Source organism: Salvia hispanica, chromosome 3 (genome assembly GCF_023119035.1).
Source record: "Salvia hispanica cultivar TCC Black 2014 chromosome 3, UniMelb_Shisp_WGS_1.0, whole genome shotgun sequence".
NCBI classification, from domain to species: Eukaryota; Viridiplantae; Streptophyta; class Magnoliopsida; order Lamiales; family Lamiaceae; genus Salvia; species Salvia hispanica.
Genome location: NC_062967.1, coordinates 17,597,453 through 17,668,577, shown reverse-complemented (window position 1 = coordinate 17,668,577; position 71,125 = coordinate 17,597,453). Strand labels below are relative to the sequence as shown.

General features: G+C 34.2%; 9 protein-coding genes across 9 annotated transcripts; 2 read left to right on the top strand and 7 right to left on the bottom strand.

The window, feature by feature from the left end:
- Positions 1-5,165: 5,165 nt before the first annotated feature.
- LOC125209489 (berberine bridge enzyme-like 8) lies at positions 5,166-6,743 on the bottom strand. Its single transcript, XM_048109088.1, has one exon. The coding sequence runs from the start codon at positions 6,741-6,743 to the stop codon at positions 5,166-5,168; it is 1,578 nt and encodes a 525-aa protein (XP_047965045.1).
- A 2,164-nt stretch (positions 6,744-8,907) lies between these two features.
- Positions 8,908-10,359, bottom strand: LOC125209488 (berberine bridge enzyme-like 21). Its single transcript, XM_048109087.1, has one exon. The coding sequence runs from the start codon at positions 10,357-10,359 to the stop codon at positions 8,908-8,910; it is 1,452 nt and encodes a 483-aa protein (XP_047965044.1).
- A 1,968-nt stretch (positions 10,360-12,327) lies between these two features.
- On the bottom strand, positions 12,328-17,413 carry LOC125209487 (berberine bridge enzyme-like 8). Its single transcript, XM_048109086.1, has 2 exons — positions 17,263-17,413; positions 12,328-13,823 (listed from the first exon to the last, which is right to left on the bottom strand). Exons 1-2 carry the CDS (start codon positions 17,411-17,413, stop codon positions 12,328-12,330), a joined length of 1,647 nt encoding a protein of 548 aa, XP_047965043.1.
- A 184-nt stretch (positions 17,414-17,597) lies between these two features.
- Positions 17,598-18,354, bottom strand: LOC125209486. Its single transcript, XM_048109085.1, has 3 exons — positions 18,178-18,354; positions 18,011-18,071; positions 17,598-17,869 (listed from the first exon to the last, which is right to left on the bottom strand). The coding sequence occupies exons 1-3, from the start codon at positions 18,352-18,354 to the stop codon at positions 17,598-17,600; spliced, it is 510 nt and encodes a 169-aa protein (XP_047965042.1).
- Positions 18,355-22,682: 4,328 nt separating this feature from the next.
- On the bottom strand, positions 22,683-25,041 carry LOC125215951 (probable WRKY transcription factor 14). Its single transcript, XM_048117539.1, has 3 exons — positions 24,510-25,041; positions 23,968-24,108; positions 22,683-23,312 (listed from the first exon to the last, which is right to left on the bottom strand). Exons 1-3 carry the CDS (start codon positions 24,887-24,889, stop codon positions 22,817-22,819), a joined length of 1,017 nt encoding a protein of 338 aa, XP_047973496.1. The 5' UTR covers positions 24,890-25,041; the 3' UTR covers positions 22,683-22,816.
- A 4,328-nt stretch (positions 25,042-29,369) lies between these two features.
- LOC125210492 (protein LSD1-like) lies at positions 29,370-39,387 on the bottom strand. The gene is made up of 8 exons (XM_048110042.1): positions 39,349-39,387; positions 31,629-31,670; positions 31,021-31,134; positions 30,445-30,555; positions 30,186-30,307; positions 29,887-29,967; positions 29,731-29,805; positions 29,370-29,646 (listed from the first exon to the last, which is right to left on the bottom strand). Exons 3-8 carry the CDS (start codon positions 31,130-31,132, stop codon positions 29,614-29,616), a joined length of 534 nt encoding a protein of 177 aa, XP_047965999.1. The 5' UTR covers positions 31,133-31,134; positions 31,629-31,670; positions 39,349-39,387; the 3' UTR covers positions 29,370-29,613.
- Positions 39,388-42,888: 3,501 nt separating this feature from the next.
- LOC125210491 (vacuolar protein sorting-associated protein 2 homolog 2) lies at positions 42,889-46,106 on the bottom strand. The gene is made up of 11 exons (XM_048110041.1): positions 45,905-46,106; positions 45,676-45,720; positions 44,924-44,958; positions 44,795-44,845; positions 44,245-44,349; positions 44,079-44,150; positions 43,709-43,780; positions 43,547-43,627; positions 43,412-43,447; positions 43,246-43,304; positions 42,889-43,131 (listed from the first exon to the last, which is right to left on the bottom strand). The coding sequence occupies exons 1-11, from the start codon at positions 45,942-45,944 to the stop codon at positions 43,068-43,070; spliced, it is 660 nt and encodes a 219-aa protein (XP_047965998.1). The 5' UTR covers positions 45,945-46,106; the 3' UTR covers positions 42,889-43,067.
- A 3,424-nt stretch (positions 46,107-49,530) lies between these two features.
- Positions 49,531-58,913, top strand: LOC125214507 (vacuolar protein sorting-associated protein 54, chloroplastic). The gene is made up of 19 exons (XM_048115558.1): positions 49,531-50,546; positions 51,093-51,155; positions 51,280-51,359; positions 52,578-52,677; positions 53,320-53,394; positions 53,944-54,079; positions 54,316-54,404; positions 54,517-54,767; positions 55,016-55,187; positions 55,277-55,360; positions 55,475-55,878; positions 56,046-56,199; positions 56,437-56,518; positions 56,718-56,797; positions 56,941-57,102; positions 57,457-57,524; positions 57,734-57,814; positions 58,155-58,387; positions 58,644-58,913. The coding sequence occupies exons 1-18, from the start codon at positions 49,737-49,739 to the stop codon at positions 58,291-58,293; spliced, it is 3,030 nt and encodes a 1,009-aa protein (XP_047971515.1). The 5' UTR covers positions 49,531-49,736; the 3' UTR covers positions 58,294-58,387; positions 58,644-58,913.
- Positions 58,914-64,837: 5,924 nt separating this feature from the next.
- Positions 64,838-66,782, top strand: LOC125217053 (beta-amyrin 28-monooxygenase-like). Its single transcript, XM_048118879.1, has 3 exons — positions 64,838-65,858; positions 66,015-66,202; positions 66,325-66,782. Exons 1-3 carry the CDS (start codon positions 64,901-64,903, stop codon positions 66,619-66,621), a joined length of 1,443 nt encoding a protein of 480 aa, XP_047974836.1. The 5' UTR covers positions 64,838-64,900; the 3' UTR covers positions 66,622-66,782.
- The last annotated feature ends 4,343 nt before the right edge of the window (positions 66,783-71,125 follow it).

The window sequence follows — 71,125 nt, the reverse complement described above, 5'->3', positions numbered from 1 at the left end:
AGAGGCTAGAAGATCATGAAACTATCAGAAAGGGGTCGCTGGGTGCACTCTATTTCTTCAAAAACCTCAACCCACTATATTACAACTTAGCATAGGGAAGTAACGGATCGATCCCACGAGGACGAAGGTGTTACGAAGTTGCATTTGAGGATGTTTTGGGGAAAAGGGGGTTGGCTGCTGCCACACAATTTTTTGGGTCGAGAACTTAAAACTACTGGGTCTGAGAGATAAGAAAAACTTTACTCTACCTACTGGGTCTAAGAACTGAGAACGTACGGAACATGCATGACTTAGAGAAATGAGATATTTTAAAATTCTAAAATAACTGGAGTAAACTTAACTAGACGGACTTTCCTAATTTGGACAGACAAGCATAAAGCGAAAAGTAAAGACAACTTTCCTTAAACTACCAGGGTCTGGAAAAGCATGCAGAAAAGTAAAAAAGACAAAGCAGATCGTACTGACAGGGTCTAGGGGACATGCAGAAAAAAGCAAAGTACATGTGCAGAAAGTACTGACAAAAGCAGATCTGGTTCTAACTACCAACAACTTCATCTTCTTCGGGAATCAAACGAGAATAGCAGATAAAACAGAGTATTAAACACCATGAAAACAGAACAAACTTCAGATCTAAACTTAAAACAAGAAGTTAAAACCTAAACTAACAGATCTACGCTACTGGACCTAAAGGATGCAGAGACAGAAAGTAAACAGCCATAATCATGCACAACATAAACAGCAAACACCAAATACGCGAAACTCCAACTCAGATACACCACGATTCAACAAATCCAGACATCTCCATACGCAAATCCCCAACCTCCAACAACAAACCAACACATCTCAGCTCCAAACATCCAACAATAAACAAGAACGAAAGCTAAAAGCAAGAAATAAACATTAACTCAGCGAGATCCAACAAAAGCCAACATAAACTTCCATAATAAAGAGAAATAGGTTCAAATCCGGCAGATCAAAACAAGAACTAGAGTTATGAAACTTAAAAACCAACAAGTACTAAACGAAAGCAAGTAAATATTTTTTCTTCGCCTTCACGAGGCGGTGTTACACAGCAGCGAAATAACGATGAGAACCACGGTGGCCAGAATCCTCCATCTCTAAGTACGTAGTAAAATGAAATGAGAAATTTGAAGTGTGGAACTAAAGCATGGAACGAAAGCTTGAGCTAAGAATGTGTAGAAGTGGCTCTCCTGTTCTTCAAGGTTGAGCTCTTTATATATGTGAGGCTTTGATCCCTATGGTATCCCTCTGGTAATTGGACGTTTTTTCCCTTGAATAAGACTCTCTAAAATAATCTGCTATTGCTCCATTCTGATCCTGTCGCCAACTTTTGATTCTCCCAGGTCTGGACGACGATTTCTGATTTTTACTTCAATTCCATCTCTTTTGCATCTGCCAGGTCAGGTAACAGCAACTCCTATGTCCGGCAGATTTACTACGCACCTGAACTCATAAACGCACATCAGCGCCCCAAATGCACAGAATTTTAACCCTAAACCAATGTATGAAACGAGCCTTATCACCGTCCAATCCCAAATTACGAGTAATCCAGGCGTTACCTCTTTAATTTATTATTTCTCGTGTTTAAGATGTAAATATCCATTGATTAATTTAAGTATGCTATTCAACTTTAATTAATTAATATCTTTTTCCAAGAGTTGTTTAATTTCAAAATCTTTATTTATTATTCTGGAATAAATTCCAATCGGCCGGGTTTCAAACACCTCTTGAGGATATTATCAAACTGGACTCACCCAGCACACGATTCAATGCAATAACAATAATAGCACCTCTACACATTGATCACCACTACCCAAGATATCATTGATCACCATTTAATAAATCAAAGTAGTGCAGAATCAATATTGTATGTTCAATGATATATCAACAATGATTAAGAAATAACAATCACCGAGACCTCGTCTTTTAGTTAATAGCAAGAAAGACTTATCTCAACTGTTAGATCCTCCAATGCTATACCACACCAGTGTCGTTTATTTCCTAAGGTAAGGAAACATGCAGACTGACACTGCAACCTTTCACGACGGGTAGCCAAAGCTAGGTTGTGAAATTCTAATTCTCTTCTTAAAAGAACCGACTGCGTCACCTTCTGTGAACGTCGTTCACGACCAGTCTACTATGCAGAAGAATTAGACTTATTTGCTTCTTATACATTTAAATGTTTGAGAAACATCTTATAAATGCACAAGCAAACACCAATGCGATAAAATTACTTCTTCTCGCCTTGGGTTAAAAGTGGATTGTAGAGTTTATTGTATACATGCAATTCTATCCGTTCAACATGCTCGAAATATGTTTTTCAGTATTCTAATCCTAACAGTTGGTACTCCCTTCGTTCCATGTTAATAAAGTCATTTTTCTATTTTGGGAAGTTCCAAGTTAATTTAGTCATTTCTATTTTTAGCAAAAATTAATTCTTCCTTTTACTTTATTCTCTTTCCATCTCTCTTACTCCCTCCGTCCACAAAAAATAGGGCAATTGGTGAATGACACGGGTTTTAATGTAGAATTGATAAAATAAGAGAGAAGGAAAAAAAAGTAAGAGAGAAGGAGTGTTAGTGTAAGCGGGAAGTTTTCATTCTAATGGCATAAGTGGTAAATAAAATGATGTGTAGGGTTATTACTTTGTTAAAAACTTTCCATAAATGAATATGCTCTATTTTTTGTGGACGGCCAGAAATGGTAAATCTGCCATATTTTCAGTGGACAGTGTGAGTACTTTTTTCACCGTCCATTTAACACATTATTCTTAAACTAGCTCTATTAACAAGGAAAGAAGTGAATCTATACCTACTTAAAAGTGGCAGTTTGTTGAAATTACTTTAATATCCTTTTTGGAGGAAAAATGAGAAGCTTATGTATAATATCTTTATATACCTTTTTTTTATATGTTATTGTATTTTTAAAAAAATTGGTTTAATGGTGGTACTACAATCTTCAAGAAATAAAAAGCTCCAGCCTACAGCTCTGCAGTCTAAGAGTATAGACATAACGTACAAGGCAATCTTGAAGCAAAATATCCATACATACCAATACAAAACAAATCACAATACTTCAATTCAATAAGCTCCATTTTGACAGATCTGTGCCAAGAAAAAAAAAAAGCACAAAAATCGGTGGAGCGACGTGCAAGGCTGTAGGCGTGGCGGCGCAGCAGGCTGGTGGGTGTGGCGGCGGGTTCAGCCGATTGAGAGGGAGAGGAGGCGCCGGTTGGAGAGAGGGAGAGGAGGCGCCTACTGGAATAGAGGGAGGAGGTGAAGCAGGTTAGAAGGAAACCGGCAAAGCAGGTCGGTGGAGCGTGGCGGCGTTGTGACAAGGAGAGAGAGGAGCGCCGACTGGGAGAGAGAGATGAAGGGAGAGGAAGAGAGGAGGCGTGAGAGAGAGAGAAGGAGGCGCCTTTTTCATGCAGGGTTTCTAGGGTCTATCATGTGTTATTTGAAATTTATATTTTACTATTTTATTAATTTATGAATTCAATAGGGAGGAGAGAGGAATTGGCGTTTTTTTCATGTAGTGTTTATAGTGTAATTTATGTGTTATTTGGGATTTGAATTTTACTTTTATTAATTTATTATTAGTTAATTGTTAGAGTACTAATTTACTATACTAAATTATTTTGATCCAAAAAAATTTAAAATATGATACTGAATTCGTATTGTACAATTTTATTTAACAAAAAATATAAATTGTATAGATAGATAAAAAAAATTAAAAGATTTCAAATTGAACACAGCGTGTAAACTAATAGTAATAATTTGGAGAGAAGAAAATACATAGTACAAAAATATATAATTAATTTTTTTATTATTTGAATAGAGTTCAAAAGTTACGGCTATATTATTATGTTTTAAAAGCAAGGTTTAATATGGACTACTAATTTGTTGTACTTTGTATAATATATATTCTCCAAATTATTATTTTTAATTAAGTAATTAAATTTATGGAGTATATTAATTAATTTGTCTTCAATTTGATTTATTCTACTACTAAATAAGATAAATTTTTTTATGACTTTGAGTTCTATTTCTTTATAATTTTTTCAAAATATTATTGGTGTACTGTTGAATTTAAATTTGAAGAAAATGCATTTATTAGTTGTGATTTTATTTTATTCGTTTTACCATGTCTACTTAATTCTAAAAAAGTATGTTTTTAGTTATAAACAATTATGTTGCAATTTCAAAACTTATAAACTACTGATTTGTTATTGATTTTCTTACTTTTTGTTTGCATTTATGAATACTTATGTTTTGTTAATCGAAACTAGTGAAATATTATTCGTTTAAATAGTTTTTTTTTTTCTTTTGTAAATAGTAGTATTACATTTTTCTTTATTTGTATGTCTTATTCTATTTCATCCACACATCTCCTCTTTTGTTATTTCTTTTATTTTATACTACTATACTGATATCAAATGTTAAAATAGTACTCTCTCCGTTCCATAGTAGTGGAGTCATTTTGCCATTTTGATACGTTCCTTTGTAATGGAGTCATTTCCTTTTTTTAGTAAAGTCAACATATTATTCTCACTTGCTTTACTCTCTCTTATTTTATTCTCTCTTCATTTCTCTATTTTTTTTCATTTCCTTCATTTACTTAACCTACTTAACACAATTTTTATAGACTGCGTGCCAAAAAGAAACGCTTCCATTACTATGGAAGGGAGGGAGTATACAATCATTTGCTAAAATATAAAATGTTTCATTGAGAGTGGGTTGAGAAAAGTACAAATATCTTAATGTCGTTGTTTATAATATTTTTAATTATTTATAATATTATAAATACTTATTTTAATTAGTTCTTCTCTAAATATATTTTTATACTCACATACTCTATATTCTTTATTTTAAATTAATGTAACTTCATTATTTAAAAATCTTTTTTATTTTGTGCATGGCGCAGGTGCTAACACTATTAGTATAAAGAGGACACACAAATTAGCAATAAATATTGTTTTGTTTTTTTTTTCAGTGAAAATTCCAAATTGTTGATATACGTGTCAATCATCATATAAAATATTAAAGTACTAGAAGCCAATAGACGATCTTAATTAACATTGTTTATTGATTGAACATGAGAAACCAGAACAAAACAGAAATTTTATCCTAGAACTCCTTTCTTGTTTAGATTCTCTTTTTTGGCAGAGGTGGAATGCTCTGCTCATAGCTAAAGAAATTAGTGGGATCAACCACACTCTTAATTCTCACCAATCTATCAAAATTATCACCAAAATATTTCTCCCCATAAATCTTAGCCTCATTATAAGCATCCACGCCATCTCCCTCGGATTTGCTACCAATCTCAATATCTCTATAGTTCAAAAAAGCCCTCCTCGGATTCTTGGACACAAACGGCGTCATATAATCATACAAATCCCTCACTATCTGTAAATGTTTTTCCACCACACCCGGGCCCACTTCATTCCAAAAATGATAGTATTGAATCTTGAAAATGTTCCCCTTCCTATGCGGAAAAACCGTCGCCGTCGCCGGAATCTCATTCACTCGGCCGCCGTACGGGTTGAATTGCACATTAAAACTACCTTCAGCGGCTGTGATCCGCCGGAGCAATTCGTCAAGCCCGGTCAGCGAAATCGGGCTTGTCACGTAGTCCGATTTGATTTTGAACGTGGAGGGGCCCGGGTTTCGGTCTAGTAAGGCCGTTTCCGGGGCGTCGTCGGGAAATTGCGCCCACAGCATGGCGGCTTTGATCCAACTCATTTCCTTGCAATGTTGTTTCTCCAACCCTAGCTCGGGAAACTGCGCGGTGGAAATTCGAACGAGGTCATCCGAATTTCCGAGGTACATTGCTATAAAAGTAACGGTAGCTGTCGCGTTCCCAATTGACTTTAATTCGGCCCTAACGAATAACTCGTTGTCGAATTTGTCGGCTACAAATTGCCATCGGTGGAGAATATTCGTCGCGTTTTTGTCTTGGGTTTTCGTGACCTTGAAAATCGTGACTGGATTAGGTATACTGACTAATTTGACTTTGAACGACAGCACCACCGCGAAACTGGCGCCGCCGCCGCCGTTGATTGCCCAGAAAAGGTCTTCGCCCATCGCCTCCCGGTCGAGGATTCTCCCGCTAGCATCGACTACTCTTGCATCGACCACGCTGTCGATGGAGACGCCGTATTTCCGGAGGAGATTTCCGTAGCCGCCCCCGCTGATGTGGCCACCGATTCCCAAGGTGGGGCAGACACCGGCGGGGAAAGCTAGGGTTTTGCTTGTTTCCCAGATTTTGTAGTATAGCTCACCAAGTGTAGCGCCAGACTGCACCCAAGCAGTGGGTGCAGTCTGGTTTGTCAGATCTATCTGGATAGACCTGAGGTTGAACATGTCAAGGATGGCGAATGGGGTTTTGGATATGTAGGAGAGGCCTTCATAGTCGTGGCCACCGCTCCGAATTCTAAGATGAAGAGCGGCCGCCTTCGCGCATAGCACGACCTTTCCAACTTGGGATTCGTCGGTCGGGGTTAAGATTAGGGTTGGTTTTAGGGTTTGGGAAGTTTTGAAACGGTCATTTCGGATGTATTCTTGGAGAACTGAGGTGTAGTTTTTGCTATGTGTTGTGTAAATTATGGATTGTGGGACATTTTTTGTTGTTAGACATGAAATGAATGAGTCTGTAGAAGCGTAAGAAGAAGAATTCAAATAACAAAACAAGAGGAAAAGACTATAAAGCGGAAAGTGACTCATTGAATGTGGTGTTGTTTTGTTATTGTAATGTTTGCTCAATTCAGATTATATATATAGTTGTTGATGAAGTTTGATATGGTGGTATCAAGTATTAGAATTGATTATCTTGATTTTCCTTTTCTATATATTGCAACATTGTTATAATATGATATCTCTTTATTAATGTCAAAATTTCTTTTTTGTTTTGTGACAAAAGATACAACATTTCATTTTTTTTTAAAAAGTAAACTATCATTAACACGTCCAATTAACCACTTTATATGGAGTATATCTTTTTTTCTCTTCATTTACACAATCAACTATTTTTAAGATAGAGGAAATACAATATTTATTATAAAAAACAATATATTCAAAAATACACTATAAAAACAGAAAACTTCAATTAATTTTCATAATCTGGTTATCTACTATAAAGTGTATTTGACTGGCTAAGTTTATAAAATCTTGAATGTAGGAGTATATTTATGAATTTGTGAAATTTCTTATTAATTGTTCAACTTCACTTTGACTATTTTGTTAGGAATTTGGACTTTCAAATGACTAATTTAATGCATATGACTATTTTTTTAGTTGTCCAATTAAAATGATCCGATAAAAATTAATGTTTGGTTAAAGTATGTTTAATTTGTTTTGGAAAGAATTGTATAAACCACATGAGATTTTCAATTTATTGAGAAACCGAATAAAAAATAAAGGGTCTTATATTTTATATAAATATAAGCTAGGGTTACGTTCTCATACATCAGAAGTACGATTCACTATTTTATGTACTCTCTCTGCAGTATACTATGAAGTATGTCTCTGATCGTTTGGAAGATTCATAGTTGTAAAACAGTTTCATAGTTTAATTCAGTTTAAATCAAGACACGCTTCAACTCTATAATTTATATTATTTCCAGATTTCATTAATTCAATTTACTCATATCTTATTATTCCATCCGTTTGGCACATTTTCTCTTCTAGGATGTCCTTACATTAATGACATATTTATTTAAAAAGAAAATCATTCTTCCAACTTTATTTTCTCTTCTATTTTATTTTATTTTTTTTACTTCACTCACAATATATATAAAATCTGGTGTAAAGTAAGAAGTAGTAGTCTACTGATAAAAATGGAATGGAGGGCATACAAAACTAATTAATATATAAAAGTAAAATCCATATTTCATAAAAAAAAAATTCATTTACTTTGTGCTATATTTTTAACACGATCCTGAGTCAAGTAAAACACATATTGAGAAACGAAGAGAGTATTAAATAATGCAATACGGAAACTTTCTAGTTGTTTCAAAAAGTAGTAATTAATTAAACTTCATGTAGTTCTAATTTTTAACCACGTCGTGAATAGAAGAAAGCTGATAATGATCTCGGAGATTTCTCTCTCTAACGAGTAGAAATTATTTACTTTGTAAGAAGGTAAATGATTTTTAAACATAAAATAATACTCTCTCCGTCCCAAAAAAAATGTCACATTTGTGGGACGGCACGAGATTTTAGGAGGTTTTATTGTTTGTTAAATAGAGAGAGAAAATATAATTTTTATATTCATGTCAAAGAGAACTTTTTCCAAAAAGGGAAATGTGACATCTTTTGTGAGACAAACTAAAAAAGAAAGTGTGATATCTTTTGTGGGATGGATGTAGTAGTACAAAATGCATTAAAAAGACATAAAGTGTGTACCTTCTCAAATACATTCTTCCTTGGAGAAGGGTTTTTCATGAAAAGAAGACAAATATGGTAGTCATAGGATTTTACCTCTCCATTGGTGGGGAGGTAAAGATACCTTTTCAAAATGGAAAAATGTATAATACCTTCTCAAATACCTCTTCCCTTCGAGAATAATTTTTGAAAAAAAATAAAAAGGTAAATATAGTAGTTATATTAGTTTACCTCTCATTTACCTCTGGAGATGCTCTAGCTGCACATATTTTACTATCCTACATTGAATTCTTGATCACGTGCTAAATTTGAAGGTTTTCATGAAATGAACCAAAATTCATAGCTTCAATCCCTTTTCTAGTAAAAAAGTGCAATACTACAGTTTAGTTTTCACTACTAACTTTTCACTTTCAACTTAAAGAATATCATAAACATAAATTTAAAACACCTACACTTTATTTCGAATCGTCTAAAAAGTGTAAAACTTATGCCTCGCAACAACTCATCATACCATCATAGGAGGAATGCTCTGCTCATTCCTAAAAAAGTTACTCGGATCCACCACACTCTTAACTCTCACCAATCTCTCAAAGTTTTCCCCAAAATACTTAACCCCATAAACTCTAGCCTCTTCATAACCATTCGTCCCATTCCCAACCCTACCAATATCAATATCTCCATAATTCAAATAAGCCCTTCTTGGATTTTTCGTAACAAACGCCTCCATATAATCATACATTTCCCTTATTTTCCCAAGGTGGTATGCTTCGGCGGCCCGACCCGTTTCATTCCACACTATTACATATTGAATCTTGTAAATAATCCCCTCCCTATGTGGGAAAGCCGCCTCCGTCGCCAGAATCTCGCTCATCCGACCACCGTACGGATTGAATTTCACGTAATATTTTCCTCGCTCGGCCCGAACCCGTTGGAGCAGCCCGTCAAGCCCGGTGAGTGGAATTGGGCTTGTGACATAGTCTGATTTCATCTTGAATGCGCTCGGGCCCGTGTTCCGGGCCAGCAAAGCCGTCTCGGGCGCCTCCTTCGGAAACCCGGCCCACATCAAAACAGCTCTAATCCAACTCATTTCCTTACAATCATTTTTTTGTAACCCAAGCTCCGGAAATTGAGAGGTCATAGTTTCAACAAGTTTATCGCAATTTCCGAGGTACATTGCAAGAAAACTAGCCCTAGCTGTCTCTTTCAAGGATGCTAGACTAACCCTGATGAAAAGCTCCTTGTCCATTTTGTAAGCTACCTTCTGCCATTGGTGAAGTATACCGCTTGCGTTTTCTTCTACTGTTTTGATAATGTCGAAAACCGTCACAGTTTTCGGGATTGTCACGAGATTTATTTTGTACGACAGGACGACGCCAAAGCTGGCAGCGCCGCCTCCTCGAATCGCCCAGAAAAGGTCTTCCCCCATCGACTTTCTATCTCGGATTCTCCCGTCAGTGTCGACTATTCTGGCATCGACCAAGTTGTCGACAGTGAGGCCGTGCTTCCTCATCATGTTGCCGTAGCCACCGCCAGTGATGTGGCCGCCGACACCGACGGTGGGGCAGACACCGGCGGGGAAAGCTAGGGTTTCGCTTTTTTTCGAGATTTGGTAGTATAGCTCACCAAGTGTAGCACCAGACTGCACCCACGCAGTGGGTGCAGTCTGGTTTGTCAGGTCTATTTGGATAGACCTGAGGCTGGACAGGTCGAGGATGGCGAATGGGACTCCGGAGGTGTAGGAGAGGCCCTCCAAGTCATGGCCGCCGCTCCGGATCCTGAGATGCAGAGAGGCCACCTTGGCGCATCGCACCATCACTCCCACCTGGGATTCGTCGGTGGGAGTCAAGATTAGGGTTGGTTTTGGGGTTTCGGAGGTGTTGAAACGGCTGTTTCGAATGTAATCTTGCAAGATGGAGGTGTAGTTTTGGCTTTTTGCAGTGTGTATTTTCGAGTCCATCAACTCATTGTTTAATATGCATGAGTGGAAGGAAGGTAGTGAAGCATGAGAAAGTGAATTGAGACAACAAAATAGGAGGGAGAGAAATTGGATACTAGTTGAGAATGAAGAGAGATTCCATGTATTCCCCATATATTGTAAGTTGTTGTTGTCGTTCTAAACGTTGTTATTCACATTGATATATATATAAAGAATAGATTTGGTATTTAAGGTATTATTGATTTTGTATGATTGGATTTTAATGCGTAGCTATATTAAGAGAGAGAGGAAATCAAGTTCCATGTGTTGTAATTTGTAAATGAATGTTATTATAGAAGATATCAATTATGGATATCTGCTTATAATAAAAGTTCTTATTAAACTGTCAATGGACGTTAAGTACTTTCGTCACATTTATCTTTTACTCCCTCCGTTCCACAAACAATTGATCACTTTTGCCATTTTGGGACGTCCACAAAAAGTAGATCACTTTCTTAAAATGGAAAGTTTATCACTCATACTTTTCCCACTTTTTCTTCCCTCTCTCATACTTTACTCACTTTTTCTCCCTATCTCTCTTACTTTACCTACTTTTTCTCCATCTCTCTTACTTTACCAATTCTACATTAAAACTCGTATCATACACAAAGTGATCTATTTTTTGTGGACGGAAGGAGTATTATATTTTCCGATTAATTTCCAACAACTTTTTATTGCTAAAAATTTCCCTATATGACCCGACCAAAACCGTTTTTATTGATGTATTAACAAATGTTGTAGGATATGTAGAAGGTGATCCGCTCCAATCCGGTATATCCATGTCGATTAATTAATTAGTCAATCCATGTTAATGTACCAAAATGATATTGTTTTAATTACTTTTTCTTTCTATCTCTCTTACGTTACCAATTTGTGTATTAAAATCTGTGTCCAAATAAAAGTGCATACAGTGGCAAACGCAAACAATTGCAACTTGACCAGTACATAGCTGAAGTAGAAATTGATAAGGAGAGATAAAATTCAAGAATAATACTTACAAGTTAAAGATACGTATAGTGATAGCCTATGTATCAAAATATGTAGAGATTATATATTTTTTAAAATGAAAATATAATTTTAAAATTAAATTTACTGTTATTATCTTATATATATAGCATATTTATGAGGCTAAAAATACCTTTATGATCTAACAATAACAATATTTATCTAAATAGGAAAATAAACATGAAAATCAGAAAAAAAACAAACAAACAAAAAAAAAACAAAAAATGATTTGTTTAATAAATAAATTAATTAATCTAGGCCTCTAGCTAGTGGTGAAAAAACATAAATGAAATAAAATAAAATAAAAAACTACTACTACAAATTAATAAATGGCTATAACAGAGAAAGAAGTCGCGGTAAGTGGGAATCGGACCCAGTATCTACTTGTTGCATGTCACGTTGACAACAACCTAAGCTAAGTGGGGGTTCCAAGGAACCCCATGCCCCAACGTGGGTCCGCCACTGAGTGCGTCGTATATCTATTGCGTCTTGAGTGAACAACATGTGGCATACCATTGAATTCAAGATTCCAAAATACTCCATCCGTCCACGATTAATAGTCCCATTTCTAAATGGCGCGGGTTTTAAGAAATGTTAAGAAAAGTGGGTGGAAGAAAGTTAGTGGAATAGGGGTCCCACTTGTATATATTAGTTTTAAATGATATGTGAGAGGAATGAGTTAGTGGAATGTGGGGTCTCTTTACCATTTATGGTAATTATAAACCGGGACTCTTATTCGTGGACAGACCAAAATGGAAAAACGGGACTCTTATTCGTTGACGGAGGGAGTATTAGTGAATAGTGTATAGTATTTCTTGCATAAATTATGAACTCTTATCATATTGCTATATGCCAATCATCATATAAAATGGTATAGTACTAGAAGCCAATCGACGATCTAAATTGATTGAACATGAGAAATTTTATTCAAAAATGTTTCAGTACTTATTCCTGCAGAAGTGGAATGCTCTGCTCATAGCTAAAGAAATTAGTGGGATCAACCACACTCTTAATCCTCACCAATCTATCAAAATTATCCCCAAAATATTTAACCCCATAAACCTTAGCCTCAATATAAGCTTCCACGCCATTTCCCTCCGATTTGCTACCAATCTCAACATCTCGATAGTTCAAATAAGCCTTCCTCGGATCGTTAGACACAAACGCCGCCATATAATCATACAAATCCCTCACTATCTGCAAACGCTTTTCTTCCACACCCGGGCCCACTTCTTTCCAGAAATAGAAGTATTGAATCTTGTAAATGTTCCCCTCCCTATGCGGAAAAGCTGTCGCCGCAGCCGGAATCTCACTCATCCGCCCTCCGTACGGATTGAATTTCACAAATAAACCATTTCCGACGGCTGCGATCCGCTGCAGCAATCCGTCGAGCCCGCTAATTGAAATCGGGCTTGTCACATAGTCCGATTTGATTTTGAACGTGCTGGGGCCCGGGTTTCGGGCTAGCAAGGCCGTTTCCGGGGCGTTGTCCGGAAATTCAGCCCACAGCATGGCGGCTTTGATCCAACTCAGTTCCTTGCAGTGTTGTTTCTCTAACCCTAGCTCGGGAAACTGCGCCATGGAAATTCGGACGAGGTCGTCCGAATTTCCGAGGTACATTGCTATAAAAGTAACGGAAGCTGTTGCATTCCCACTTGAGAAGATATTAACTCTAACGAATAACTCGTTGTCGAATTTGTCGGCTACAAATTGCCAGCGGTGGAGGATTTCCGTCGCGTTTTCGTCTTGGGTTTTCGTGACCTTGAAAATCGTGACGGGATTAGGTATAGTGACTAGATTGATTTTGTACGACAGCACCACCGCGAAACTGGCGCCGCCGCCGCCGTTGATTGCCCAGAAAAGGTCTTCGCCCATGGCCGCCCGGTCGAGGATTCTCCCGCTAGCATCGACTACCTTTGCATCGGCCACGTTGTCGATGGAGAGGCCGTATTTCCGGAGGAGGTTGCCGTAGCCGGCGCCGCTGATGTGGCCGCCGATGCCCAAGGTGGGGCAGACACCGGCCGGGAAAGCTAGGGTTTCGCTTGTTTCCCAGATTTTGTAGTATAGCTCACCCAATGTAGCACCAGACTGCACCCAGGCAGTGGGTGCAGTTTGGTTTGTCAGATCTATCTGGATAGACCTGAGGTTGAACATGTCGAGGATGGCGAATGGGGTTTTGGATGTGTAGGAGAGGCCTTCATAGTCATGGCCACCGCTCCGGATTCTGAGACCCAGAGCGGCCTCCTTCGCGCATATCACGACCTCTCCGACTTGGGATTCGTCGGTCGGGGTTAAGATTAGGGTTGGTTTTGGGGTTTGGGAAGTGTTGAAACGGCCATTTCGGATGTATTCTTGGAGAACTGAAGTGTAGTTTTGGTTAAGTGTTGCGTAGATTATGGTTTCTGGAACATTCCTTGTTGATAAACATGAAATGAATGAGTCTGTAGAAGCGTGAGAAGAAGAATTCAAACAACAAAACAAGAGGAAAAGAGTAAAAAGTGGAAAGTGACTCATTGTATGTGGTGTTGTTTTGTTGTAATGAAGTTTGATATGACAACTTTGTGATAATATGAAGGATTGGAAGCTAGTTTATATACTTTAATTTAGATTAGTATGGTGGAATCAAGTATTGGAATTGATTATCTTGATTTTCCTTTTATATGTATTATAATATTGTTATAATTAGGTATTATGGCCCTTCATCAATGTAACATTATCCTTTTTTACCAAAAAAGATATCACGTTTTATTTATTTTTTAAAAAGTAAAATATCATTAACACATCTAACCACTTTTTATTTTCAATAATGTTTTGCTTTAGTTTCGGCACAAGTTTAAAAAAAATATAAACAAAGTGAAATGAAAAAATTAGTGGAGTAAGGGTCCCACTTTTATATACTCCCTCTAGTTTTCACTTTTTCATCCGTCCGTAATAAATGCCTCATTTCACTTTTTCACCAATTTTATGCACGGAATACTTATTAATTAAAGAATATATATTAAAATTTGGAAAATTCATAGTAAATTGTGGATCATATGGAAATATATGGAAAATTATCATTAATTAGTTTTCATGCATGAAAATATGGAAAATTCATGCAGGGAAATATAGAAATATATGGAATATTCATTAGTTAAATTTCGTGCAGGGAAATATGGAAATATATAGAAAATTCCCATCAATTAATTTTCATGCATTGAAAATATGGAAATATATGAAAATATATGAAATTTTCCATTAATCAATATTATTCCTGGAAATATGGAGATATATGGAAAATTCGTGCAGGGAAATATGAAAAATATGGAAATATATGGAAAATTCCCTTTAATCAATTTTCATGCATGAAAATATATGAAAAAAATGCCATTAATCAATTTTCATGCATGGAAATATGGAATTGCCGTTAAAGAATTCCACCAATTTTTTACTCCCTCCATCCCACAAAGATTGTCTCATTTTTCCATTTCGGTCCGTCCCATAAAATTTGTCTCATTTCACTTTTTACCATTTTTGGTAGTGGACCCCATATTCCACTAACTCATCCCTACTCACATTTTACTATAAAACTAATATATAAAAGTAGGACCCACATTCCATTAACTTTTTCTACTCACTTTTCATTACATTTCTTAAAACTCGTGCTCGGTCAAAGTGAGACAATCTTTGTGGGACGGAGGGAGTATATAAAAAGAAAAATTTCTCCTCACCCCCTTCCCATCTCGCGAATAGGAGTCCCGTTTTGCCATTTTAGTCCGTCCGCGAATAGGAGTCCCGGTTCACTTTTACCATAAATGGTAATAAGGTCTCACCTTCCACTAATTCATTCCACTCACATTTGATTTAAAACTAATATATATAAGTTGGACCTCTATTCCACTAACTTTTTTCCACCCACTTTTATTAACATTTCTTAAAATCAGTGCCGCCAAGAAATGGGACTCCTAATGGCGTACGGAGGAAGTAATAAATAGTTGGAGTAGATATAAAGTAAAATAAGTAAGATGATAATGAATACTCTCTTTTATATTATTCTCTTTCTTACTTTATTTTTCTTCTACTTTAACTAGTTATTATTATCTTCACGAAACAACGGCCAAAAAGAAACGCATTACTCGTACATGGATAGAGGGATTATTACTTAAATAAAATTGTTTGACTACGTGAAAGAGTTAAATGGGTATGTAATTTAGGCATACAATAAGTTTGTTGAAAGCATATCAGTAAGTTAATATTTTATTTCCAATACTCCAAGTTGAGTATGACAAATTTAAAATTGGAAAATTTTTATAATACTATTATACTCAGTCCATAAAAAAATACTATACGATGAAAGAGAGATATACATAAACAATTATTTAGAGCATCCACACTGGGGTGTCCTAAGGTCCGCTCTATAAGGCGTTCTATGTTCAGCCACATCAGCATTTTATCCTCCTACCCATTCACCTGCAATGGGACGTCCTAAAGTCCTCCCTATAGTCCGCCCTAAGAATTTTATTTATTTGAATATTTAAAACACTACAAAAATTGGAAAAAAAAACTTCATTTCATTGAAAGTGAGAACATTACAGTACGAAATAAAAAACTGCTCAAATTCTCAATGGTCGTTATGCTTCCAAACTTCTTCAATAATGTCGTTCATGAGTTGAGCATGGTCTTGTTGGTTGCGCATTGAAGCCCATCGGTAATCCTCGAACGTGGGGCGGGGTCGTCGTGCTGGAGCTAGATCCAGCTTCATCATCGCCCCAATCGGTGACTCTTCTACCTTCGTGTTCGACTATCATGTTATGCAAGATGATGCACACATACATGACATCGGCAATGACGTCTTTGCACCATAAACGCACCGGACCATTCATTATTGCCCATTGATGCACTATTTTTTAGCACTATTAATACCTACAAGTATACCGAATAGAAATTGTATAGCCAAAGGTCAGTACCGGATACCGAACACGGGGAAGACAAACACAAAGTGTTTATCTCCGACTAGAACTCAATTACTATCTGGAGAACCGAAAGATTTTGAAAACTTTTGAAAACAGAAAATATTTGAAAGCAAATAACAACTGAATCCAAATAAAACACAGAGATAAACGATAGAGATAAGGGGAATTTCAGGGATGTGCGTTCACAGTTATGGTTATACAAATTCCAAACTACAATACCCTAGCATAGTTATTACTTTGATAGGACGAGCCACTTAACTTATGCTCATGCGATGCAAACGTTGATTACAAGATTAGGGTTGTCAATCCTAATACGTAACTCTAAAAAGCTCCTAAGACCCTTGAAAAGTCTTCACTAGCAATTAACAGTGCCGTTTTAAGGGAAGCTAACTGTAGTGTCTACTAAGTGGACCTAACTCGCTAGAACTCTCTCACAGTTATGAAGCAAGTTATATTAAATCATACACGATTGTGTCACTCAATCATGAAGCATCAAGATTAACTTAGGGAAGAAACAAAGTAAAAACAAAACGGATATTAAATAGAAAAAGGAATTGTATAACCAAAGTCGTTACTAACACATCCCTAGAATCCTATGAGTTTAGTTAAACATAATGGAATAAGCTAAACACATAGATTGAAGTGAAGATAATTTGAACATAAAACTAAAGCAAATAGAACCCGTAGGTTGAATCCTTGTCGTTCTTGATGTTCTTGAAATCCTTCTTCAACTCCTTGCACAACGACGTACTCAAGCTTTTGATCTCTGAGAATTATTTTGCAAAAAGAAGCTCTAATTTGATGAAGCTTGAGGTCCTATTTATAGGGGAAAGTCAATCCTCATGAAAATATCTTCAAAATATGGTAAATCTTGGAGCAGGTCTAGGTAAAGTCGGATTCGCCTCCTTTCTCCGGCGGGCCGCCGCACCTTGGCCAGCGGTCGCCGCGTTGCAGTCCAGAGTCTCTGTTCCTTCGGCGGTGGACCGCCACATGACCTCCGGTAGTCGCCGGGTGAGACTCGTTTCTAAGCGTAAATTTCCGAGGCGGGCCGCTACATAGCACTGACTGCCGGTCGCCATCTAAACTCCAGAATTCCAGACTTTGCATTTTGACTTCCTTTTTCGACTCAAACATGCAAATTTCTCACAAAACACGAAAAATTACCAAAATGTATAAAATATGCAATTATTGGACATGTAGAGTGACTTCAACATAAAAAACGGATCAAATAATGGCCTCAAAACCGTGCAAAATCCGAGCGTATCACCCACCGCGATTGGAGCACTCCAAATGCCCGCTCCACACCCTTCCACGCAGCATCTGCTTTCGCGCGAATAAAACTCTCCTGTCACCCATTGGGCAGCTGATCCTCTTCACAAAAATAGGCCACCTTGGATATATGTCATCGGCCAAGTAATACCCCTTATGATATTGGCGTCCGTTGGCAGTGAACTCGATGGTCAGGCGGTTTCCATTGCATTGCTCGGTGAAGAGGTTGGATGAGTTGAAGACGTTGATTTCGTTGTTCGACCTCGCTACACCGAAGTAAGCATATCAGATCCAGAGCTGATGGTCAGCGACGGCTTCGAGGATCATCATCGGGTGGCTGCCTTTGTATCCACCAGTAAATTGGCCTCTCAACGCCGTCGGACAATTCTTATACTCCTAGTACATACAATCGATGCTCCCTAGCATTCCAGGAAAGTCATGCGCCGTCTCGTGCATCTTCATCAGGGCCTGGCAATCCACAACAGTCGCCTTCCGCAAATATGTGTTGCTAAAAGCCTCCACAACTCCGCTATAAAAATTCTTCAAGCAATCGCGGGGCAATTGTCTCTTCTACGTGAAGGTACTCGTCGAACATATCCGTCTTGGTGCCGTAGGCCAACTGCCGGAGTGCAACCGTGCACTTCTTCAATGGCGTAAGTCCGGATCTACCAATGTCATCTTCCCGATACTGCAAGTATTCATCACGAGCCTCCAATGTTTGGACAATGCTTAGAAAAAGTTCTCGCCGCATTCTTAAACGGCGGTGAAAAACGGTCGGGCCCCACCATGGTTTCTTGGCAAAATAGTCTGCGAACAGACGTTGGTGAGCTACGTCGTGCTCACGGCGGACAAACGTCCGACGTCGATTCGGCCTCGGGATCTACTCCCCCTAGACCTGCTCCGCCGCTTCGCGCTCGCGCTCCATTTTGGCTAAGCATTTCGCCGCAGCCTCATGAACGCAATCGAATAAGGCCCGAGTCAAGGCCCGAGTAATTCCCTCCGATGTACTCCAGTCTTCGTCGGGTCTCATTTTCCTAATGAGATAGTTAGGGAGAGAAATATTGGAAAGTGAGATATGGGAGAGAATAATTGGTCTGGGAAATGGAAGAGAAATGGGGGTTTATATAGAGAAAAAAATTGAAAAAAAAGGAAAACGCGTTGCATAACGCCTATAGTCCGCCCCACTCTATATGCTCTAAAGTAATACTAGAAGAAAATGAAATCTATATTATTAGAGAAAGAAATTAATCTAAATAAATGGAAACCAAATTTGATGGACGAACTAAATGAATAATATAACCCTTTCCATTATAAATTTAATTAAAGTTAATTAAAATATGAGGCTAGTTAATTAATGTTCTTTTTTCCTCACTCACTTAGGCCATGTTTGGTTGGCGGGAAAGTAAAGTCGACAAGGAAAATGATTCCTGGGAAAATAAATCCCAGGAATATGATTCCCAGTAACTTTATTTTCCTGTGTTTGGAAAATATCAAGATTTTAAATGTATATTTAATTTAAACACCAAACTAAAAATATACTTATTATTTTTTTATTTATAAAAAAAAATAATATTATAAAATTTTAAATAAACTATTAATTACAAATAATAATAATTATATAATTATATTTATTATTAGAATGGATAGTTTAAATATGGATTATCCATCGTAATATATAATAATATAATTATAATTATAGTTAGATGGACTATTATAATACTCATTTATTATAATAATAAATATAATAATTATTATATTATAATTATAATATTTATGAATATTATGATTGAATAAATTTTATAAATTAAAGTTGCACTAAGACTTTATTGATTTATTATTAATTTAATATTTATTAAAAGATTTATATTATATAATTATATTTTAATTTTTTAATACTATTATGAATTATTATAAAATATAAATATAATTATGATAATTTTAATTATAGTATTTATTATAGTGAAATTAAGTATGATTTAAAATTTTAAATTATTTTTTAAACATTGTAATTGTTATTATTATTATTATTATTTATCATTATTATATTGTTATATTATTATATTATTATTATTATTATTATTAAAACTATACTATATTGCTTAAATATGTAAAAATCCTAAAATTGAGAAAAAGAATATCTAAGAAAAGTTAGGTTTCAGAATCCTGGAAAGTTGTACTAACTTTTCTTGTTCCCGGATTTTGATTACTTTCCCAGTTTGATTAAAAACTGAAATAAACGCAGGAATTTAAAATTTAAAGAATCAGATTACTTTCCCAGACAGAATCCTGACAACCAAACATGGCCTTAGAGCTTGACCGGTAGGGGTTATAAAGTAAGAAAAGGGTAAAAAAAATCATTGTTCTTCATCATTCTTCCACGTTCGGTAGATCTGAAAATTATCGGCAGACCCGGTAGAAAATCACCAGATTTTATGCAAAGTGAGATAACTCTCTGAATTTCTATTTGGGGAATTTGGTGGTATAAGGTCGTCTCCTTTTGTGAGAAATCTTGTCACGAATTTTCCCTCCCATTTCTCCAACTGCAATCACAGTACAGCATCTCATCGAGCCAAAAACAGTGGTGGACACAGTAACAACGGATGAGGGGCCCTCCCAACCTTTTTTTAAAAAAATATTTCTATTTTAAAAAAGTTTCAAAATTTTTAAGATGTGTCTTTAGTTATCCCCAAGTTAATGCATTTGAAATCTAAATTGTTTAGAGATTAAAGAGAAGGAGGGGCTGAAATTTCAAATTAGTGAGAAAAACTTAAAACAATGGCAGAGAAAGAGTATCTAGGACGAAGACGAAGACGAAATGAAACAAGAAGAAAAGAATAACAAAACTTTGGAAGTCACGTGTCCTACTAGTGACTAGTAAAAAAAAATTATAGTCTTTACACGTATTACGATATTTTTTTACTTTTAAAGTGGTAGACGTGTTTCATTAAAATTTTTGGTAATTAATGTTGTTTTATTGAAGGTTATTGTTTATTTTATTAATTTTTTTTTTATGAATTTTATGTATTACTAATCTTTATTGTATATATTTTTATGGGTACATGGTAAGTTCATGGGCCTAATTCCGGGATATCATTGCCATTCCCATTGTAATCCACGTGAGGGAAGTTGTTAAAATCCATGCCCAAATTTGCCGGTTAAATGATTTCTTAATTCGGCTAAATTCTACCAAACACCATATACTCATGGAAAAAATATCCAAAATATATGAAAAGCTTCGTATATGTAAACCCATGAAAACATTACTGGACATATGTAAATTTCATTAATTTTCAAATTAACTCTTTGCTTGTTTACTAGTATCATATAAACCATATCAAACTAATTTTAAATAGGAACTTTAGACGTGTTGGAATATACAAGATATGTTAGAGGAATAATTTAGTTTGAAAGAAATATTTGAGAGAAAAATGAGTGGAATATTGGAAAATATTTTAGGAGATGTTGGTGATGTGAAAAACTAAGGAACACTTTATTCTCAAACTTTTTCAACTTATACAAAATGGTACGAGAAAAAATTCGGTGGTCCTAGTATACCACAGTGGAATTCCTATGTGGTGTGTCTCACCAATTATATTTTGACAAATAAGTAAATAAATGGGCCTCACCTCTAGCAAGAAACACACATAGGCACACACAGAGATGGAAATTTTGCATATGCACAACACTGCTGCTATTGTGGAGAATAAATTATATACGCCAGAATCATCACTTGTTTACAGGGATTGCTATATTATACTTATTTTTTTATTGCTAGTACTTCACATAATATTTAATAAATTGTTTTTGCATTTTTGCTAGCACTGAACACAATATATGAATGATTATATAGTAATATGAATCTTAATTTATTTTTCAATAATACATTAATTTGATAGTATTTATATTCTATTTAAAAATATAAAGTTAGTTAATATTTATAACATGATAAAAAAATGATTTCATTATCTTAAATCTTTGTCAATATATCATGAAAAAACTCTAGTAACAAAATAGAGTAGATAATTGTCACAATAAATATGAATTAAAATAAAAATAAAAAAATAAATTATTTTACAATACTCAAACTGACCACTGACAATAAAGTTTAATCATACAAAAAATACTACTCAATAATTAGTACATAAAATGTTTTATTTAAAAGATACAAATAATAGTTTAAACTTAAAAGCGTTTCGAAACTCTATTTTAAAATCGTGGTTATATAAATTATACATATGAGACGCAAAATTCTCATATCAAATCCAATTTGAGCAGACATAATAGAATAGTAATTAATGCACATAAATGTGTGTATGGCTGTATATATGCATTATATATGGACATGCAAAATTTTCATCACTACAATGTGCTTATGTGTACTTCTTGCTGGAGGTGGGGCCCATTTATTTACCTATTTGTCAAAATATAATTAGTGAGACATACCACATAGGAATTCCACTATGGTATGCTAGGACCACTGAATTTTTTCTTAAATGGTACATCTCTCATATTTATAGGCATTCACTCCCTTGAATAGAATTATCTACTTCATTCTTTTATATTCTAAATTCTAGATTTTTTAAGACAATATCTATATCTAGAGAATTCTATCTCTAGTTAATTCTACTCAAATATCTAGATAATTTCACTTGCCTAATTTTAGATAATTTTACATAATTATCTAAATATTTTCATTACAAAATCAAGTTTATTTTAATAATATTCCAACAAGACGTGTAAAGCTATTGGGAAATTAGGCTATTATACTACCTCCGTTTTTTAAAAATAAAAAGTATTTTCATTTTGAAATATCTCTTAAACATAATCTATTTTCATTTTGGCCTTTTGGGTTGTCTCTTAAAAATAGAAAAGTGGGCCCTATAATTCACTAACTCTATTTCTACTATTTTTTTTCTTCCCCTCTCTTATTTTACTCATTTTTCTTCTCATCTCTCTTACTTTATTAATTCTTTTCTCTTACTTTTATCAATTATGCATTAAGAAACGTGTTGTTTTAAAATATTCTATTTTTCAAAGACGAGATAGGATTAATTTTTTCTGATGTTGAATTTTTGAAGATATTAACAAGGCCAGATTGCCTCGTAAATTTTTTGCTATTAAATCAATCATTAAAAAATCAAAGTTTCCCATGCAAGCCCAAACCTCTTAAAACACCTTCTAAATATTGTACAGAGATTATCAAAGGAACCATTTCAAGATCTCCCGGCCGAGTCCTCCACCACCTCCGCCTCCGTCGCCGTGGGGCTGATTGCCCAATCATACAAGTCAAACGGATCCAAATCACTATGACTATTGCCATCATCACGTGATGTAAACCCTTGTCCGAATAAACTCAATGGATCATCTCCAATTTCCCCCAAATCGGCAAAAAAACTATCTTGATCCGGCTTGTATGTTTCGTCGAATTCAGCTTCAACCCGATTATCCACCTCTTCTTTGACGGCTCCATGGTTGTCAATGGAGGTTTCCTTGTGGTCGTGATTTTTGGGGTTTGTATCCTTTTCTGAGTCCTTGGTGGTCTTGGGTGGTTGAGATCGGGTGGAGCCGGCGAGAGCGTTGCGCTGTGTCGGCCACGGATGGTTGTGCTCCGAGGTGTAGGTGATCATGAGCATATTCGGGTCGGTTCGGCTCCGCTCCACTTGTTTCCTCGCCGAACACCCCTTTGAGCTACTACATCTGTAATAGCCCCTGCAGATGTAGTAGTTTTGTTACAACTTAATTAGAATCTTGGATTTAGACACAATATTAACACATTATCTGAACTTATTTGAAATATCAATATATGGAGGTTATAATGAAATCTTTATATGATTTCATTCTATAAACACAATGCAAAAGAATTAGACTGCGAATAAGGTAAACTACACACATTCTCCCACATGACTAGATAAAAAAAATTAATTTAGAGATTTTGCAAGTCTTTGGATAGTTATCCTTCATTATCTTCTATTTTGATAGGAGTATAACTTATACTCCCTCTAGATGATCCCTTTCTCGAGCAACACAAACTTTTAGATATTGTTATTTTGTGTTAAGTGGAGAGATAACAATGCATAGATCAAAAAGACATGTCTTTTTTATTATGAATGAATCATCTTTATTATGACTGATCAAAGAGACATTCCCTTCATTTTTTAAAATAGAAAGTTTGGACGAGTTTTAATGCAAAATTGGTAAAGTAAAAAGAAGTTAGGAAAAATGGATAAAGTAAGACAAAGGAAGAGAGGAGTTAGTGTTAGTTGATTGTAAAGTCCACTTCTTAAAATGGCAATTTTCAATTTCTGGAAAAAACCAAAAAGGAAAGAATTTCTATTTATAGTAAACGGAGGGAGTATGATGATACCTAGGATAAGGCGAACCCTTGATTGGCTTCTGTCCGTACTTGCGCCATGCCCAAAGATCCGATGGAACAACTTCTCCGGTAGCTCTGCTGTTTGCTGGTGCTGCTGCTGGAATACAAACTACTTTCTTCGCCTGACTTTTCCTACATTTAAATCTTGCGTCAAAATCAGTTTTTCATAAACTCAACTCAATTCATTTCAATTGCAGTTTCTGCACTGCCTTTTGTAATGAGAGAAGAAATAAAAATAGACCAAAATCGCGGAGAATATGATTTTAAGAAATTGTCATATCTGAAAATAATAGTAGCATGAAAGCAAAGTCTGATTAATTTTGAAGGATTTTGATAAATTAATAATCTCAATTAGTAGTAAAAAAAATGAACACTATAGTCAACCAAAACCAAAACCCTATTTCGGGGTCATTGCCTCATTAATTAGGGCATGTGATATCCCTTCAACTTCCACAGTTAATTAATGCAAGATGCAATATTTAAAATCCTACTACTAACAATAATTCAAAAAAATAAAAAAAAGGAACTCCCACCTTCTTTTGATGGGCGCATTTCGCGGAGACGAGATCTGCAAAATAGGGGGATTCTTCACCTCCCTTTGCGGCGGCGGCGGCGCTTGAGATTCACGTGGCTTCGTATTCGGAGAGATTTCGAGCATCCGGGAGAAAATGTTTGAGGGTTTCTTCATGTGATCGGGATTGGAATTGTAGAAGAGGTGAGAAGTAGTTGGAGGGGTTTGGATGAGAGGAATATCGGAGATGTAAGTGAATGGATCGCCAAAATATTCCGGAGGGTAGTTGATTGAAGTTCTTGAAAATCGCCAGTCCGCAGCAGGCTGTTGTGATGGTGTTGCGGTGGCGGTTGTGGTGGCGCCGACTACATCGGCTAAGTCGCCTTGATTGTTCTCCATCATCTTAGCTAAACAAGTGGCAACGAAATTTGGTAGATTTTCATTTGAATTAGTGACGGTGCATGCACTCCTCGATCTTAAGGTTTCTCGAGTTTGATTGACGATAACTGAGATTGTTTCTTTGAGAGAGAGAGAGAGGTGGGGATGTTGGGGAAGAAGAATGAGACGCTGACTTCGGATATGAAAGAGCTCTTTCTCATTTTATTTGTCTTTTTTACCATTTTATTAAATTAATAAGTACACTATCACAGTCCATGAAAAATAGAATTAGTAAACCACATGAGTTTTAATACTTCTGTTGTCTCAAGATGGTTGAGTCGTACTCAATGTAGTTGGATTATTTGTTTTTGAAAAAAAAGTGAAAACTTTATCATTTTACATATTTTACTCTATTTTAGTTAACTTTTAACACATGATCAATTTCTTAAATTTCATGACCAAAAAAAATATATAAATTATCTTGAGACAGAGGAAGTATAAAATTAAAAAATCATATGGATATAAAGAAAATATGACGGAAATATTATACTAGTAAGTGAAAAACTACACCGTTATAGGCAATATCATGTCTGAATGTATTAACGGACAAAGTAAAAAATTGCTTTGTTGATTTGATCACACATTTTCGTGCATGGTTTTGCCAGGGGGATCAAACCCAAGCTAGCAATCAAAGTTTTTTATTTTTCATTTCTATAAATATATATCACTCCATATTTTATGCAATTTGTTGGACAAAAACTTTAATTTACCAAATCAAATAACAAAAAGGTTGGCTAAGTGAAATTTCAAATTCAAAATTCAGAAAATCTACTTTAATTTCCACTTTGAAAATTTTACGCTGTTAATTATGTCTATGGTGTGGGTGTAAATGTAATTAGGCTAATGTAAGTATCTATTGTCCAATCCTACACTGTATATTCAAGCGAGAGTTGATATTCAAGCGAGAAAATTATCATTTTTTATAGAGAATGTTGTGTGAGTCAGAATTAATTCAAATATCACTATAATTATGTACGTACAATACGTAGTTGTGTTGAGAACATAATTGTTGATTGAACCTTATAAATCTTTTGTCTTTCGACAATTTCGCTTGTATTCTCTAATTTTAGTTACAACACCTAGACTGAAGATATTTTTAAATTTTAGATAGTTTCTATAAAAATATAAATTATCATTCTTAATTAATTAGAAAAAAATCCTTAAACATTCTTCTTTTTGTATGGACACCTATGATTTAGTAATTCATTCATCTTAGTAAGTAGGTTAGCTACTTACTCCCTATAAAGGTAGAACCTAGACACTTGAGATCCACATTAATTGAAGTATAATTTTAATATTACTTCCTTGCCGCACTTTTCTATAAATCTAAGAATAAAGGCCAAATGTGGTCCCTAATATATGGTCGTTTTATCAATTTGCTTTTTGATTATTTAGTCCCTCACAAATAAACTCGGACCCGAGTCGGTCCTCAGTTAACAATACCGTAAAAATAATAGACGGTGATTGCAATTTGACTATATTAAATTACTAATGGTAATTAATTATACCTAATTATAATTCTTTTCCTATTAGCAAAATTGGAAAAAAGATTAGTATCAGTTGCAAAATGAAATGAATAATTTGTAATTTAATAGGAATTAAGAATTATAATTTGGTATAATTAATTACCATTAGTAATTTAATATAGTCAAATTGCAATCACCGTCTATTTTTTGACGGTTCTGTTAAGTGATGACCGATTCGGATCCGAATTCATTTGCGAGGGACCAAATAATCAAAATGATAATGTTAAGGACCAAATTGATAAAACGGTCGTATGTTAGGGATCACATTTGACCTTTACTCTAAATCTAAAGTCTACTTCTGCAAGTTAAAATATAAAGTACTAGGGCGGATATTTTAACAATTAGCGGCTAGATATTTAGAGCTGTACTCATGGAATATTCTTATTTTATTAATATTGTAAATTTCCTAATAAATACTCGTAAAAGGTTATTAATCAATTCATTGATGGATAAACAGTCTTTATTGATTTACAGATACGATTTTCACTTTCTCTGTCCCATAAAAATATCCATTTTTTTTCATTTTAATCCATCTCATATAAATATATACTTTCTAATTTTGAAACTCTTTTTTTATTCTCTGTCCCATAAAAATATCCATTTTTTTTCATTTTAATCCATCTCATATAAATATATACTTTCTAATTTTGAAACTCTTTTCTTTCGAATGAGATGTGATTCATTCTCTACTAATAATATTTATTTACTTTTTCTCTTTATATCTCTTTTACTTTACCAATTTTGTATTAAAATTCGTGTTAAACTCAAAGTGTATACTCTGTAGTGACGGAAAGAGTATGGGATATTCCACCTTCTATGTCGTAACATAAGACAAAAGAATCCACAAGAAAATAAACTGACACTGATCAGATTATGTTTCAAGTAAAAACTATCCCATAATTAGACACATATCGATCAACAAAAGAGTCATATCAGAAGCATATCATTCTATGTGATCTAGAAAATTAATAAATAAGTCCCAATTTGAATACTTTAATCAACCCCAAATAATTTAATAAGCCACATAACGACAATCACGCATCGATGATTAAGACAGATAATAGTAATGTATTAATTAATCAGTTAATTAAATAATTAATTAGGATAAGAGTCATGTTCATATATCCGCACGCGTGAGATACGGCTACCACCGCCTGATGTCAGCCGTCGAGCTATATACCGGCCACCTCACCCACTACGTGTGATCTCGACCGTTGATGCAGCCTACATGGACGGCCGTGATTGAAAGCTGCCAGCCCTTTTTATGTTTATTTTATTTTTATTTTTATTTTTATTCTTTTTGCTGTCTAGGATACTTTTCAATTGTAATTAATAAATGTGTCACACTGATAAACAAGTCAAAAGTGGGGGTCCATGATCTATGTGTGATTAAGCGTTTGCCAAATTGATTAAAAAATATTAGGTTTGGAATTCAACAATTAAGGGTTGGGAAAGATTTTTTGCCTTTCCTCTTTATTAAGATGGAGGGAGATACTGGATGCATCGTCTTCCACGTTAGGAGTCTCGGTTGAATTCTGCAAGAATATTTAAGAAATATAAAATAAAATTGATAGATTAAAATAGTAAAATATGAATCTCATTTTTATATATTATTAATTTTATAATAAATTAGTAAGGCTATTATTGGCGAATAACAATAAAAATGATATGAGACTATTATCGGCGAATAACTAGTTAAAATGAACTGAGACTATTATTGGCGAATAACCGTGAGTAGGACTCTAATCGCAACTGATGGGGTATATTTTATAAGTTCACATTTAAATTTATCTTATACTCATTTAAGAAAGGTTTTTGTCAAACTGTCTAATGAGTCATGCTTTTTGACAATTTTATATTACGTCAAAGTTTATATTTTTATTATGGTTAGTAAAATTTTTGTTAATGTTTAGTTATATAGGGTTTCAATATCTACGTCTCTCACGCAATCCACCACCAAGTCAAACGGCCGGAAATTGACAACTATTGTTGTGTTGGACTATTCCGTTGCAATTTATATGATTTGTTATTACACTTGATCTACTTAAGAGTCAAGAAAAAAACCAGGACGGTTAGAATATATTGTACAAGTCATCAAAACAAAAATATAGTCTAAAATAAAATTTCAATGTATTAATTCTTCATAGAATTCAGTGTTTAATCTATTGAGATCGTGTAACTTAAATATTAATATAGTAGTAGCATAAATTTGAGACCAGAAACTAGCAACATACTTATATAATTAAATATGAAAAAATAAAATTAATTTAATTTGAATGGTATACTTAAATAATTCGGCCATCTCAGTCCAAATGACTATCATCTCTTTTCTGCGAGATCTATTTTATTATCCTAAGGAAGAACATCGGATATTATCTTAATTTTATTTGTTAAAATTGTTACTAAATTGGCAATAATCGTCGAAACTACCAGATGAGAATCGTAGCTAAGTCTTAAACAAATTCCATTAAATGCAACATTCAATAAAGGATAAACATATCAGCGTAGAATAATCCTAGAATTCTGTGGTAGATTGTTTGGTCCAATTTCATGTGAGAAATGAAGACTTTACTTCCAATTGCAAAAGTTAAAATCCTATTTTTTTATCATAATTTTAGCAGCATCGATTCGAGATCTCGTGCTCACTTTGAGTGCAATTTGATTTAAAATTTTCTTTTCCACAAAACCAAAGTCATAAAAAATCTGTGTTTATATCTACTTAATTAAGGTGTTTCCCTTTCGGATTAATTCAAGGTTGTCACGTTGGGGAGCATCATTAAACGTTGTGAAATTGTAAAGACAGCCGGCATAAGTCCTTGATTTCAGTCTACCAACTTGTTTTTATTTTATTTAATTCTTATCATTGTCTTACTATAACATGGTAAGATGTCACATTATATACTGATGACAGTGGGGCATCTAGAAAATATTATTTGTATCACGTCGATGGGGTTACCACTTACCCCTAAACCATTTGTTGATCATTGGGAGTGTATCAATTCATTATTAACTAATTCCAAGTATCATGAAAGCAGAAAAATTGTCCAGTTTTCATCTGGTACTTCACAACAAATGTTACCCTCCATATTAGTCATAGCCACGATATACACAGGGTCACTCTATATGCTTGTTTATTTAAGCCAACGTCGCTTCCGATGCACCTTATGTTGTGACGCCAACGACGACATTGGTCACCTGTGGAAGAACAGAATTGATCATTTTACATGAAATAGTACCACAACAAGGAATGCGAAACGAAGGGTTGAAAGAAGAACTGACCAAGTTGCCACTTTCATCGAGGGTCATGGGGTTCTGCACCACTACCGTTTGATTATGAGAACCGGCTGTTGTTACCTGCAGCAAGAAAATGAATTCAGTTTCCAATCAATTTGTGCAAAAGAAGGTTTCGCTCTCATGCCAGTTTGTTGAACTTACTGTAGAGGTAGAGTGTGTTGGTGCAGAATTGGAATTCCCTGCAGGTATATTTACAGGAACGGGAACACTCGTGTCGCCCATCTGCAAAAAATGTGCAGTAGAGTGGAGTTGAAGCATAATAATATCCAATGAAATATGAAATGTTTCCCAGTGTTGAACCAATTTCATGTTTTCATATGATAAGCATATCTCTCCTACCGCTTAACAAACATATCGAAGACCAAATTTGTATCCATTTAACGAAATGAAGATCTCTATTAAATAAAGAGAGTAAAAGAGAGAATAAGCCTTATACTAACGTTAACAGCTGTGATGAAGTGACAAATAGCACATTTTACTGATGGTGCTCCAGCAGCATACATCAGCATTGTATGGCAATTTCCACAGTTGACATGAGCAACATTACTAGGAGGCGAGACAGCTGCACACCGTCAGTGAAAAATAATTAGGCAATGATCGAAGATCTATTAAAAGAACACCATAACTTGCACAACTGCCATAAAAAAGACAATACTAAGATCTAGCATTAGTATGTAAATATCATTGTCAAATCTATACCTGGCACAAGATTTACAGTGTGACAGCAGGAACACCTGACACTGGTTGCTCCACGAGCATGCATAAGCAAGGTGCGGCAACCTCCACATACCAATTGAGCCATCTCCACCCCTGCATAGAATACCGAAAAACACAGAAACGTGAAATTCGATCGATCACACACTTTCTTGTTATCACTGCCAAATATATTGATAATTCACTAACAACACCTTCTCTGTGTGGTTGATTTGCCAGTGCAAACAAGCCATCATTTATTTTCAAATACATCAAAAGACAAGATGCTAGAGAATATGCAGTAAGATCCAGCCACCAAGAAATAAACACAGCTAGAGGAGTACTAATAAAGTATAAATGCAAAACACAAATTGCTCTAATGCATGAAAGGAATCACTCAAAATACACGTGATGAGAAGGGAAGGAGAGAGAGAGGCTGCTACCGAAGTGGTAATGACGAACTGTGGGCATGATAAACTAAACTAACACAGCATGCACCAAAAACACAAACATGTGTACTATTCTTTCCTATCGACTTCAGTAGATTAATAATATCTTGGCAGGGGTATTCTTTATAATTACCAGGTGGTGGCACAATATTGACCGTGTTGCAAATTGCACAGCAAACATTTGTAGCTCCGCTCGGGTAAAGAAGGAAGGTTCTACACCCACTACAAACCACTTGGCTCTGCATATCTGCCCATCCAAAATCCAGAATCAAGAGCAAAAATTGAAAGCAACACAACCGAAAACTCATTAGCTTTTCGATATTATACTGAAATTTGAGAAACTACACAAAACTTCCGAGTTTAAAACCAACTATGCCAGTTTAAGTATCCATGCATTGAAAGCAACGAAACAGAGTCCTAACAAAAAAAACTCCTTTATTTTTCCGGATTTTACAGAAATTTGAAAATTACATGAATTTGAAAACTCCTTTAAAGCTCAATTGTCAAAGATAAAAGTGCATTCGTCTAATAATTCATTAATTATACATTAAAAGCAAAAAACAAAGTCCTAACCAAAAATGCCGCACATTAAACCTATCCAAATTCCCAAATTATCGCTGATTCACACAATTGAACAGAAATCAACAAAACTCAAAATTTGCAGTGCAAAACTGTAAACTCAAAGGGCTACTAAACGAATTGAACAGAGAAAAACAAGCAGTGATGGAGATTTTGTCAGACCTGCAGAACTGGCGGATTGCAGTGCGAGACACTCTGTAATTCCTAAAACACGAGCAGTTACTGCGATAAACAACCAATGCGAAAAAATATTGAAATTGAAAAGGGACAAGGTAGTTAGATCTGGCGCGATTGCAGTTGGATTAGATTGAATTTTGTTGTTTTCTTCTCCGTTGAAGATTATCAAGGTCAACAGAGAAGACTAAATATACACAAAATTAAACATATCATTTCAATTCAAATTCTTGGCCTTTATATAATTTGAATTATTTATGCATGTGTGGTTACGTTCTCTCTGTCTTAATACTCACAGAAGCTTATATAAAATTAATTTACTTAAATCGTAAAAATGAAGCTTTTTTTAGTTTGTGGTATTTTTCATTTTTTTACACTTTCTTTTTTATTTTACTTCTTTTACCATCAAATGTCTATTTATCTTTTTGACGTCAATGTTGCCGGGAGTAGTTGCGACATAACAGCAGTATAATTACCTGGGTGATGAGAGAGAAACAACTACCCACTCCATCCTCCATCCTCCATCCGCCATTAGAAATCTTACTTTTAAATAAGTGGGTTGAAAAAAGTTAATGGGATATAGATCTCACTTATATACATTAGTTTTAAATTAAATGTGAGTGGAATGAGTTAGTGGAATATGGGAGAGAGCCTATTACTATTTATGGTAAAAGTGAACCGAGACTTCTATTTGCAGACGGACTAAAATGGAAATACAAGACTCCTATTCGCGGATGAAGAGAGAATATGATAAGATAGTCAAAGAAATGTAGCAATTTTACTTTGCAGAGGTGAGCGACATATTTCAAAATGTTTAGAGTAAAGGACAAAAGTGATCCTAAACATATGACGATTTACGATTTTGGTCTAGAACATTATCTTTTGAATTATTCGTCCCTCGCAATTGAAAATGGGCTAGATTTAGTCCTTTTTGGACGGCGCCGTTTAAAAATAACGGTCAACGGGAGTTTAGGCTATTTTTTACTGGATTAGGTTTCTAATTACGTTTTATTAACACCTAAAATATAACCAAATTTTATATGGAAAAAAATTGTAAATCAAAATGGAGATACTTCTAACAAAAAGAGCACAAAATATACAACTAATTTTTTTTCTCTCACTTCTCTCATTCTGAATGGTCACTATCTCCCATATACTGAATCGCCACTCTCTCTCACCCCTGCACATCGAACAAAATCCAATCGAACCCTAGTTCTCCCCAGCGAACGAACGAACACAATTCTCCTCGACAAACCCTAGTACTCGTCGGCGAAACCCATCCGACCCTAATTCTCCCCGACAATCCTAAACCCTAGAAAAAACTAAGGATGTCAGTGTAGCCCGCAACCCGTGGGCTGGCCCGAATAGCCCACTGAATTTATAAGGTAAGGGCTGGAAATTTCTAGTCCGATAAAATTAAAACCCGATTAGCCCACACCCGATTAACCCGCAACCCGATAAAATTTCTATTATTCTATTTTTTTCCTCCTAATTTGACACTTCATTGATTATATTTATAACATAGATAACTAAAAAAATAACTTTCAATTTTATATTAAACTTTTATATGTGTATAGATATACAAATTATATTTTACATTTTTATTAATATAATAATTACTCCTTCCGTCCACGATTAAGAGTCTCAATTCTAAATGGCGCGGGTTTTAAGAAATGGTAAGAAAAGTGGGTGGAAGAAAGTTAGTGGAATAGGGGTCCCACATGTATATATTAGTTTTAAATGATATGTGAGTGGAATAATTTAGTGGAATATGAGGTCTCTTTACCATTTATGGAAATTATGAACCGGGACTCTTATTCGTGGACGAACAAAAATGGAAAAACAGGACTCTTATTCGTGGACGGAGGGAGTAATAAATAAATTTAAAACTTCAGATCACTAAAAAAATATTTAAATTTCTAAAACATGCATTTAAATTTCACGAAATATCTCAAATATTAGTATTTGATCATGCTTATGATTGAGTTTAAGCATATATCTCAAATTTGTCACAATTAAATATTTTATGAATATAACTAATTTCCATTATTATTTATTGGATTGATCGCATGTTAATCTTATCGATAGCAACTCAATTAACCCGTTGGGCTAGTCCGAAACGCGAACTTTTAGGATTAGGGTTGAACATTTACAACCCGCATGAAATCACAACCCGATTAGCCCGTACCCGATTGACCTACAACCCGAGTAGGGTTGGCCCGAAACTCGATGGAACGAGCCGATTGACATCCCTAGATGAAACCCAGCTCACAAACTGGTGAACAAACGAACTTTAATTCACCATGAGTTGGTTCGTGTATGACAATTATTACTGTTGCCTCGACACAACACTCCAGCTCTCCCAACTGAATATCGCTAAGGTAAACTTTCTTATGTCATTTTCATCTCTTTGTCAAACGCTTCATAGTTGACAAAGTTGGGTTTCTGCCGAGACTTATAGTTCTTGCAAGAACTAGGGTTCTTCAGAATGAATGAACCGGGGAAGAAGATGAATATAAAACGCGGTTATAAAATGAGGAAGAAAACAATGTAAAACGCGTTATAAAAAACAAGAAGTTCTTTTTATTTAATTTTTTTTCTCGAATAAAATCAGAATATTTTTCGAAAAAAATAAATATTCTAATCTAAACCCCTAAACTCCTAAACTGCCATTGACAGTCATTGTTAAACGACATCGTCCATAAAGGATTAAATCCGACTTGTTTACAATTGTGGGGTGTGAATAATTCATAATATAACGTTCTGGACTAAAATCGTAAAGTTGTCATATGTTTAAGACCACTTTTGGCATTTACTCAAAAATTTATTCATTTTGTTGATGAGTATACACCTCTGCAAGATAGACCTAGAATTACAAAAGATACGGATAATTATTTGTCATTAACAAATAAAGAATTGCAAAGGGCACTATAGTTATCTCTTTCTCCTCATCTTGTGCAGGAAACTTAACATCTTCTTAATAAGGTTTTCTAATAATTCTAAATCTTGGCTAACACCTCCCCTCAATTTGAGAGAGGGCAAGTGAACAAACTCCAAGTTTGTGACGAGCCTATTTAAGAATTGGAATCTTAGTGGTTTGGTTAATATATCGGTCACTTGATCAATTAAGGCACATGTTTAATATCAATCTATTTGGCAAACCCTTTATTTCGAACAAAATGGATATTCAATTCAATGTGTTTAGCTTGAGAATGTAGAACTGAATTAGAAGTCAAAATAATGGTACTAAGATTGTCAACCCAAATGATAGGAGGTGCTTCTAGCTTTATGTTTAATTCATGTAACAGAGACTGAATCCAAGCAATTTCAGAATTGACATGAGCCAAACTTCTATATTCTGTCTCAGTGCTTGATCTTGAAACTACCTTCAGCTTTATACCACACCATGAAAATAAGTTATCTTCAAACTTAACACAATAACATGATGTTAAATTTCTATCATCAACATAAGATGCCCAATCTAAACTAAGAAACCAGCCAATCTAAATTTAGAAGATTTAATGAGTAGAGTATAATCAACATAATCATTGAGATATCTTAAAATATTTTTAACAACTCTCCAATAAGTATGAAGAGAAAATGACATGTATTGACTTACTTTATTCACAAAGAAGCTTAGTTCGTCTTGTAGTTGTCACATATTATAGAGCTCCAACAACACTCTTATATAGCTATCATCTACAGAAGGTTATTCCTTTGTCTTACTAACTCCAAATTAGAAATCATATGAGTAGGGAAGGATTTGGCCTCTGTCATTTTCACTTTCTTGAGAAGTTTAGTTATATATCATGCTTGAGATAAGTGAAACCCTTAAACAGTATTTGACACTTCAATGCCAAGAAAATATTTTTACTTCCCCTAAATCCTTTAGAGAGAATTAACTCTTTAAATCCTAGATTGTGAACTGCTAATGAAAAGTCAATCATCAACCTAGAGTAAGATATATATAGTTTCACTTGGATTTGAGGAAACCAAGATCAAAGAGAGTGGAATTCATAATGAGGAACCAAGACCTAAGTGTGTACTTAAGGTCTTAAAGCTTTGTTAAGTTTACAAACCATGCGTGGAGCACCCTGCTCAAATACCAGGTGGTTGTTTCATATAAATCTCTTCTTCTGGATCACCATGAAGAAATTATTAACTAAAAGATGCTTGACAGACCATCCATGAGTGAAAGCAATAATGAGCATCGGTTTGATAGTATTTGGCTAGACAACCGGGTTGAAAGTTTCAAGGAAGTCAAATCCAACTTTTTGGGAAAAGTCTTGGGCAACCAAACAAGCTTTGTGCATTGCTATAGAGCCATCAACATTCTTCTTAATCCTAAAATTCCAAGTTGAACCAATAAGATTCTTTCAAGAAATGAGAAGGTTGAGAGTCCAAGTCCTATTTCGAAGGAGAGCAAGAAATTTTGCATCAACGCACATTTCCAAATAGAGATTTCAAGAGAAATCTTGGCAGATTAATGGATAATGAAATAACGTTCATCTTCTTTTTATGAAGAAGCATCATCAATGACAACCTCGAGCTTGATAATGCCATGTTTAGCTGTAGTGACCATAGGAGAATGATTGAGATGGTCAGCGACAAATGGAGTATGAGAAATGGGGATGGGGCATGCTGATGGAGAAGGAGTATGAGGAAGGGGAGGTATGGTGATTGAGAGAGTGTTCGAAATAGAATCAACATTTGTGATGGGAGTAAAGGGTGTTAGAAATAGCATCAAAATTTGTGATGGCAGCAGAGGGAGAGAAGTTGATAGGAAATGAACTATGATCATAAAGAGTGGAAAAAATTATCAGAGGGAAAATTAGTAAAGTGTAGAGTGGTATATAATGGTGGAGCAGAAAAATATGAGAGATGGATGGAATAGGAGAAGCAAGGTAGAGAGTGGAGAGATGGGTAATAAATTTGTATGAAAAATTGATTCATGGAAAAATATGAAAACCCTTGTAATGATGAGTTTTCTACTCTTAAGGGGAGGTTTATAACCCTAAGAGAAATCGTACGTCCAAAAGACTGTTAAATCATATCTGATGTCTAATTTGAATTTAGTGAATAACTTAATGTAGGGATATCAAATGCATTCAAAAAGCTTAAGAGCTAAATAATCTAGTTTGGTTTTGCAGAGCATTTCATATGGTGAGACACTATTAATGAGAAAAGTGGCGGTTACAAAAGAATCATCTCAGAAGCATGAAGGTAAACCAGATTGGGCTATGAGAATAAGATCTGACCCCACTATATGTCTATATTTCATCTCTAAAAGACCATTTTACTGTGGAATGTAGGGACAAGACTATCGATAACGTATCCACTCATTTTGAAAAAATATTTAAACTTATGTATTCACCTCCCCAGTAATTTTGAAGGGTTTTATGTTTGCAACCAAGTTGTTTTTCAGCCACAGACTTGAAGTGTTTGAAAACAGAGAGAGGTTCATTTTTTATTTTAAGGAGATAGGTCCAAGTAAGTCCAATTTAATGATCAATAAAATTTACATAGTTTCTAAAACTATTCATAGAAGTAATAGGAGTTGGTCCCAAAGACCAGCGTGCACAAGCTCCAAAGGAGCAGAATGAATTGTGACCTTTTGAAATAGAGCAGGAATGACAAATGAGATCAAACTTCATTGAATGATAAGTAATTTTACAATCTACTAGAATCTTTTTTACAATAGGGAGAGCATAATGCGCTAACATTTGGTACAAAGTTCTAGACTATCTGATTCAGTACAAGAGGAGTGAAAAACACTAGGAACGGTGTGAGAATGAGCATCATGGAGTTGAATCTTGATTGAAGAAAACGAGTAGTGTGAGTGACTGGAATAGTTGAAGTAGCTTTAGGCTTATGGAAGAGGAATTTGTAGAGATCATTTTCAAGGACGTCCCATAGAAGAATTTTCCTAATAATCTGATCTCTCATAAGGCAGTAAGAAAAATGAAATTCAAAATAAATTTGATTATCCTTTGCAAAATGGGAAACGCTTAGCAGATTCTTAGAAATATTAGAGACATGTAGAAGATTGCTAAGGGGAAAACATCTGGAATTAGGAGTTTAAGAAGTAGTAACCACAGTAGAACTATCAACATGAGCAATATCAATACCAAAATTATGACTGAGATGTAAGGAATACTTCAATGATATTTTGCCGCACTTTTCAAGTTAGAAAGATAATACATGATGCCTGAAGGGTCGTTCAAAACAATACCAACAACAAGTTTAGGTATGACCTAGGTTTTGACATAATTGACAAGTGAGTCTCCCTCGAGATCTAACTTTTTCACTAGATCTTCCACCTCTGCATCCTCTAAAATCATATCCATAGTTGGATCCTCTTCCCCATTCATCATTTTGCTTGAAGCGATTGTTGCCTTATGTGTATTGGCCAACAACTTGTGCAATGTTTAAAGAAGACGCAAAGCCAGCCATATTGATTTTGGGTGATTTTGCAGCTTCTATTCTAGTATCAATACTTAATTATAAAGAAGTTACCTCCTACATGATCCAAGCATCAGTTCTAAAAAATATGACAACCATGACTAGATCATATTTTGATCCAAGACCTCCAATCATATAAAGAATTTGATCATCCTCTGATATCCTACAACCAGCAGCAGCAGGCGCATCACAACAACACTTGACCTTTCCTAAATATTTTCTTTTAGATTGAGTCTCCTTCTTAGCCGATTGAAGCTAAAGTCATGCAGTATACTGCATGATTTTGGCCTGCAAAATTAGCTTCTAGAGCTGATCAGATCTCATGAATAGTTGTTAAACCAACCATGTGAGCAAGAACACTTTGAGTGAGTGAGGATTGAGCTATGAGGCTAGAAATTTGGTCATGTTTCCTCCATAGCAAAGAAGTCAGATTTACTTTCTTTTGTGTTGTTCCCTCAATAGAAATGAGCTTAGGAGGAGCAGTTTCTTTTCCAGAGATCTAGGACTCGAATGGTGGACATAAGATGTTGTTTCCATAGAAATAAGGACACTTTCCTTTATCGTTCATACCATAAAGTTATTCTATTTGCATTTATGGAGAGTTCCCTAAACTCATATACATCAATTTATTTACAACTTATACTACTAGGGCCCACATTAAACACTAATAATAATATGGGTCTCACTATCCACTAGCACTATTTTAACTACCCTTCTCTCATCCCTCTTACTTTACCAATTATGCATTAATTTCCATCCCGTCCCAAATATTCTTTTTTTTGGGACGGAGGGAGTAATTGATTTCTGTGAGATGTATAGCTATAGAATGTGTTCGAGTTAAAACCCAAGGTATGTGTATATAGTGTGTGTTGTGTGTAGTGTGTACGTGTATTGTTTATACAAAGTGTGTTAGTGTGTGTGCTCGCATTGCGTATGCTCTTATTGCATAGGCACCAATTTAAAATCGAATTAATATTCATCCAATGCAAATCCATAAAATTTTAATCGGTTTCCATTTTCTATACTAAAAAATGGGCCCATGCCCCAGCCTAACCCTCTGTATTGTGTAATGCTTGCTTACTAAGACTATTTTCAATGGTAGTGCAAATTTAAAATCCAGTAGAAAAATAGTTTCAAATAACTATTTCAGATTATGATTTATTGCATTCAAGTATAAATTAGTCTATATTTATCAAAATAGAAAAAGGAAAGAGAGAGAAATAAAATGCAAGAAGAAAAAACTTACCGAGAAAGAACGCAGACGGCGACAGAAGGATAAAGAAAGAACGCTGGCGGCGATAGAATGGCGAAGAAGGGAATAAATAATATAACCTAATTCATCTATATATATTAGGTTAGTTATTGATTAGTGGGCTGGCCCATATTATACGTTTTTTATTTAAAATAGAGACATTTCATTTTCTGCACTCGTTTTAGAAAAATAATAATAAATAGTTAAAGTGGAGAAAAAAATTTCTATATTATTCTTTCTCTTACTTTATTTTTTCTCCACTTTAACTATCTACTACTCCCTCCGTCCCAAGGAAGATGACCCCTTTCTTGGGCGCACAGGATTTTATGCAAATTTATTTTGTGTGTTGAGAGGAGAGAGTAAAGTAAGAGATAGGGAATAAAGTAGAGATAAAGGTGTTTCCATTTTAAGTAATAAGTCATCTTAGCTGGGACAAACTAAAAAGGAAAGTGGGTCATCTTCAATGGGAAGGAGGGAGTATTATTTTTCTAAAACGAGTGCCAAAAATGAAATATCTCTATTAACATGGAACGGAGGGGTAACTTACACAATTTTCTATTTAACATGTCACATTAACTAAATTATGGAGTATATAATTAGGGGGAGTGTTATATTGTTAACTCATAACTTAATTGCTAACTACAATTAAATAATAGCCATTAGATATTCAAATTAAGGGCTTAGATCATCAATCCCTAAATGCCAATACGATCAACGAAAAACGTCAATAAAGCCATAGGATTAATTCCAAAAAATATCAATAGGGGTATTAATGTCAATTAACTACATGTTTAGTTATAACTAACTTTTAAAAGAAATCCCAAAACTTTAAATTCATATAACATATATCAAATTAAAGATAATTTCATAAGGATTCCAACAATATCCTACATGCATATGTTCCTACGTCAAAATTTGGAAAAAAATTCAAAATTTTTAAATTTTTTCGTATAAGCAGAAATGTCAACATACTATATAAAATATGTCAATATAATACATGTAGAATGTCAATATAAGCAATGAGTTAACATTCTTAAAGCATTGTGTTGACATTCTCAAAGCATTGTGTTGATATTTTCGAAACACTATATTGACATTTTCATCTAAAACCCTAATTTGGAGTTTTTTTTTATTTTATTAATTAAACCAAAAATTACACGTGACAAATTGTAGACCACACGTTTTCTAAATTAATTGTATATTAATCCTAACTACAAGATTAAGAAAATGGATGGCCCTAATTAATGTCGAACCCTTCTTAAAGACCGAACTAGAGACCAAATTTGGACAACTCATTTTTCTTAATCTTATGGTTATGATTAATTTATAATTAATTTAATATTTTATTTAATAAAAATTTTTTTTTTTTAAATAATGTTTTTTTTAAATTTGAAAAAAAATTATTTTTTTTTATTTTTTTTATTTTTTAAAATTTTTTTTTATTCGATAAAAACTTGTTGGAGTAAATAATGAACTATATTCACTACATAATGAACTAATTGAATGCATGTTATGAAGTGATTTTTCGCATTCATTATATAATGAATTTACTTCAACTGTAAGATAATTATGTCATAACACATTATGAAGTAATAGCATGACTGAATGAAGTAATAAACTAACGGAATGAAATACTAAACTAATAGAATGAAGTAATATCATGACTGAATAAGTAATAAACTAACGGAATGAAGTAATAACATAACTAAATGAAGTAATAGACTAACAGAATGAAGTAATAACCCTAAACCCAACTGAAAGATAATTATGTCATAACACATTATGAAGTAATAAACTAATGGAATGAAGTGATAGCATGACTGAATGAAGTAATAAACTAACGAAATGAAGTAATAGCATGAATAAATGAAGTAATAAACTAACGGAATGAAGTAATAGCACGACTGAATGAAGTAATAAGTTCATAACATACATCATTTAGTTCATTATTTAGTGAATATAGTTCATTATTTACTTTGGCAAGTTTTTATTGCATAAAAAAAATTTTAAAAATTTAAAAAATTTAAAATAATAAAAATAAATAAAAAAATTAAAAAAATTAAAATAAAAAAGTTTTTATTAAATAAAATATTAAATTAATTGTATATTAATCCTAACCACAAGATTAAGAAAATGGATGGCCCTAATTTGGCCTCTAGTTCGGTCTTTAAGAGTGTATTTGTGGTTAATAGGACTGTAAAGAAGAAATAGCTAAACTATCAATAACAACTAAAATAGTACTACAAAATATTGAAATTCTAAAATATAGTATATGATTGAAAAGTGTTGAGTTGTCAACTCATCAATGCAGTGCATTAAAAAGTGTAAATACAATGACATTGAAATGTCAACATAAAATTAGCTGATATTTTAATACACTGTGTTGACATTGATTTTTAAAATGTCAACACAAAATTAGCTGATATTTTAATACACTGTGTTGACATTGATTTTTAAAATGTCAAGACAATATATTAAAATGTCAACACAAATTTGTGTTGATATTTTAATGTGATCGTATTGATAAGTTAATATATTGTATTGGTGAGTTAGCAAATTAGCAATTTAAGACAAGTTAGCAATTTAAGAAAAGTTAGTGTTGTAACGCACCATGTATTGACAAAGTACTTATTAAACTAACACTAATATTATATAATTTCATTTAATTTAAACTATTGATAAAGTGTTGTGGAGTTAGTGTGTAATTGATAAGTAAAAGTGAGTGTGGAATATAATTTTGTACTGAAATTTAGCGTAAATGTTGAAAGTGAAATTACTATTTTATTTATGTGATATTTACACCAACATGGATATGAGTTCATTGTAATTATTAAAAATGTTGAAAGACCATCTTAAATATTACTCCAATATCTAAAATAGAGTGAAAAAATAGTTCTAATTAGTACTCCCTTCGTCCGCGAATAAGAGTCTCGTTTTTCTATTTTAGGTCATCCGCGAATAAGAGTCTCGTTTTTTCATTTTAGGTCGTCCGCGAATAGGAGTCCCGGTTCATTAATACTATAAATGGTAAAGAGACCCCATATTCCACTAACTCATTTACTCACATATAATTTAAATACTAATTTATACAAGTGGGTCACATATATCACTAACTTTCTTTCATTCACTTTTCTGAACATTTCTTAAAACTCGTGCCGAAATGAAATGAGACTCCTATTCGCGAACATAGGGAGTACCTTAAAACTCATCCCATATTTGTTTGCTTTACTAGATTACTAAAATCACTCTTTGAGATAAAAAGTGGTCCGATAGAGTTTAAAGTTTTAATTTGATATAAATGCTTGGAGCAAAATCACTATTTAATTTTATACTTATACTAAAATAAATTTGAAATTTAGTATAAATAACGTGAGGTGCTTCTGTAGGACTGACGTGTAGCATAGCCTAAAAGTGACATTTAAAACTATAAAGAAATTAGATAACACCAACACAACTTTATCTTCGCAACTCCGTGTGTGCGTGAAAATTAGAAATAGGCAAGTATTTTCATCTCTAAATTTAAAAGAAAATGGGGCAAATTAAACATGATCTCAACTCTCCTCAATTCTCAAAAAGCACTAGTACAAGGAAAGGCACCTAAGTATAAAGAGTAAAAATTCTTTAATCCAGCTCAAGTTTTTGATATAATAGTGATTTATTTATACATATATTTTTTGGTAGAACTATATAACCTATGAATGATTATACATCACTCATATTCGTCGAAGAGATGCCAGCCTTTTCTCAAGGTCCTCGACATCAGTAGACTCAGAAGCACTGCGAGTTCAAAGAAGACAAGATCATCAACATAATATCTAGAAAGAGCAAAATGGTGGTCCAGAAAAGCAGTCTAGATATAATGCATATCTCAAAAAAAATAGTGGGACGTACCTAGGGGCAGCGTTCTCGACTTTCTTTGATGCAATCCGCCCCTTTGGAGCTGAAGATAGCTGTTTAGAAAGAATTAAATCAGTCAGAGACATTACTTTTGTCATGTATAGCAAATATAAGAAGATGGGGTTAGATTAGATTCGCCTAAAGAATCAAAGAAGCCAACCTGTGAAGCAATGTCAACACCGATCTCATCAAGGACCTATATGAAGGAAAATAGGTTCGGGCGTGATGTAAGAAAGTTGGGCCATTCAGAAAAAAAATGGAGGATTAGGTGGTTGAAAAGCAGTGATAACGCTACCTGGTTAGTAAGTTCTTCGGTTTCTTCTTCAGCCTCGTCTTTGTCTAGTGTCTCGTCAATTGCATCAGACATCATTTCAATCTGAATATGGAAGAATATTAGCCTTCATGTGGTTTATTACTCAGTAATCATTCTAGCTAAAAAGTTGAAGAGAAAACATACCGTCATGTCCAGCTGCGCTGCCTGTTGCTGGAATTCTCTGATCATTTTAGTTTGTTTTACAGGTTGCATTTGCTGAAATTAAAAGCAAACAAATTCAATGACCGATTGCATACAGGAAAAACTCGTCTTTAGTTTGCTAGACAAACTAAATACTATGCATTAAGCTGTAGTCACTCGTGATAAGGAATTGGATTAACCAAAAATGACATATATTGACAAGTACAGGAAAAACAAAATTAAACCTCAACAAAAATGAACAAATATACCCAACTAAAATACTCACGAGTACCAACATGAAGCATAGGAATTGAAATGAACTTCAAGACAGAAAATCGGGTTCCCTATCAACCACGTCATTTCAAACACCTACCTTGTTCATAGCAGACATAGCTTTGGTTGCTCCTTTCATGCCAGTAGAAATTGAAGTAGTAGCATACAAGGCCTATAAGTAAAAAACAAAGTCAGATAACTTACCAAGTATGTTAAGAACGGATGAGTTCCAGGTGTATTATGTTATTCTATTCCTAATCAATCACCTGTGTATGAGTTGCCACACCTCTAATCTGAGCACGGCTCCCCTGCAAGTTTGTGATTTGCTGCCGAAGGCGGACTAATTGACGAGCTAAGATTTTAGTTGCAGCCTAGTTAGACATGACAGTCACATGCAAAAAACTTGTGGTAAGTTTCAAGTAAATTTATAAATCGATGACAAGTGAAACAGAAAGATCGATAAAGCAGCTAACTCAAAAGACATAAAAACGAAAACATCATCACTAACGAAAACATCATAGATAAAGCAACAAGAAAAATCATCATATCCAGAATGATGCTCCAATATAAACTCCGACTGCATGATGGTATTAATATCATTGCGTATTTTAGTTTTAAGTCGAGATCTTTCTAATTTTTTGCACATCTGTTGATGTAAAGAACACTACTACTATCATAGTATCATGAACAAAAGATATCGAGAGTAATGTCTAGAGCTATATCAGGGTGGTATAGTAGTTTAAAAGCCTTCACAGAAGTCACGATTGTTGCACCAAAAACTGAAAGAAACCCAAAACAGGAAACATCAAAACTTGCCTCATTTCCTGTTTTAGCAGTTTTCTTGATCTCTGCCACTAATCTCCTCTCCTAAAAATTGCAGATAGCAATCAGATTTTCATTAGACCACAATAACAAAGTAATGTTGATAGAAAGTCTTTACAATACCTCCATTTGTAAAGAAGCAATTTCACGTTCAATGCCTGTGTCAGGAGAAAATCAAAGAGGGAAGAAGATAACGTAGGTAATTACAGCAGGCGCACATTGTAAAAGTAAATTAACAGAAATCAATCGATGGAAGAAGATAATGTAGGTATAATACGGTAGGCGTACATTGTACAAGTCAATTTTCAAACACATGCCCGAACTTCTAAACCAAAGACTCATAGGTCTATAGACACAAGCATGACGATGAAGGATTTCATATCATTTGGCACACTTTTATTTCAAAAGCTATAGTTTTGAACACGGCAACACACAATCTTATGCCGATACTTCTAGTGTTTCGTTTGATAAGAGAAGTTCCCTATGATAAGCTAGTTCCACTGTCAAGACAGCCACGAAAATTTTGGCTTGGAACAGAAAACCACCATATAAGACATTAAGGTCCTTCTTGGTACGATGGAATGGATTGTGATTCCTACTTCCGTCCTATTCATTTGCTTGGCAATGGAATGAAAATGCGAAAAAAAAAAAAAAATCATTTCATTTCATTCCACATCCATTCCATTCCATCATATCAAGAACGGCCCAAGGATTCCAAATAATAGCCGTTCCAGCGTTTCACGAGACATCTCTTTATAATGCTTGATAAAACTAGTACATGATGTGACCATAATTTTAATCAGGACAGCAGCATTTTATGAATTATAATCCAATAACTATAAACATTGACAATCAAAACAGTAAGAATACATTACCTCTTGTGGCAACCGCCATTTCTCTCTTACTTGTTCGAAGCGCATCTGCACACCAAAATGCAATCGATTAAATTCACAAACCCAACAGCTTCAATTACAGCAAATGAGCTAAAAATAGGGCTAGATCAAACAGAATACATATAAAGGCAAAAACTTTAAGCAGGTAAGAAAGAAAGCGAGCAATATTCAGCGTTGCGTTGATTAAAGAGTAATGAGAGGAAAAGGTTACCTTTAGGCGAAGTTTTCTTCTTGAAGATGTTGAGATTCATATTTTGGGCGACAAAAGCGGCAGAGATCTTCTTTACTGTAGCCAAGCAAATAAAACCCTAGGATTTGGGACGAGCTGAGAATGGGGAAGATCTAAAAGCAGCAAACAGTGTTTGAGAAATTTAGATTTTGCTTCAATTCTCACTCTCAGTGAGGAAAAAGTGTTGCCTCGACGAGCGTGTATGTGTATTGCGTATCCAACGGCTACGATGAGCTTAGTAGCCGTTGTAATTTATTGACGAAAGTACCCTTGTGATGCAATTAAGCCATATCATAAATGCCCTTTATAATCACACCTTTCCTTTTCTTTGTTCTTATTTTAATAATCATATTTTTTACTCTCTCCGTCATTTTGGTATGTTCCATAGTAATAGAGTCATTTTCCTTTTTAGTAAAAGTCAACATATTTTTCCACATATATTACTCTCTCTTACCTTTTTTTCTTTTTATCTCTCTACCTTTTTCATTTTCCATTTTATTCTTCATTTACTTAACTCACCTAACACAATTTTTTTTAATCTTCGTGTCGAAAATAAATGTCTCCATTACTATGGAACGGAGGAAGTATCTATTTTCTATAGCATTAGTGAATCCAAACTTTGGCACCAACAATCATTCGGCTCGAATATGAATCAAACATGGGAATTCAATTTATTCATATCAGAGTATCAAGTCATAACACTTCGATAATTGAAAGAAACACTATTCAACGATATCCAAAAGATAAAAGAAACAACATTCAGCGGAAGTATTCGAGAGAAGAATAGTACTCCTCCCTCCAACAAGAATATGCACTCTTTCCTTTTTAGTCCATTCTACAAGAATATGCACTTTCTAATTTGGAAAGTGTTTTATTTCTAATAAGGTGAGACTCATTCTTCACTAACAATACTTTAATTAATTTTTCTCTCTACCTCTCTCTCACTTTACCAATTTTATATTAAAACTTGTGCTGAATCCAAAGTGCATATTCTTTGGAGACAAATGGAGTATTATGTATAAAGACATAATATATTCAAAATATTTTATTTTCTATCTTCTTCACTTTTATGCTCAACATCCACCGCGTTCATCACAGCTCAACCTACACATAGGGAAAACACATGCATGGCTGAGTACATCATACTTGATGTACTCAGTGAACTCATGGTAGAAATATTTTTATCAATAAAGTTTTGCAAGACACCGTTGAGTGAATATCAGGTTTTACTTTTAAAATAAAATGACAAGATCACTAAAAATCATTTCCATCGTAAAACATGGTTGCGCAGCACATCATCATCATCATCATCCATCGTATATCATATCTTAATCATCGTGTGAAACGAGAATGTAGCCATAAACTAGATCACTGGACCGGCCGACACAAAAGATGGCTCACAATCCCCATAGTCTAGCCTAAGTAGGGGTTCAAACCCTAGTTAGACCTAAATTCGTTAACCGTCAAAGTCTAGTAGGATGTTATCCTAGTAAACGATCAGATAGGCAATTCAAAACATAAAAATACGGCCTGACATAACATTTAAACAACCCTTATAGCACTGTACTCTTATGTTTGGAAAAATTAAAGAGTTTAAGTAATAGAGCCCACCTCGAATACTTAGAGTTTCCATCTTTAAAGAATGTCTCGCCCGACCTTAACTCGCGTGCGGAAGACAATAAAAAGATAGAAAAAGTCGGGTGTTACACTTTTACACATAGATGCCAATAGGAAGTCATCCAATAGGTCAAAAAGCTGTCAAAAGAAAGGCCAAGGGGAAAGGGGACAGATGTCTATGTGAGGGGTGCGACCGAGCCAGCCCAAGCGGAGGACACGGATCCTAACGTGAAGGAGATAATCATTGTGTCGATGCGAAGACGTTGAAGTGCACACTGAAGACAGACCAAAGACGAAGAGGACCGTCAAATTGGGACTTTTGACATGTTATTTCTAGTTTTGGGTTTTATTTGATCTATGTACTTTTCAGTTTTGCATTTTTAATTTTTTGCATAGTTTTTATTAGTGTTTTTTTCATCTATGTTATTTTGCAATTTTATTTATTTTCTAACTCAAAAGTTACAAGAAAAATATGAAATTTTTTTTTGAAAAAATGGTAAAAAAAAGTTGTGGCTAGAAATGAGACTGAAAATGAGATTACTAGGTGTTCTGGCTAACCTAAAAAATGCTAATGTGACAAATGAAAACTGGATTGTAGCTTAAAATGTGACTAAAAATCAGGGCATTATTGTGGATGACCTTAGGCCACAATTCAAAATTTATACCAGTTGATATAAATAATACACCATTTTGAGGCACTACTCTATATTATGCCAATTGTTGACTCCCACACTTCGACTACCCGAGGTCCATACTACACCCGCACCCAATCTTCATACAACATCCTCACCAAAATATTTGACAACGTCTAACTTTCTGATTAGAGCAGAGCACCGTTCACAATTGGAAGTGCGAGCATGGTACAATTTTGGTCAAATGATCAAATTTTTGTAGTTTATGTCAATACGAGTGGATATTTAATCATCGTCAATCATAAAAAAAGGCGCAAGCTATTTAGGTGAGAATTTCTTAAATGTACAACTCGATACGCTCGGAAGGTGCACCATCGAACACACATAAGATAATATAATCTCACTTTGATGGAGTGAACCTCAAAAGTTAGAACTTTTGCGTCATCTATAGCATGGAGAAATAATTTGAGGTGCGACTCAAGATAAACAAATATTCTTCGAGAAACGATGATCATCTATCAAGAAGATAACAAACCTTTCAAGTGTGTCAAGATTTGAAAAAATGTCACCGCTTTGAAAAGTGGGTGGGTAGCAAAGAAGAGGCGAAACTGAAGTGCAAGAATCACTCATTTTATGGCATATAACTCACAACCAGTCGGAAGGCGGGCTTCAGATCTACTCCAATCGTTCTAAGCTACAACGTGGGTGGCTTCATCCACTCAGAGGTGAGAAAGATAAAAGGATGGTAGAATTTATATCTATAAAGCATGTTTTGAGTTGTTTGTATGTACATTTATACATTTATGAGAAGAAATATTTTTGTCACATTGTGTATTGCTTATTCATTTATTTTGTGTTTTACAAACATTTATGTCTATAAGCAAGCGAGTATTGTATAATATTTACTAAGAGCATCTCCAAGGGGGAAAGGTATATTGAGAAGGTATATTTCTCATTTACCTCCTCAAAAAGGTTATTATACTTTCTTAAAAAGTAATGGACTCCAAGGAAAGAAGGTAAATTCAAAAAGCAAATAAAATAACTAACTTTATACCTTTTCTATCAAGAAGAGGTAAAGATACCTCTTCAAAATAAAAAAAGGTATAATACCTCCTCAAATACCCTTTTCCTTGGAGCATGAAATTTTATGAAAAAGAGGTAAAAATGGTAGTTATTTCTCTTTACCTCTCCATTTACCTTCTCCCTTGGAGTTGCTCTAAATGAATCTAGGGGGAATAGTATGTTTTGTAGAAATATTTGGGAGAAAAAGTAAATTAAAATAAAAAAGATGCCTTGCAAATTCGTGAGATATATGATTGGGTTGCTTAATGAAATGGCGGGTCCGGGTTTCGACCAAACCGGTCCACCCGATTCTCTCCCTCTCTCAGATCAGATCCACTTCTTTAACACACCACTGAGAATTTTCACCATTCTTCCGATCTCCACTCTCCAGAATCAACATCACAACCGCTTCTTCTCTCAGGATTCATCTCGGATTTTGCCCAATTTTGCATGCCGCAATCCCTAGGATTCAAATTCGCACGCAGATCTTAGAATTTTTAGTAATGGATTCATCGCCTTCCCAATCGCCGGGAAGGTCGACGGAATCGCCTCATGGAAGCTCTAGAAGAGCATCGGGGTACGCCACGACCTCGTCATTGGCTAAATCAGTCTCCGATGCCGGCAGCCAGAGCTTCTCCTCCATCCTCAACAACCCTAACCCTTCCTCCTCCCTCATCGGCTGGTGGTCCTCCTCCACCGCCGTCCCCGTTCCGGAATTCGTTCCATTGCCGCCCGCGCCGAAGCTCGGATCTGAGCTTACGCGATCGGATTTCCTGCCTTACATCAACGCCGTGTCGGAATCGCACTCTCACTTTGTGGAGATTCTCCGGCAGCACGATAGGGATCACGAGGGGCAGGGTGGTCTTTTTGGCGGGGGCTCGGCGGGGGAGGCGCTGGTGGCGTGTTTGAGGGAGGTTCCAGCGTTGTATTTCAAGGAGGATTTCCAATTGGAGGATGGAGCCACGTTTAGGGCTGCGTGCCCCTTCCGGACGATGTCGGAGAATGTGGCGTTGCAGGAGAGGTTGTCGCAGTATTTGGATGTGGTGGAGCTGCATTTGGTGAAGGAGATTTCGATGCGGTCAAGCTCGTTCTTTGAGGCTCAGGTGCAGTTGGAGGATTTGAATTCGAAGATTCTGCAAGGGTGCGAGAGGGTCAGGGAGTTGAAAGAAACGATTAGGCTTTTGGATTCTGACTTGGTTGGCTCCGCTAGGAAGGTGCAGGAGCTGAGCGGTAAGCGAGGGGATATGATCGCGTTGCAGAGTAAGCTGAGACTCATGCTTTCAGTCAATCAGGCAGTCTCCACTCTCCAGTTGGTAAGTTTTCGAATGATGCTGGAAATTGAAGTTTTAGGCATGTTTACTAGTTGCTTTTAAAAGGATTGGTCAAAGTTATTGTTCTCTCAGTATCACATGGAATCAAAGTGAGCGGAATTTCTAGATTCCTCCTGCAGTTTAAGATGCAAGTTACAACTTCTAACAAATATGAGCAAGAGGGTTTTGTAGCATTTCTTAACTCTCTTCTTTATAACTTGGGTGCTCTAGGTCTTAATTTTAACAACCAACAAGAATTGTTCTATGAATTTTTTACCAAGTCTTATCAAGTTGTGATTATTCTACGTTCTAACTCATGCTGTACTATTTACATGGGGTTGTAAAATGTACTTAATCACCCTAAGATACTACGTTCGAAATCATGTATGACAACAAATTCTGGAAGTGTCATTATTGGCCTTGACAAACAAAATTAATTTCCCTGCAGTAAATCTAATAGTGGAGGTTAATTTTCTTACGTGCTGCTTGTAGCTACTTACGTAAACAAGCCCTTGTTGATTTACCATATTTATCACCTATTATTTGCAGCTTGTTGCATCTGCAGATTGTCTTGGAGCTTTAGATATTATTGATGACCTGCAACATATATTGGTATGTTCACTACAGATGAGATATTTCTGTATTTATTTCTTCAACATCTTGTCGTGCTTCCTATTTTCTTCACATGTATTTTGGATATATATTCCCATCTGATGACCGGTCTGCGCTTTAATAGGAAGGAGACGAGTTGATTGGCCTACATTGCTTTCGACATCTTCGTGAACATGTAACAGCTTCAGTGGAGTCAGTTAACAGGTTTGTTTATTCTTGTTTCGAGATCAAATGCTAACATGAGATTCCTTATTCACAATGATGTTGATGCCTAGGACATCAATATATTTATATACCTGGACGAATCATACAATCCCATATTTCAAGCCAAGTCTTCATAAGCACATTAATTCTGAGATACCTCTGTCTTTGTTCCTGCATCTTTGCAAGTTTTGACTTCTGATGTCCTTTGCTATTCTTACATGACAAAATAAATGTGCTAAGGTGGTCTTGTAGGACCTGGCTGACTGGTTGATTCAATCTTAAAGATGCGTCTTTTAACTGATCTTAGCATGTCTTACCTTTTTCATACATGTTACTAGAGAGTAGAAATAATGGAAGTAACATTCAACTGCCCAATTGATTCGAGTTAGTTGGTCATAGCTCAAGAGTTATACTCTATATATATTGCTGGCTAAGATATACTACCTCTGTCCACAAAAAATAGACAAAGTTGTAAATGGCACGGGTTTTAATGCGCAATTGGTAAAGTAAGAGAGAGGGAGGGAAAATGTGGTGGAAGTAGTGTTAGTGGATTATGAGGTCCACATTTAGAATGGTGTGTAGGGTTAGTATTGGTTCCATTTTTAGATTAGTCTAATTTTGGTGGACGGCCCAAAATGGTAAAACATATCTATTTTTTGTGGACGGAGGTAGTATAATATTTTAATTTGGACTGTGGGCCACATTGGTTTATGTTATACTGCTTAGCCATTGTAAATGAAAACACTAAGCATATTAGGATTACTTAAAAAGATTGCTCCCAAGAAATAGCCAAAAAAGCAACGAGTCAAGATGATATTATTAGCTGTCATGAAGCCATGTGTACTTAAATCTATTATTTTATTTTTATTATTACTCCTGTGGAGATGTCTCTTTCAACATAGGGTTGGCTAAGCCCAAAACTAATGAGAAAATCTCGGCTAATTATATGATTGCAATATCTAGCTAACTTCGAAAACCCCCTTAAGTTCTGTTTGATGTTAAACCACAATGCCAACTCGGGTTTTTGGAAACTTGATGCTATGCAGAACAATGAACTTTTGGTTTCTATCAAATGGATTTTCTGAAAGGTGCAGACTTTAATGTTTATTTTATCTGGCTTCCATGAAGTCTGTTCATGATTTTGGTGTCCAACTTGTTTGATTATAAGTTCAATATGAAGTAGCTTGATATTTTGACTTATCATATTCATTCTTGTAGCATTCTTTCAGCAGAATTTATCCGTGCATCTATGCGTGGTGCTGATAGTATGGATGTATCAGTAGTGACTACCATAACCTCCACTGGAAAATATGAAGAAGTAAGCTTAATGTTGTATATCTTTTTTATATTTGAAGAACTAATTATTTAAGGAATCAATTTTTACTTATGTTCTTTATTCAAGAATTTTTTTTCCTGTTTTTACACGTCAGTATTTTATGCAAACAGTCATTCGTAATCTGCTTCTACACCATCTGATGTCTAGTACATCAGTTAACAAGGATTTGCATAAGATGGTTTGAGAATTTTGCCAGCTAGGCTTACGGTTAAATCACAGTTGTTATTTGAGTTGTGCATGCTGCTAAACTGACGTCTTATAGGACGAGGCTTCAGATTTATGGGAGATATCTCAGTTGAGTTAGAGTATAATAATATCTAAATTTAATCTCTGCAAATAAGATTAACAGTTAGTAACCAGTGAAAAATCGACCTTTTCCTCATACACAGGACATTATTTTTGTTTAGAACTACAAGCTAACTATTAAGCTTGTCCTCTAGTCTTGACGGATTATTCAGTACTCCCCCCCCCCTCTCTCTCTCACACACACTACTCATATAATGCTCATAAGAAATGTTTGATACTTCATAGTTTTGATTATTTTCTTTGTTTGCTGTGGTTGTTATTGACTCATTTTACAGTTTCTCATAGCGGATCTGACTACTTTTCTATGTAAAAATGCAGGTTAAATTGGAGGAAGAAAGATCTTCACATTTTCAAGATCAGCTTCTCCCTCTTGTCATTGGATTACTTAGAACAGTGAGTCGGTGTTTCCTTATGTAGAGTTTCCAGTATCTCTTTGTTTGTAGAAGAAAAAACATTCAATCATAGTACTATTTTTTTTGGTGGTTGGATGCTCTCTTACTACCCTACTCTGATAACTGCTAATTGTTGAAGACGCAGAGTTATGGAAAAATGATGGTGTATGAATAGTTCAACCTAAAGTTCAGTATCAAGATTGCAGATAATGGAGAGTAACTTTAAATGAATATAGCTGATGATGTATGAATATGACTAGCTTGTAATTAGGTTCTTAATCTGGATTGATTATCACTTATGCATGACCTAGGTTTTATCAAATTGGTGCACATTGCATGAGGACTTGTTTATTTGCTTTTCCGTGTTGAAAACACCTATCTTGGTGCATTTGATTTAAGTTATTTTGTTTACCTGTTTCTGTCACAAAAAATGAGTTGATACTTAATCTAAAGGAAGGTGTTTTGTATGTTTTTCTTCTGTTATTTTGTTTGCTACTTCTCTTGTTTGTGGTTTCAATTTAGTCTCATGGCTGATTCTTCTTTTTTCCAGGGAAAATTACCGGCCGTCTTGCGAATATACAGAGATACACTAGCTTCTGATATAAAGACTTCTGTCAAAGTGACAGTTTTGAATATGCATCTAGAGTCAGATTCCATCTCTGGAGAGGGGATTGGGGATACTGATGGTGGGTTCAATGCATCATTTCAAAATTATAGGTTCAGTGGACTTCATAATATTTGCTTTCTGCTGAAAGACTTCTTTCCTTTTAGTTGACTATCTGCACACATGATTTGATTTTCACTCTTGCGTTCTGTTAATAATGAAAATTTTTAATGGTCATTTCTTTCTGTCAAAATCTTTCTGGCTGTGGAGAAACTTTTTGGGCTGACAAAATCTTCTAATTCTGTAATGTTGACTCAGGTGGGGGTTCATCACTAGGAAGTAAATTGAAAAGTCTGTCACCTGATAGCTTTGTGAAGCTTTTACAGGAAATTTTCAAGATAGTGCAGGTAATGTATTCTTGACAATTGGTACTTGCCTGGAATCTGGAGTCTGCATATATACATGCGATCTGGTTTTTTGGCATGGCGTAACTTGATTGTTTTCTTTTAGTGAATGCAGACACACTTATTACGGGCTTCTGAAGTCAAAAGAGCAATTGAATGGATCATGGGAAATCTCAATGGTCACTATGCTGCCGACTCTGTTGCTGCTGCTATTGCACATGGTGCATCATCTCCAGAAACAGCTCAAGAAACTGATGGTCAGGCTATTTCCCTTTCACAACAATCTTCACAAAATACCAGCAGAACCACGTCCGCTCATGGGAGAGGTTATGAAGCAGGAAATCCTAATCTATCAAGAAGTTTCCGGTGAGATGCTCTTTCTTTTTCTTGTATCCTTAGGGCATTTTTTGAGGGGTGTGGATGGTGGGGTCCTTGTGTACTTCTGAAATTGAATTAGACAGAAAATTAGTACTACTATTTTATATATTTCCCTTAAAAGGTTTTGTTCCAAAGCTGAGCAAGAATATGTTTCAATTATTTATGGAGATCCACATTTTGAACCATATGAACCACCATATACACCAGTTTTTGAAATTTTTCCTTCATTTTGACAGAGCTGATATCTTGAGAGAGAATGCGGAGGCTCTATTTGCTGCTTGCGATGCTGCTCATGGAAGATGGGCCAAAATTGTTGGAATCCGTTCTCAAATTCATCCCAAACTTAAATTGCAAGAATTTCTTGGTGTTTATAATATCAGTCAGGAATTTATAAGTTCAACAGAGAAGGTATGTGCTGCATCTTATAGTTATGTACATTCTATAACAGGGAGTTGTTTAATCATGATTATGATATTATATCATGCTTACATAAACAGATTGGTGGAAGGCTGGGGTATAGCATTCGTGGAACACTTCAATCACAAGCTAAATCCTTCATTGAGTTCCAGCATGAATCTCGAGTTAGTTTTCATTCTTCCTAGCTACTCTAATTTTTTTGGGAGGGGAGGATAGGGGGGATCCCTCAATCCTTGCTATGAGTTAGACTAACTCGTTTGCTGGTATTACTATTATAGATGTCTAAGATGAGGGCTCTCCTTGACCAAGAAAATTGGTCTGAGATAGATGTACCAGATGAGTTTCAGGTCATTGTCAATTCACTATGTTCTTCAGAATCTGTGATTTCTGGAGAGAGTGGTGGTGCTTCTGATGATACTGCAGTTACTTCTAGTGAAGTGGTATCAAGCAGTGATGGTCCTTCCGAGTCAGATGCTGGTCCATTGAACACATCCCAGAGCGTCGAGCGTCCAGATTCTAATGGAACATACACTGATCCATTAAGGTCAAGTGTGCCAACTGAGAACAGCAATGCTGATGTCAGTACTTCATCTAATGGAAACAATGCCAGCACAAAAGAACGTGGTAAATCTGCCCTGCGGATGCTTTATTTTAAAGGTGTTGCATATCACATGGTGAATTGGTAAGTAGCCATGACTACTAATACTTTTCAGTTTTATGCAATACTTTCTTCCTTTGTGGAATTATGTAGTAAATTCAAATAGTTTTTGTGATGGTAGATTTATCGGTTCTTGAGTTTGATTATATGTTAGTGATAAGATTTGTTTATCATTTTCATTGTTGCTTCAGTGGCCTATATTTGGTGAAGATGATGTCAGAGTATGTAGATATGAATAGTTTTTTGCCCACATTATCTGCGGAAGTAGTTCATCGTGTTGCTGAGCTCTTGAAATTATTCAATTCAAGGACTGCTCATCTCGTTCTTGGAGCGAATGCCTTACAGGTATTATTTTTGTTAGTGCACTTCTGAAGTTGAATTTCTATTTGACTATTGAAGTTATGACTGTTTGAGACATATGTTGATGTTTTGATCACTAAACAGTTAAACCTTTTCATACCTTTTTTTGTTTACAGTGTATTTTGTATTAGAACAAAAGGAAAAGGTCCAATTTGACCTTATGTATGCTGGAGTCCTAACTGTTTCTTTTACGTTGTCCTTGGTGACATAATTTGACTACAGGTGTCTGGTTTGAGATCAATTACAGCTAGGCATCTGGCTATGGCAAGCCAAGTGATAAGTTTCACGTATGCCATCATACCTGGTAGGTGGTTGCAGAGTGCTGTTAAATATTCATTATTAGCATTTGTATTACTGGTGGTGTAAATTATATTAGTACTGCTAGATGCATTTTGGGTGTCAATCTCAAATTTGAATTTGCATTTTCTTTTCAGATATTCTGTGTAATTGAATATTATAGAGGTTCTTATTGATTATTTTATGGTTTTCATGAATTCATCAAGAAATTAGGAGAATTCTCTTACTCAAAGTGCCAGAGACGTATAAAGTGTTATTGCAGTCAGAGATCGACCGAGTAGCAGCTGTAAGTGATTCATTTGCAATATACTGTTCACAGAAACTATTTTTAAATGCTTTCTCAGTCTTAAAACTTATATTACTGGGGTTGGTTAAATTCCCTGCATAAATATTATGTGAGCCTTAAACTTGTGTTTGCTTTCATGATAGGATTACAAAAATCACCGTGATGAAATTTATTCAAAGCTGGTTCAGATAATGAGAGAGAGATTGTTGTTTCATCTACGTAGCTTGCCACAAATTGTTGAGGGTTGGAATAGATCCGAGGGCACTGAGTTACAGCCTAGCCAATTTGCTCAGTCTCTTACCAAGGTAAAGAACTAGTAGCTTTTAACTTGATGCATGATAGTGTTGAAAATAAAATTCTGTCCTGCTGTCACTGGTACAACAGAGTGATGTACAGTGCAAGCAAAACTAGAGAGTCAAAAGAAATAGACCACCTAAAAGAATACGTGATAGATAGGAACTGTGCCTCTCTCTCTCAAGCCTGAGTTTGATCCTTCTTTGAGTAATTAATGTTTTGATCATTTCTCTGGTTTGAAATAAATGAGCACTCAGATTGTTTCTTTCAGTTTGTGATTTCCGGTCACTCATCCTAGTCCTTCTCTTTAATATAGTCTATATATTTATTATATTTAATCCCTATCGATCCACTTATTTTCACAGGAAGTTGCATATCTTCTACGTACATTAACTAAACACCTGCACGAAGAGGATGTCCAAGCTATTTTTGGGTAATGTTATATACCAGAATCGACTTTCTTTCATTGTTTGTATGTACAACGTAATAAGGGTAGCAAAGGAATAAACTTTTTTGATAAGGGGGGCTTGTGCTACTTCTGTGTTTTTTCATGTTGGGACTTGAGACAGACTGACAATATTCACTTTTTAAGAAGAGTTTATATTCTGCAATCTGATTTTCCTATTTTTCTTGCTATTGCAGACAAGTGGTCACTATTCTGCACTCCCAAATTGCTGATGCATTTTCGAAGTTAGAGATAAGCACACCACAAGCAAAACGAAGGTACCGATTTTTTTATTTTGGACAATTAGTAATTACTAAGAGTGAGAAGCATTTTTGTTACCTTTGCTTTCATAAATCTCCTCGACCGTGTTCTTCACATGCTAGTCTTACCATTATGTTCATTCATACCAGGTCCCATACTGATATATAACTACTCTGGCCAACTCTTTATGTATTTTTTATTCTAATATTAGTGTTAATAAAAACACTACTTGGAAACCGATACTTAGCGAGCGTTTTAGATTCTAGATTCAATAAACTCATGCTTTACAGGATACCGAAGCTACAAGAATGCCATAATTAGATCTAATTAGTCGTTTTATTCTTCTTGTGATGTCAGTCTTCGCTGCGAAATCGAGCATCTCCTTGGATGCATCAGGTCATTACCTTCTGATAATTTGAGCAAATCTACTCCGCCAAATTGGGGGCCACTTGATGAATTCCTGGCGCAACAAATTGGCTCGGAAGCTGGTGAATAGAGAGTTAGTTGTTGTATTAAGTGGGCGCAAACTGACTACACTCATTGTGTTTCACTATAGAAGCTCGTGGATCAAGTGGTGTCCCTCGATAGAGGTAAGAGATGAAACTATCAATATCAGCATCCTTCATGTCACTCAGTAATCAAGAAACTAGAAAATCAGACGATCGAGGAATGGAATTCTATAAGTACTAACTACTAGGACATAGTAAATAGAGAGATTATGACATATGCTTGAACAGAAACTCATAGTGATGAAATCATACACACCTTTAGATTGGTTGATTTTTTTTTAATCTTGAAATCAATCTTGAATATGATTTTCACGTAGTGTAGCCTGTGATTATGCAGGGATCAAGCTTGACAGAACAATTTTTGAGGATATTATTACGAGTAGTATGCAGTGTTTAAATGGCTCGTGGCAAATGCTTGTTTCTTATATACCAAAATAGCTTCGAATTACTACAATATTTTTTGTACAAGGGTTGTGTTTCATTTTTTTCTTTATGAAAGAATAAAAAGCAACTGATTGTTATGTTTTTCCAACTTGTATGATTATTCGTTGCACATATTCGCCATTGCATATTCAATTGGCACTATGTAAAACCTTTTTTTGCTCTCTGTCTCTCGTTATTGATTGAATATCGATGGATTTGTATTGAAGTACTCCTTTCGTCCCATGCACTTTCCATTTTCGTTTTAATTATGAAAATTTATCCCTATTTAATATCCTCATACATCAAGTTATTTACAATTTATATCACCACTAAAATTCTAAAAATAATAGTCTCACTATCAACTAATACTACTATTTTAACTATCTTGCTCATCCTCTCTCTTATTTTTATGTGACGAAGGGAGTATATGTTTAAATTAGATGTGTTTACATAAGTAATAGTACGTCTTGTTAATACGGTCTTAACAGTTTTTGACAACGAGATTAAGAAATGAAGTTTTATTCATATTTTATACTAATACTCTATTTATTATTATTGTTATTTTAATTTTAAAAATCTTAGTAATACTACAGGTGAACAGATAAAATCCGATTTTTTTAAAAAAATGAATCAAGAAACTTTCTGTATTTTATTTATTAAAATGGACTCTATTTATAAGACAACTTTTACCCATTCTTCTTAGTTGACACGTTTAAAATTCCACAACCTAAAAGTGAATTCGGTATATTATCAGTTAGATTGAGGGAGTTGAACTAAATTTAAATGTGTGCTTTGTTACTATTCAACATAGTCTGTGAAATTGCACTATGGCCGCCGGCATAACTGTCGAACTAATCTTAAAACACAATTAATTAAAGATTACAAATCCAAACCGTGAGTAGAATAATTAGTTGAGTATACTAAATCCTAACCCCTAACTCCAAAATCTAGACATGATACCTATTTGGTCATTTTATAATTTAGGTCGTACTCCTATTTAACAGCTTAATTACAATACTATCACGAGATTCTTGAAATTTGACAAGATCTTACGAGGATCAAGGACCATATAAATAAGTGATACGATATCTATTTGCATAAATATGATTCCATTGCATGTGTATAGACTTGGCCGGCTATTAAATTAACACAAATCAAATAAATTAATTCACATTTTTTAATTTTTGGTTCGTGTAGGACAGTTCATAGATTCCAAAACAAACTAAGTAATCTATTAGTTTTCACTTCATGTATTATTATAATGCAAAAGCAATTTCCTTATTATATTCTTCTTCAATTATTGAGGCACACCACTACGACCCACGAGATAATATTTTATTTTTAAAAATAATATTACTAATAATACGTGACTACTACACATTTTATGACTTGTCTTAAAAATTAAATATTTAAGACAATATCTGGTAGGGATTTGCAATATCTATAGTCGATTGTTATTTGGTAAAATTAAATAAATAATCTATTTTTTTAGGATATGAAATCATGTATGTAATCCGTGTGAAAGAAGTCGTGACTGGAATTTAAGGTGTTTGGACTAGTTGAATTCAATACCTTAAGGTTGTTAGGACTTTGAAAAAAAAAAAGAATTTAAGATCAACCTTTCCACAAATGAACAGAAAAATATTGGAATTTTGTCAAATTAATTTGTCTGTTTTATACGACTACATGAGAAACTTCGAAAGAGTAGAAGTCTGAAATTATAAAGTACTTGATAGCGTGAATTTTACAATTTTTATGTGAAAATAATGACCAAAATGGTGAATTAAGAAATTATTTATTTATAGTTTCTGGCATTCCATTGCTGACTTAAATAATTATTGGTAGTTGAGCAAACTCAGTAGCGCAGAGGTAGTGGGAAAATTGTAGACACCTTTTTCTGACTTAGAAATCAGGTTGCATCTGTTTCATCGAAGAAAAGTTATATAGATCTATTTTGATCATGTCATTTTATGTAATCCATTTATATTGGTCGTAACTCATAAATGCATATTTATGATATTCAGAGTTTGCATACGTAGTAGTGTGTGTATGTCTTATTTTGATTTTGATGTTTTTGGGTAAAGGATAATATCATGGTACAAAGACAATTGAATTTCATTAGTTGTAGAGTGAAAATGACTTGTTATATACATACCCATGTATTATTCGTCAAAATAATAAGTTAAGTACTAACATATATTTATATATTCGAATATTAACCCAAAGATGAGTTTATTGATTTAAGCGCTCTCTTAATATTACTATATTAGTAACCTGTAATTATATATCATGAACAGATCACTTCAAATTTACGATAAAATATTAAAATCGAATGAAGGAACATGTTTTACACATGCAATTTGAGATCAGAATATAAAAATTAGGTTAAAGCAATTTGTTTTTTTAAAGTGGTGTTTGATTGTTAGTAGTAGTGTTAGGCATGCAATTTCATTAAAAAATAATTTGAAAACGGTGGGCGCACTCAAACATTTGGACAGTATTGTATACATAAATATAGTAAGTACTATAATTAGTTCTTGGGCATTGACTAAATAAAACTTTTTTCAAACTGTTTTTTTTTTTAAATTGAGGCAATTACTTAATCTCTACTTGTGCATTTCATGGGGCGTGCATAATGGGATATGCTCGATAATATTGATTTTACAATATTAGGGCCAATTATATTATTCAATAGTATATATTTCATTATTGTTATATATTGGTATAAAATTTTTAAAGTTTACATAAATAATACCGTACCAGTGGCGTATCTAGGATTTTCGATTTGAGGGTACGACAAATAATACTATAAGTTTGAAAATTCGAACAATCCTTTTCTTTCGCTTAAATGCGAATACCTTGTATAGACGCGAATATAATGACTAAACAAGAAATCATATAGTTTAAAAAAAATATTTTGAATGTAATTAAATATTGGAATAAAGTTTCAAATATTTAGATAAGGAGTAGTTTTTAGATGTGAAACATTTGAACAGAAATAATTTAAGCAAATTGACAATTATTATTTAAAAAAATAATTGTTTTTAATGAATATCTCATGTATATATGAATATAATTACTACAAAATAGATAAAATAGTTTGAAAATAATTATGTTTAGTTATTGGAGAATTGAGAATTTGCTCAATGAAGAATTTAAACTTATTCTTTCAATTGTTTTAGCAAACAGAAAAGATAATACATTTATTTTTCAATTGCTTTGTTAAAACTAAATAAAAACAGTAAATCTATGGTTTTAATAAAACAAGATAAAAAAAAAGTAGTAAACGGCTATGTATATGGAAATTTTAATTGTTTTAATAAAAGAAAACATGAAAAGAAAAGTAATAAATTGTTTTAACAAAACAAAAGAGAAAAAGAATTAAAATAAGTAATAGTACTATAATATTTAGGGAGTAGAATAGAATAAAACACGAAAAAAGGATAAAGAAATCAGAACAGAAAAAAATTGGAAACAACACGCATTAGAGAAATTGATCTCTGAACCTCTGTGTTGAAATTTGAGAGTGGAACCACCAGACTACCATACCTTTCTTGGAAACATATCTTAATACATAGTATTAGTATTCTAATTTGGGGGTACAGTTGTACCCAAGCTGAATACGCCTCTATACTGTACTACAAAACATTTCATTAATATTTCATTTTAATACATTTCGTTAATGGTATTTGAACAATATTATCTACATGAAATACAAAATGTTTCAATATCGTTTTATGGCGGTAAAAATCATTATGTTTGTGCAAAATGTTTTATTGTTATTTCATATTTTGTACATCACGTGAGTAAGAAGTTAAATAGTGTTTAGACATATACAATTGCATTTATTAAAATGAAGTGCGAATGAAAGGTTTTGTAGTATTGCTTATGCAAACTTTTATATATATCATTATTTATGAATGATGAAATGTTTTGTACTAATGGCATAATTACACCTCAAGAGTACAATCAATTTAACTCAGGTATTAATCAAAAACATAATTCATTTACACCCGCAAAACCTTATTATGCTTTTAGTTTTATATAGTATGTTATAGGGACGTAACCCATGTTTATGGTGATAATCTAATACCTTATCATTTTTATGGACGAAATATAGAATGATGTTTATATTCAATAAAATGATATTCTTTCTACACGTATAAAATGATACTTGTAATCAATAAAATTGTTTATGTTTGTATAAAATGACTATGTTCAATAAAATGATATTATGCCTGTATATAAATTATATCAATATAAATGATATTATGCTTGTAATATAAAATAATATTTTAGCAAAAATAATATACTTCGTCATGAAAAATTATTAGATTACTATCCCAAATATGAGTTATCATTATAACTCACCGTATATAAACTTGGAAAAAGTAATACTATATTCCATTAAAACTAATTATTATTACTAACATTTAGGAAATCCGTTATTGGTCGTTGAGTTGTTTTGCACCGCAAATATAGATTGGTAAATTTTAATTGTAGTAAGAAATTTTCTCAAAATAATGATTAGACCGCAATCCACAATATATGACTAGACCATCCATATTTTTTTTGAACTTTTAAGAGTATTTTTGCGGTAATTAATTTGACTTGTCACCACACCACTTTATTCTCATTCTATAACAGGCACAACTCTAGTCCTTCTCATACCATTCCTTATTGTTCATTATCTCACCTATTGTACTTTTATTTTTTTCTTATTTCGTAGTTACGTATACTACTATTTTTAATTAATTTCAAATATGAAATATAAAATTATAAGTGCAAACTAAATAATTCAAATTACAAATAATAGACTATAATTAAACTAAACTTCAAAATAAATTCTAAAGGATAGAAGAAACTGAGAATAATGGATGAACTGTAAGGAAAAATGAGAAATTTTTTGAAGAAGAATACAGTGTGGATGAAGTGAGGAGAAGTTGTCAATATATAGGAAGATATATGTTAAACAAAAAAAATTAATTAAGAACATATAAGTGTTCATGTTAGTGGTTAGTTAATTATTATTTGGTTTCACAGTAATATACTCTTACCCCTCTGTTTCAAGGAAGATGATCCCTTCCTTGATGCTATGAGATTTTATGCAGTTTTATTTTGTAAGTTGAGTGGAGAGAGTAAAGCAAGAGAGATTGAATAAAGTAGAGAAAAAAGGTGTTTCCACTTTTAGTAATGAGTCATCTTGGTTGAGACAAACTAAAAAGAAAAGTGGATCATCTTCAATGAAACAGAGGGAGTATTTATTTTAATTCTAAACATATTAGGCTCCCCAAACCGTATTTTATTTTAAATAAAGTGTAAATTAAAGTTGAAATCTTATAAGTTATAATCATAGTAAGTTTAGTTAGCACTTCGTACTGTCTCCATCCACGATTTGGAGTCTTGTTGAGTTCGACACTAATTTAAGAAATAAAAAGAAAGTATTTGAAAAAAAATAATGGAACTTGAGTCTAATATTTTATATACTAGTTTTATAATGATAGTAATAAAATATTTGTGAATAGAATAACTATTGTGAGATTTACTTATTATTTATAATAAAAATGAATTGGCAATGGATGAACCGAAATGCAATTAGGAATTCTAATCACAGACAAAAAGGGAGTATTAATATATAGAAAACTAGTTAAACTATGTCTAATTTTTACTTGTACAACTACAAGATATTAGTCATTCACGTTTTCTTTTTCTTTTTATATGATTAAATAAATTTGAATTTAAAGACCAAGCCACTTGAACCTAAAACCTTTAGACATTAACCTGTTAATTGATTACACCCACAATTCTAATTTCTTTATCCTAAGTAGTAGGGTGGAGAGTACCATTTGTTCACATTTATTAGGAGTAATAAATAAGAGAACGCCAAGTAATAAAAAATAGTAGTCCCATAATTAAGAAACTAAAGAAAACAAATAGTAGGAAATAAAACAGCTTCTTCCCCATGTTCCGCAGTGCACGCCGATCAAGTCACCAAAAGGAAACGCTGACGCTATTTCTATCGGCTCACCAAATTTGACCGCCATTCCTAATTAATCAATTAATCATTAATCTCCACTCTTAAACTCATATATAAACACCCTTCTCCCCTTCCCACACATCCAAACCATTTCCCCTTCTCTCTTCACTTCCCAAAAATTTAACTCTCAATCAATGGAGCTCTTAACCCTAGCCGCTTCAATTCTCCTCATCGCCCTCACAATTTTCCTCCTCCGCCGCAGCAGCTCCGGCGACGCCACACTTCCACCTGGCAGCTTCGGCTGGCCGGTCCTCGGCGAGAGCGTCGAATTCCTCTTCGGCAAGCCGGAGAAATTCGTCGGCGATCGGATGCGAAAATACTCCCCGGATATCTTCAAAACCAAAATCCTCGGCGAGAAAACCGCCGTCATCTGCGGCCCCGCCGGCCACAAATTCCTCTTCTCCAACGAGCAGAAACTATTCACCGCATTCCGCCCCCATCCAATGCAGCACCTCTTCCGCTCCTACAAGCCTAAATCCGCCGCCGCCGCCGCGCCGCCGCCGGCCGCGCTGATGCCTTCCAAAGACAACGACGAGACGAAGGCGATTCGCCAGCCTGGATTCCTGAAGCCGGAAGCCCTGATGCGATATCTGGCGGGAATGGATTTGATCACGCAAAAGCAGCTGCACATTCACTGCGACGGTAAAAAAATCGTGGAGTTTTACCCGCTGTCAAAAACAATTACCCTTACCATCGCGTGCCAGTTTTTTTTGGGGATAAATAACCCGGAGCGGATCGCGCGGTTGGTTAAGAACTTTGATGATGTCACGGTGGGGATGCATTGCATCATGCTGAATTTGCCCGGGACGATTTTCTACCGCGGTAACAAGGCGGCGGTGGCGCTACGGAAGGAGCTGATCGCGGTGATCAAGGAGAAGAAGGAGGCGATGGCCAAGGGCGGGCCGCTGCACGACATCTTGTCGCATATGATTGTGGCATCTGACCCGAGCGGGAAGTCGATGCCCGAGGCCGAGATTGCGGATAAGATGATGGGGCTTTTGACCGCCGGGTATAGCACCGTCGCGACAACTATGACTTTCTTAATGAAGTATTTGGGACTGAACCCCGATATCTATGAACGAGTTCGTGCAGGTACCGAGTCTTATCATTTTCCACTAATAATATTTCAATCACTTTATTTGTTTTAATATTAAAATTTGTGTCATCAATAGCAAAGACAATTTTTTTTATGGACGGTATAAAATTTGAAATTTTGTTATATATAATTTGAATGATTTTATATTTCAGAGCAATTGGCGATTGCGGCGGCTAAGAAGGAAGGAGTGCCACTGGATTGGGAAGATATGTCGAAGATGAAATATTCATGGAATGTGATATGCGAGACAATGAGAATGGTTCCTCCATTGCAAGGGACATTTAGGGAAGTGATTGAAGAATTTACTTATGCTGGCTACACCATCCCCAAGGGTTGGAAGGTAATTAATTATTTTAACTTGTTTAGTTTTTATGACATGATACGAAGAGTTAAAGAGATTGTGTACATTTTATAATTATGTTTTGAGCGAGATAAATATCTGATGAAATATCTGATTTGTAGGTATATTGGACTGTGAGCACGACTAGCATGAACCCACAATATTTCAAGGACCCAGAGAGGTTCAACCCGTCGAGGTACGACGAGGGAGAAGCGCCTCCCCCGTACACCTACGTGCCATTCGGAGGAGGGCTGAGAATGTGCCCAGGAAAAGAGTATGCTAGGATATCGATATTGGCTTTCGTTCACAACGTCGTGAAAAAGTACCGATGGGAAGTGGTTGACCCGAACGAGAAGGTCGAGGGAGATATGATGCCGGAGCCCCAAAAAGGGCTGCCGGTGCGTCTTTACCAACATTGATGCAAAGGGACAGGCCGAAAATTGTTTGTTGTACAATCAAAGTCAAATTAAGGAATTGAATCCTCCTTTTAATTTCTTTTATGGATACATGTTATTGAATGTCTAGTTTTAGTATTGGTTTTAATGATGTTCTAAAAATATGAATGTTTTTGTTGGAAGCATACCAAACATTTTTAAGTAGTTAGGTTTATGCCCTCTCCTAAAATGCCACTCCATTGTTCGGTTTTAGTTGACTTTAATTTTCACTTTTGTATCGGCCCATACACATTTTTTTCGATAATTATAGGTGGTTTTAAATTTATTGACTGCATCGTTGAATAAGGTGAAACATAAAAATCTTTTGAAGATAAAACAAATGATGAATTGTAGTATATCAATTCATTGTAGTGCTAATTTTTAGGTGCCAACGTGATAATATTGGTGGTAGTATTTTTTTTTTATTATTATTATAACAATGTAAAATTTTGTATCGATCAGAGCTCAGTGTTACATAGACCGGAACTTTATTTTTATGTTGAGAGAATTAACAATTTAATGGTCATTAATGGAACATTATTTTTAAAGTATATTATTGTTTGAATATGATTACAGTTACACCAAATAAATTAAGAAAAGGGATCTTATCGTATCCTTCAAGTAAACGATGTAATCTTTAAAATAATTAAATATCTAGTATAAAATATTAGCATGTGACGTGACTAACAATTGGCTATACAATGTTGACTGGCGAGCTGAGTGGTAATTATGTCGTTTAGCCGTAATTTATAGTAGTATTATTTTAAATTTTGCAGATAATAATATTTTCACTGTCAAACTACTAAACTATTGGATAAATTATTTTAAGTTTCATGTTAAATCAGTTAAATTTATTATGGATACTGATAATATACAGTGTCCCATTCCGATACCGGGGTGGATCCCCTGCTGCGGTGGGAACACAGCAGGGATTGCTGTGGAGCCATTCGCTGTCGTTTTTAGCCTCAACTTTAATAAGCTTTGCTCTTTCCAAATAATTCAAAATACACAGCACTAACTAATCCACGTTCGAAGTAGTCAATTAAAGTTGAACAATTAATGATACATAACGATAAATAAATAGTATTACTCATTTTACATTATGGTGTACTATTATTTAGAATTTCAGAATTTTGTATTCAATTAATCAATTGCATGCTCATTTAAATTTTATTTAACTATTAATATTATGATAAATTAATGCTATAATATCAATAAATAACTGTGTAAAATCGTAGTAGTAACAATAATTAGAGCTTATCGGCTGCCTTTGGAGTTGCCAGGAGTATAATTTATTTTAACTAAAAGTTTACCAAATATTGAAAGTCATTTTATTTTTAAATATAGTAATCACAATTATAATAACTAATATACACTAAAAATTAATTTCAAAAGGTAACTGAAACTCCCTTTGTATTATTCTTTAAATTATATTTAGTGTAATATTAGTATATTATAATTGAGAGTTAATGTTGTAAATGTAATGATTTAAACTAATATTTTAAATTTTTTTGCTGATCTTATAATTTTTAAAATGGAAATAAATTCATATCATATCTTATTGTATTATATTAATTTCAATTTTGACCATCATGAAACAATTGAAAAAAATAAAATTTTATTCATGTTTTTAAGTTATGAAATTGGCCAAAATTCAACGAAAATATGTGATTCAATAGAAATTATCACTAAATTTACAAATTGGATTTTCAAATTCGATAAATTTTTAGTCCAAAAATATTTGGAATAATTCCCCTATTGCCATCTACAAACTCTAGTTAATTGTGGTTTAAAATAATCCACTGATATTACTTTATTTTATAATACTAGTACTATACTAGTTAAAATAATTTTAAACGATTAAACTTAAATTGCTACTGTATAAAATTATGTTCAAGAAATTATTACTATACTACTAGGAATTACTACTCAACAAATTATTAAATATTCTGTTTTCATTAGTAGCTGTGTGGAGGTGCGTATAATACATTAGTGCAAATATTAGTTAAATGACTAAATCATTGATCAAATACTACCGCATGCCATCAGGTAGACTTATTGCAATTTGGAAAGAAAAAGCTGAACTAATTGAATGAATACGACGGCATATGACTCCACGGCAGCCCCTGCTGTGTTCCCACGATAGCAGGGGATCCACCTTCATCCGATATCGCGATAAAAATTTAGAAAAATATTTTGGAGACACAATGACAATGCCATAATGAGGGTGAAATAGTAATATTACATTATATTCTATTTTTAATAAAATTTGTATTTTATAAAGGTACTTTTTTGTCCCTATATGTAGAAAATGAAAAATTTGAATAAGGGGGTATTAATTACGTATGATATAAATAAGATGGCTTCATTATGGGAAATATGTATGGAAGATATGGATTAATATTCAACTACATTCCTATATAAGTTCGAAGATTATTTGTTTAAGGGAGTAATTTTTATACGTAGTTGATTTATTTTATTTTAATTTGCGGGAAAAATAAATTAATGAATGTATAAGTAAAATTTTATCAAATTTTAGCTATTTTCCATTAATATGAAAAAATAATAAAACAAATAATTTTAAATTATCAAAAAATCAAATGCTTTAATAATTTTATAAAAAAATATAAATTTAATATTTGCTCTTTCGGACATATTAATTTTGGTCCGTCCACTGCAATTAGTACACTTTTTTATTTGCGAAAATTTGTTCACACTTTTGATTTATTGGAGTAAATTAAGTTTGTGATTTTGATTTTAGGAATTTCATAGATTTTATTGTAATTCTTTACAATCCCAAATTTAATTTCATTTAATTCTTCATTTTTGAAACGTACAGTCATATATTAATAAAAAAATATAATCATATGCTATTAACTCATTTATTATTTACCATTTTTAAAATTTTAAAAAATTGAGTTATTATCACCATAATGTTCAATTTCAAAGTCATACATATAATAAAATTAAAATAGTTACTTATTTTAAAGCACAATTAAGAAAACAAGTCATATTATGTAAAATTCATAATATTATAATCACAAAATAAACAATAAAATACAAAATACGGAGTATATCTTATATAAAAATTAAAATACAAACTAACTAATGGTATATAAAAAGTATAAAAAATAGAAAGAAAATCAAACTTATACAAAGTATATTACGAATATAATTAAGATATAAAAATAATATAGTAATAAAATATACTAGCTTCCTAATACTACTACTTAAAAAAGTATAAAAATCTGCCTAATATTTGTAAAAATAAAGTCTAATCTAATACATTAATGAAACAGAATATTGCAATTTAGTTAAAATCAATACGGATATACATCTAATTTGATTTGGCATGTATAATCCAATTAGGGTATATTAGTCCATATTTGAATTAATCTTATGTCATAGAGACATAGGGGTATTATGGCATGGAGACATTATGTCTCTAAATCACTACTCAAAAATTTATAGGTTATTGTAAAAACATATCAAGGAGAGAAGATTGGAGAATAATCAGAGAATAATTGATTGTAGTATTATTCAGAAATAGATTGATTACAATTGATTGTATTTTCCATAGATAGCCAATATTCACACCTATATAATGAGGTGTTGAATTACATTGTAAAATACACAAGAAATACAAAAATCATCTTCTATTCCCAAATCTTTCTCAATATGAATTGCCTATGAATCTCGCCTCTCTCGATTACCATCTTTAAGATGGTATCAGAGCAGGTTTATTCGGGCTTGAGACTCAAAAAAATATCATCACAGTCTCGAGTACCTTCCCCAACCCTTTGAAACCTGCAAAACACAACCAACGACAATGTCAGATTCCAAATCTGATAACCCTCCAAAGAACAACCAACCAATAACCCTTTCAGCCGAACAATTCGCTGAATTCATGAGACTGTGTATGTCTCAGAAAAACCCAAACCAAAAGCCTTCATCGGTTGAATCACTAGGCGAGGTGTGCCTGGCAAAAAAACTCAATAGGGATAACTATTCCTTGTGGGCGAAACTGATGAGAAGGGGAATCCGTGGGAAAGGTCTGACATCTCACATAACCAGAGTTACAGATCCTCTCCCACTGACTGACCCAAACGACAATCGATGGCAGCAGCGGAACGATTGCTGTTTCAACTGGATCATAAGCAACATCGACGCCAGCCTCGTCAATGAGGTCTCCCAATACGAAACTGTTAGAGTTTGTATACTAGAAATCACGTTTCGAGTGATTGAATACTGTAAAACTCTTATTTTATTTTCCAATAAATAAAACATATTATTTTTTGTCATAATGTTGTTATATTTTACATTTAATGGATGTTAATGCATGTTTAAATGTATAAGTTAACTTAACAAAGTCTAAGTCTTTGCTTTAGTAGACCGGTTGTGGGCGTCGTCGACTTTAAGGTAATACGGTCAGTTCTAAACAAAGAAAAAGATGAATTTCACAACCTAGTTGGAATTTGACTATCCAACG

Coding starts and splice junctions, on each gene's coding strand:
- LOC125209489 (XM_048109088.1), bottom strand. CDS start 6,743: ATGAGTCACTTTCCGCTTTATAGTCTTTTCCTCTTGTTTTGTTATTTG.
- LOC125209488 (XM_048109087.1), bottom strand. CDS start 10,359: ATGGACTCGAAAATACACACTGCAAAAAGCCAAAACTACACCTCCATC.
- LOC125217053 (XM_048118879.1), top strand. CDS start 64,901: ATGGAGCTCTTAACCCTAGCCGCTTCAATTCTCCTCATCGCCCTCACA. Junction 65,859..66,014: donor CTATGAACGAGTTCGTGCAG/GTACCGAGTCTT, acceptor TTTATATTTCAG/AGCAATTGGCGATTGCGGCG. Junction 66,203..66,324: donor CCATCCCCAAGGGTTGGAAG/GTAATTAATTAT, acceptor TCTGATTTGTAG/GTATATTGGACTGTGAGCAC.
- LOC125210491 (XM_048110041.1), bottom strand. CDS start 45,944: ATGAATCTCAACATCTTCAAGAAGAAAACTTCGCCTAAAG. Junction 44,959..45,675: donor AATGGCGGTTGCCACAAGAG/GTAATGTATTCT, acceptor CTCCTGACACAG/GCATTGAACGTGAAATTGCT. Junction 44,350..44,794: donor CTGCTAAAACAGGAAATGAG/GCAAGTTTTGAT, acceptor ATGTCTAACTAG/GCTGCAACTAAAATCTTAGC.
- LOC125209487 (XM_048109086.1), bottom strand. CDS start 17,413: ATGGCGACCGGCAGTCAGTGCTATGTAGCGGCCCGCCTCGGAAATTTA. Junction 13,824..17,262: donor CGCGGCGACCGCTGGCCAAG/GTGCGGCGGCCC, acceptor ACGCTTCTACAG/ACTCATTCATTTCATGTTTA.
- LOC125215951 (XM_048117539.1), bottom strand. CDS start 24,889: ATGATGGAGAACAATCAAGGCGACTTAGCCGATGTAGTCGGCGCCACC. Junction 24,109..24,509: donor AATGCGCCCATCAAAAGAAG/GTGGGAGTTCCT, acceptor ATTTAAATGTAG/GAAAAGTCAGGCGAAGAAAG. Junction 23,313..23,967: donor AAGGGTTCGCCTTATCCTAG/GTATCATCATAC, acceptor CTACATCTGCAG/GGGCTATTACAGATGTAGTA.
- LOC125210492 (XM_048110042.1), bottom strand. CDS start 31,132: ATGCAGAGCCAAGTGGTTTGTAGTGGGTGTAGAACCTTCCTTCTTTAC. Junction 30,308..30,444: donor CACTGTAAATCTTGTGCCAG/GTATAGATTTGA, acceptor GACGGTGTGCAG/CTGTCTCGCCTCCTAGTAAT. Junction 29,647..29,730: donor TCGATGAAAGTGGCAACTTG/GTCAGTTCTTCT, acceptor GTTCTTCCACAG/GTGACCAATGTCGTCGTTGG.
- LOC125214507 (XM_048115558.1), top strand. CDS start 49,737: ATGGATTCATCGCCTTCCCAATCGCCGGGAAGGTCGACGGAATCGCCT. Junction 50,547..51,092: donor CAGTCTCCACTCTCCAGTTG/GTAAGTTTTCGA, acceptor TATTATTTGCAG/CTTGTTGCATCTGCAGATTG. Junction 54,405..54,516: donor AAATTTTCAAGATAGTGCAG/GTAATGTATTCT, acceptor TAGTGAATGCAG/ACACACTTATTACGGGCTTC.
- LOC125209486 (XM_048109085.1), bottom strand. CDS start 18,354: ATGCGGCGAGAACTTTTTCTAAGCATTGTCCAAACATTGGAGGCTCGT. Junction 18,072..18,177: donor TGTTCGACGAGTACCTTCAC/GTAGAAGAGACA, acceptor GTGGATTGCCAG/GCCCTGATGAAGATGCACGA. Junction 17,870..18,010: donor AATGCTAGGGAGCATCGATT/GTATGTACTAGG, acceptor ACTTCGGTGTAG/CGAGGTCGAACAACGAAATC.